We start from the raw sequence: 60,948 nt of genomic DNA on the forward strand, positions 1-60,948 counted from the left end.
CTTAAATCAGTTTAAACTCACGAACTTGTATTAGCTGCCTAGCTTCAGCTTGCCCTGTTAGTAGCCTGTATAACACTCATAGAGCAACATGTTGGCTTCTCTGGATCGAGATGAAAAAGAAACAGCTCTGTCATATCATGAATGGCCTGTTTCCAGAGTCAGACTGGTCCATCTTTTTACCTTGGCATTCATCTGTTTAAAATATATTAAACAATAGTCTAATATAAAACGAAAAACTTGACCGAGTGTTAACAACAAAGAGTCAATGATGTTGCATGACCTGCCTAACTGAAAATATGCAGAAATTTGTGGTATATACTTATAATAACACGATTTTCTGAAGGAATATCAAGAGGAAATAATAGTTAAGGCCACAGAGGAAACAAACCTCGTGTCACCGGAGCACATTAGGATATCTGAGTAGATTTCATGTGCCAATTTCCCTCTTTATCCGCACATTCCAAACATAGTTAATGAATCAGTAACTTTGTCAGCCTAATCGTTGATTATTATTTTTAGCAATAACCAAAATTATAGACACATTTCTCTATAACATGTCATCTATCAGGAACATTTATGTTATAATACCATGGGGGAACATTTATGTTATAATAACATGCCGTTGTCTGATGCTCTAAGAATATTTTTATTTTTTATGGTGCATTCAGGGGTTGAATGATAATCAACCCTCTGCCCAAATTCCACCAGTACTGGGGCAGCTCACAGATTTGTTTGACCTGTAATATTTCTGTTGCTGTTTTATGTTGTTAGTTGGGCAATTTGGTTTATGTAATTGAGTAACTAAGTCAATGTGATTGTACTATGTGTATGCAGAAATGTTGCCAACAATCATCCTAAGGGGCCTATACTTAATAATCTTATCCTTGATGAGGGGAATGGGGAAAAACCACATGGGAAGGCCGTAGCTGCCCTGCAAGCAGCCGGTGAGCAGCCTAAAGAAAGTAAAAAAAAAGTGTGAAGCTTACAATGCGGCGACACCTGTTTTAAGGGAATTTTGTTTTTACGGGTTAAGGAAGTTTTATAATCTGAATTCCTAAATACTTAATGGGCTTATAAGCACTTAAGCTTTGTTAAATAGTTAAACGTGTGCCTGTTAGCCACTTATAGCACGTTGTATTATGGCCTGTTAGGTGTGCACGCTCTCCTTTTTTGTCAGGAAACTAATTAACATGTCAGTGTCCGGCCTAATGAGTATTTTGTTTAGAAGCTACCTTGATAATATTAATAAATAACACAAATTTGATTTAGGTACATCAATTATTCTTAAACAATACAAAAGTGTTATCTATGAAACTTGTCTCTCTAATATAGCTGGTAAAATAGGGAAAGTATTGTTATAGCATTTGATGGCAGAGTTGCATATGTGATTATTAACTTCTTCTTTTTTTTACCAAATTTGCAGAGTTATTTGAAGTTCAGCTTAACTGTAAAACTATCAGACTTGTCCATATGTTCTACAAACAGAAATTTCGTTCAGTATTTTATCGAGACATAGTCCTGCAAGGCTGCAACCAATATACTTCGGAATATAACATATTAAAAATGTATATGTCAGTATTATACATAGAACAATAAAGTAAGATATATAACTATGCTGAATCTGATGAATTCCATTACCATAGTAGCCAAAAAAACATCAGACATATAGCACTATTAATGCCAAAGCTGAAAACTTGTTCGGAGTCATATTATCACCTTTTCAGTACAAGTACAGAAGCACAATAAATACACCAACATGTTATTATTACTTTTCCAGTAAAATCTTAAGACCAAAATACTTTACCAAATTGCTAGTAACTTGAACTTGACATCGTAAATCCAACATTTGCAATTTTATGTAGTTTAATTCTCATATCAGATGGAACACTAAGAGAGGGCAACATCCATTGCATGGTAAAAGCTCTGCAGTAAGCCTCAAAGTAGAGAATGCAGTTTCACTAAATCTCCGCACTAAAAGCATATAATCTTTCCTCAGGTGGAGCTATTCTCTTTAAAATTTATTAAACAATAGTTTAATATAAAACGAAAAACTTTACCGGGTGCCAACAACAAATAGCCAATGATGAAGCAATCATACATCATATCATATAAATTATAGAGGTCACACGTTTAATGTCGCATGACCAGCCTAACTGAAGATATGCACAAATTTGTGGTATATACTTATAATAGCACGATTTTGTGAAGGAATATCAAGAGGAAACAATAGTTAAGGCCACAGAGGAAACACACCTCGTGTCACCGGAGCACGCTAGGATATCTGAGTAGATTTCATGTGCTAATTTCACTCTTTTCCTGCACATTCCAAACATAGCTAATGAAGAAGTAACTTTGTCAGCTTAATCGTTGATTACTACTTTAGCAATAATCAAAATTATAGACACATTTCTCTATAACAATCATCTATCAGGAACATTTATGTCATAATACCATGTGGGATCATTTATGTTATGACAACATGCCTTAGTCTGATGCTCTAAGAATCTCTTCATTTCTTACAGTGCATTTTGTTATCTATGTACTAATTAATATCATTAAAATTAGAGTTGGATATATTTATGTAATATCCGGGATTTCGACATGTATTTATTTATGTCAGTATGCGAATATTTTGTGAATATTATGTGAATTAATTGTGGATTATATGTTAAGTGACTTGCTGTATGATTGTCTATGCATGTTATGACTTGTTAAATCATAATTTTTATATGATCAGATTAAAATATGGAGAATTTAGGCACTCATTTGGCAAATTATGGATTACTATATGATTTGATATTTGATTTAAGGATTTAATTAAGTATATTATAAATATTATTATTAAATTGATTTTAAACCCGCTTACTCGATAATTAAACCCCGGGGGGGCTTCCGCGAAAATTTCGCTGGTTTGTTATTTGAGACATTCTGAACCACTTTCGTGTTTTAACTTTTATAATCTGGTGTACGGATTTACGTGAAAGAGTTTCGGAACGATTTTATGAATATTTTATTATTATCGATAAACGTGTACGCCGGATATTTCTAACCCCAAATTATTTTGACTAAAGCATTATATTTCTCGTACTTCGTGCCAGACAAAGCTCGGAGCCCCATACGTTTCTCGTAATGCGTGTATTTGATAATTATCTTTAAAAGTTGGTCCCGAACGGATCAGTTTTATTAATACTTAATGATTAAGAAGTGTATTTTATGTCCGGTATGATCCAAATGGGGGCCAGTTATTCGTAATTATAAATAGGATAATTATTAGTTTATTTTTCATAATTATCATTTCAATACACGAGAATCGAGAGAAACTAGTTATTTGTTCTTCGCGTTCTTGAAGTTCAATCGAAGTTTTGAAGGCGTTATCGGACTCAGAATCAAGCATACAAGTAGTCTAGACGAAGGTATCGAGGAGTAGAATCCATATCAAGTCTCAAAAACAGGTAGAGATTCACGGTTAGAAAGTAATTTAAGTTTGAAGATTCGAACTAATTAGGGTTAAATTAGGGCTTTTTGATTTTGATGTGTTTTATGTGATTTGATGCTTCCATGTTGTAGATAATCTTCTCCTGATCATTTTGGTATATCATATGCATGATTTGGAGCTCAATAACATGCTCAAAATTAGGGTTAATCTTCGAATTTCAATTTTAGGGTTCTTGGACGCGATGAATGTTTTCAATTCAAATTGGGCGTTTCTTATTTACTGAATATGAGTTGATTTTGAAGCCATAAGCTTGTTCAGGAGGTCGAGTAGAGTCATATTGTGTGGTTAATTGTCGTGTGGGCTACCGTTTTAAGCCTCACCGGACTCTGGAAGGTAACTCGCCGCCGGCGAGCTTTATCTTCAATTTCCGGCCAGCACAGCCATCTATGGGTGGTTCTGATCATACAAACGGCTTCCTGGTCGCGTGAATCTCTTATCTGCACTTTCTGGTGACCGTTCGAGGCCCAGAACGCCGCCTCCGGCGATTTAAGGGTGGCCGGCGGCATAATTGCAGTTAGGTCACCCATCTTTTGAAGGTGGTGAAGTGGCTGCACTGTAGTTTCGTTTCTAGCACTTCAAACCTTAAAGTTTCAAAACCTTGCAGTTTAAACCCTGAGGTTTCAAAAACTTTTAAAAACAGTTTTATTTAATTTATTTTAATTTCGAAAATCATTTATTTATTTTCAAAAATAGTTTTTAATTATTTCTTTATTCAAAAACAAATCTAATTTAATTTATTAATTAACTTTAATTAGTAATTAATTATTATAATTAGTCAATTAATTTAAATATTAATTGATTAATTGTTTTAATTATTTATTAATTGATTTTAATTGATTTATTAATTAGATTTAATTGTTTGAAATGTTTTAAAAATCCAGAAAAATAGTTTCAAGCTTTAGAAAATTATTCTAAAATATGTTGAAGGTTTGTTAATCGATTTCAAGTGATTTCGAACCTTATTTCGAGTATTTGGACTTGTTTATTCAATTATAACTTGATTCTTTTACCCGTTTTTATTCCGAAAAATGTTTGAAAATTCATAACAAATGCCAGAAAAATCATTTTAACCCCAACCCTTTTCTGAAAAGCTATTTCATTGATTCTCTTATGTGTTAGGTGCTATATGTTACTTGATTGAGATGTGAAATGCTTATGTGAACGTTATATGACTGTTTTAATCGTATCTTTTGAACCATAAGTCGGATTTAAGTGAAACGAAGGGTAGATAGAAGCTTGTTTCGATTATGAAACAAATAGAATGATATAAGATTGAGTATTGATAGATGAATATGGTGATTGTCAGAGAAGGACAGGCTTAGAAAAGGAAAGCAGGTAGTGTTGGAGTGATTCTGTTTAGTGAAAGCTATAGAGAGAAGTAAAGCTTCTGAATAAGGCAAGTGCTCTATTCTCAACTTGTACTTCTGCAAACTTCTTGAGTTACTGTTCTGCATATAATGTCGTTGTTCTGGATAGATTTGAAAGTACATCTGTTGATATATTGTGCTATTGATCCTGATTATTGATAAACCTTATTCAACCCTCTTGACACCTGAATTACAAGCTGAACCTTGACTTTGATTTCAATTGAACTTGTACCTATTTCTTTGAGACTTGGAAACACAAATCATTTGCTTTGATATCCTGCCATCCTTGCATGATCAAACAGTACTCTTTTGGACCAATGTCTATATGTTACAATACTTCACCAAATTATACAATGTCTTACCAAATACCTATATTACTCTTTTGAAGAATGTTCACACATATACACCCTAACACTTGAAATTCCTACAAGTTAAACATATTTGAAACCTCAAGCTATTCTCACTGACATTGCTCTCTATACAAAACCTCAGATTAGCTTCACTGTATACTTGATCTTCCTTTCAACCTCAAGACATTCTTCAAACATATTGTAAGGATACTTGAACCCATTTCTGAATTGTCCTTTGATCCTGATATGTATTGCCCCACTAATTATCATGGTTCTGATTTGTCGATTATGATTCTGTTTTGGTAATATTACTTCTGTTCCAATGGTATTGATTCTGATTTGTTAAGATATTGTTGATTTCATTATATTGTTAAAGAATTGGATGGTTTTATAAATGTGGACCAGATTCGTGGTCAGACCAGATTCGTGGTCATTAGGCCAATGTGTGCCTTGGATCCAGTGATAGAGCTTGGTATGTACCTGGCTCGGGGTTAGTGCGTGACTGATCAGCAGCCTAACCTTGGTTTTAAATAAAAATATGAATATCCAATTCTAATCACTGCTTTAAAAGAGATTTGATATCCTGATTCATTCTTATTGATAATTGTTGAACTTCAGTTTATGGTTTATATTGCTTGCTGAGCTGTAAGCTCACTCTTGCGATTCCTTATGTTCTTTTCCAGTGAAGAAAGAGACTACGGTTAGCGAGGACCCACAGGCTAGCCATCAAGCTAAGGTATCAGGATGAGTGTTGTGAAGCCTTGCTAGGAGTTGCTGATAGTATACACTTTTGAGTATCGTTGTGTGTAAGCACTACGTTTTACGTTTGTAAGTTGTAAGATGATAATCGGGATTCGAGGTATTGTAATATAACTTAAGTTGTGGCTTGTTTCATACTATAACCTGAAGCGATCCGTGGATGTTTAGGGTCAATGCATATATTATTATTGTTATTATTGTTTACAGGTTTATATTGTTGTGTGACCCCCAAGTCTATGACCCGGATTTGGAGGGCGTCACAGGTTGGTATCAGAGCTACAGGTTATGAGTCAATGAAACAAGCCTAGATTGTCGGGTTTGGGTAGAGGGATTAAGATTAGAAATGAGTGATAGGTAGATAGAACGTCGAGAGGTAAGTAATGGTGACTAACAGGTATTCTTATTATCAGAGATTCTTATGTACGTATTATCTCATGACTTTCAGATATTCACGATGTCAGACCCTATCATTCCTCCCAGAGATATACCCTCGACCTCTCATGCCAGGCCTCTCATACGTGGACCCCCACCCAGTACATCTAGTTCCACCCGAGGTTCTTTTATCCATACTTCTTTTCGTGATGCACCTCACCCTGTTCCGTATCATGAGTTTGAGGCGATGAGGATGGATTGTCGGTACTTACTCGGGCAGATCAGAGAGTTAGAGCGTGTTATACAGATGATGGACCCTAGTAGAGCTGAGCGGGAGCTGAGGCAGAAGATTGTTGATGTTAGGATGACGGCGATAGCGAAGTTTACTGCAGTGAGTGAGGGTCAGGGCGACCTAGCAGACTGGGCTATATGGATCATGGGAGAGTTGGACAAGCTCGGAGGTCCTACTTTTCCTTGGAATTAGACGGTAGTAGTTATAGAGTGGAGGTACCATGTATATTAGTGTGTAGTGTGTAGTGTGTGGTGGTAGTGTAGTGTCAGCCGATTTTGACTTGATATAGACTAAGATGGGCTGACCAGTGTGTAGGTTGCTGTTGTGTTTTACTTTTGACAAGCGCTTGCGCTGATGTACCTTCAACTTTTCATATATATATCAGAACTTTTCCTTTTCATACTGTCTCTTACTTTATTGCACCCGTCTTACTTACTTTACATATCACACTTGTTTTACATACTGCCCTTCATATAAACCCTGTGATATCATTATACCCTGTTTCTTTCACTATTGCTCTGTTCTGTGAAGAAGCATGCGATTTATTTAATTCAATGATCAAAAATGTTTTCAAAAAGAAATATTCTGTTTTCTAAAAACAATTGTTAAAAGTTTTGAAGGTTAAATAAATTGCTTGTTTCTTTACAGAGCTATGCCTCCTAGAAGACAAACCCGTGCAACCAACCCTGATGACAACGACAATAACAACAATCCAGAACCTACAATGGCCCAGATTCTTCAGATCTTGGCCCAACAGACTGCCAACCTGACTCAGCAGCAGGAAAGGCAGGCTAATCCCCAGGTTACTTTCAAAAACTTTCAGTCTGTTAATCCCCCAGAGTTTAAGGGTTCAGCGGACCCTATTGAGGCTAGGATATGGTTGAAGGAAATTGAGAAGGCATTTATGTTGGTTAAAGTGAAAGATGAGCAGAAGACTGAGTTTGCTAGTTATTATTTGAAAGAGGAGGCCACCTATTGGTGGGAGTCTGTGAGAGCAATGGAAGGGACAGAGGATGTTACTTGGGATAGGTTTAAGGAGTTGTTTTTGGAGAAATACTTTCCTCAATTTCTCCAGGATCGAATGGAGTTACAGGTTTTAGAATTGAAGCAAGGGGATATGTCAGTGGCTGAGTATGAGAAAAAGTTTGCTGAGTTGGCTAGGTTTGTTCCAACCTATGTAGATACTGATAGGAAAAGAGCTAAGAGATTCCAACAGGGGTTAAAAGCATGGATCAGGGGAAAACTAGCCATATTGGAATTAGATACTTATGCAGCTGTAGTTCAGAAAGCAATGATAGCGGAAACGGAAAGCGAAATGTCTCAGAAAGAGAAAGAGGGAAGGAAGCGTAAGCCAGAGCACCACGAGGGACAGTTTCAGCAGGGAAGGTTTCAGAACTTTAATAATCCGAAGAAAGGGAAGTTTCAGCAGGGGAGAAATCCCACTTTTAAGAAGCCAGATGTAGGTGGTAGTGGACAAGGTAACCGTTCAGCTATTGGAAATCAACCAAGGCCTCCACTGCCGGAGTGCCAGATATGTGGAAAGAAACACGGGGGAATCTGTAATAGATTGAATGTAGTGTGTTATAAGTGTAATCAGAAAGGACACTATGCTAGGGAATGTCAGAACCCACCAGCACGGACCCCAATGATTCGAGATCAACCAGCAAGGAACCAACCCAATAGGACTCCAGCAGCTGGAATAACATGTTTTAGGTGTGGAAAACCAGGACATATGGTGAAGGATTGCAAGGTACCACCTCCAGTTAACCCTACACTTAGAATTATGGGATCCACTCCAGTAGTCCCAGAAGTTCCCAAAGCCAGAACCTACAACATGACTATGAGGGATGCAGTTCAGGATGCAGATGTGGTGGCAGGTACGCTTACTGTGAATTCTTTATGTGCTAAGGTTTTGATTGATTCTGGAGCTACTAGATCGTTTATTTCTGAAGGTTTTGTGCCTAAGTTGAATTGTCCTATAGAATTGCTTAATGAGGTTATGAATATAGAGTTGGCTAATCAGGAACGTGTCCCTGTTAGCCAAGTTTATAGGAATTGTGAAGTTGAGATCTTAGGAAATAAGTTTTGTGCCGACTTGATACCTTTCAAGTTGGGGGAGTTTGATGTTATTTTAGGGATGGATTGGTTATCGAAGCATAATGCACAGATAGATTGTCGTAGTAAAAAGGTGATGTTAAAAACACCGAATGAGAAGACGATAGTATTTCGAGGGCAGAAACAGGTAAAGAAGTTTTTGACTATGATTCAAACGAAGAGATTGTTGCGTCAAGGTTGTGAAGCTTATATAGCATATGTAACCGATCAGAGTCGAGAACTTGTGAAGCTTGAGGATATTCCTGTAGTAAACGAGTTTCCAGATGTATTTCCAGATGAGTTACCCGGATTACCTCCAGATAGAGAAATTGAATTTGCAATAGATTTAGCACCTGGAACCAAACCAGTATCTAAAGCCCCATATAGGATGGCACCGGTAGAAATGAAGGAATTGGCAACCCAGTTACAAGATTTGTTAGAGAAGGGAGTGATTAGACCCAGTGTATCCCCGTGGGGAGCACCGGTGTGGTTTGTGAAGAAGAAGGATGGTAGTATGCGGTTGTGTATTGATTATCGGGAACTTAATAAGTTAACTATTAAGAATAGATATCCATTACCCCGTATAGATGATTTATTTGATCAATTGAAGGGAGCGAGATGTTTTTCGAAGATTGATTTAAGATCGGGATACCATCAGCTAAAGATTAAACAAGAAGATATACCTAAAACAGCTTTTAGAACCCGATATGGCCACTATGAGTTCTTAGTGATGGCCTTTGGATTAACCAATGCCCCCGCAGCTTTTATGGATTTAATGAATAGAGTCTTTAAACCATATTTGGATAAATTTGTGATTGTATTCATAGATGATATTTTGATTTATTCCAAAACCACTGAGGATCATGCAACCCACTTAAGGATGGCTTTAGAGACCTTGAGAAGAGAGAAGTTGTATGCTAAGTTTTCAAAGTGTGAATTCTGGTTACAAGAGGTTCAATTTCTAGGTCATATAGTCAGTAAAGAAGGAATAAAAGTAGATCCCTCCAAGATTGAGGCAATTATGAATTGGGAAAGGCCAAGGACACCAACAGAAGTTAGAAGTTTCATGGGTTTGGCAGGTTATTATAGAAGATTTGTTCAAGATTTTTCAAGGATTGCTGTACCAATGACGAGGCTTACCCGGAAAGAAGAAAAGTTTGTGTGGACTGAAAAGTGTGAAGAAAGTTTCCAGGAATTGAAGAAAAGGTTAGTATCAGCCCCAGTATTATCACTTCCAGATGAACAGGGAAATTTTGTAATTTATAGTGACGCTTCTCATAAGGGATTGGGTTGTGTGTTGATGCAACATGACAAAGTCATTGCTTATGCATCCAGACAACTCAAACCCCATGAGCAGAAGTATCCTACACATGATTTAGAACTAGCAGCCATAGTGTTTGCATTGAAGATTTGGAGACATTATTTATATGGAGAAAAGTGTGAAATCTACACTGATCATAAGAGTCTGAAGTATATCTTTACACAGAAAGAGCTTAATATGAGGCAGAGAAGGTGGTTAGAATTGATAAAGGATTATGATTGCACCATCAATTATCACCCTGGAAAGGCAAATGTAGTGGCAGATGCTTTGAGCAAGAAAGAAAGACTGAATGTGTTGACGTTACCCAAGGAAATATATAAAGAATTCGAAAAGCTGGAAATAGAAGTTAGAGTGAGTGAACCCTCAGAAGCTGGATTATATACAATGATTTTTCAACCAGAGTTACTAGAAAAGATAAGGAAATGTCAAGAGACTGTATTGGAACAGGATGTTAATAATTTAGTTGGGGAAGAGCTTTGTACCCAGAAAGATGATCAGGGTATTCTAAGATTTTCTTCTAGAATATGGATTCCACCAGTACAGGAGTTGAAAGATGAAGTTTTAAGTGAAGCACATAGTTCCGCTTATTCAATTCACCCCGGGAGCACTAGGATGTATAGAGATTTGAAGGAGAATTATTGGTGGCCCGATATGAAGAAAGAGATTGCAGAGTGGGTAAATAAATGTTATACGTGTCAAAGAGTGAAGGCAGAACACCAGCGACCGAGTGGATTGTTACAACCCCTAGAAATTCCAGAATGGAAATGGGAGCATATTGCGATGGATTTTATAGTTGGATTACCTAGAACGAGGGCAAATCACGATGCCATATGGGTTATTGTAGATAGACTAACTAAGTCAGCTCATTTCCTTCCCATTAACGAAAGATTCTCATTAGACAAGTTAGTCCATATGTATCTAAAGGAGATCGTCGTTCGTCACGGAGTTCCAGTCTCCATTGTATCCGATCGAGATCCACGATTCAATTCGAGATTCTGGAAGAGCTTTCAGGAATGCTTGGGCACCAGATTGAATATGAGCACTGCTTATCATCCACAAACTGATGGTCAGAGCGAAAGAACTATTCAAACGATCGAGGATATGTTACGTGTTTGTGCCATCGATTTTAAAGGCAATTGGGACGGACATCTACCGTTAGTGGAATTCTCATACAACAACAGTTATCATGCAAGTATTGGAATGCCTCCTTATGAAGCTCTTTATGGACGTAAATGTCGCTCACCCGTATGCTGGGATGAAGTAGGAGAACGCAAACTACTTGGGCCAGAACTAGTTCAGCAGACGAAGGAAGTTATTGAAACCATTCAAAAGAGACTGATTGCAGCACAGAATCGTCAGAGAAAGTACGCGGATCAAGCCAGGAAGGATATGGAATTTGAAGAAGGAGAACCTGTATTACTGAAGATTTCGCCATGGAAAGGACTATCCCGAATTGGCCAGAAAGGAAAGCTAAGTCCCAGATACGTCGGACCATTCGAGATCTTGAGGCGCGTTGGTAAAGTGGCTTATGAATTAGCGTTACCCCCACATATGGAGCATATTCATAACGTCTTTCATGTGTCAATGCTTAAGAAGTACCATCCAGATTCTAGGCATGTGATAGAATACGAGCCAGTAGAACTTCAGGCAGATTTATCTTATGTGGAGAATCCAATAGAGATTCTAGATAGGAAAGAGAAAGTGTTAAGGAATAAAGTGGTGAAAATAGTGAGAGTATTGTGGAGAAACCCAAAAGTTGAAGAGTCAACTTGGGAGTTGGAAAGTGATATGTGTGAGAAATATCCTCACTTGTTTTCTTAGCAGATTCTGAGGACAGAATCCTTTTAAGGGGGGAAGGATGTAATATCCGGGATTTCGACATGTATTTATTTATGTCAGTATGCGAATATTTTGTGAATATTATGTGAATTAATTGTGGATTATATGTTAAGTGACTTGCTGTATGATTGTCTATGCATGTTATGACTTGTTAAATCATAATTTTTATATGATCAGATTAAAATATGGAGAATTTAGGCACTCATTTGGCAAATTATGGATTACTATATGATTTGATATTTGATTTAAGGATTTAATTAAGTATATTCTAAATATTATTATTAAATTGATTTTAAACCCGCTTACTCGATAATTAAACCCCGGGGGGGGGCTTCCGGGAAAATTTCGCTGGTTTGTTATTTGAGACATTCTGAACCACTTTCGTGTTTTAACTTTTATAATCTGGTGTACGGATTTACGTGAAAGAGTTTCGGAACGATTTTATGAATATTTTATTATTATCGATAAACGTGTACGCCGGATATTTCTAACCCCAAATTATTTTGACTAAAGCATTATATTTCTCGTACTTCGTGCCAGACAAAGCTCGGAGCCCCATACGTTTCTCATAATGCGTGTATTTGATAATTATCTTTAAAAGTTGGTCCCGAACGGATCAGTTTTATTAATACTTAATGATTAAGAAGTGTATTTTATGTCCGGTATGATCCAAATGGGGGCCAGTTATTCGTAATTATAAATAGGATAATTATTAGTTTATTTTTCATAATTATCATTTCAATACACGAGAATCGAGAGAAACTAGTTATTCGTTCTTCGCGTTCTTGAAGTTCAATCGAAGTTTTGAAGGCGTTATCGGACTCAGAATCAAGCATACAAGTAGTCCAGACGAAGGTATCGAGGAGTAGAATCCATATCAAGTCTCAAAAACAGGTAGAGATTCACGGTTAGAAAGTAATTTAAGTTTGAAGATTCGAACTAATTAGGGTTAAATTAGGGCTTTTTGATTTTGATGTGTTTTATGTGATTTGATGCTTCCATGTTGTAGATAATCTTCTCCTGATCATTTTGGTATATCATATGCATGATTTGGAGCTCAATAACATGCTCAAAATTAGGGTTAATCTTCGAATTTCAATTTTAGGGTTCTTGGACGCGATGAATGTTTTCAATTCAAATTGGGCGTTTCTTATTTACTGAATATGAGTTGATTTTGAAGCCATAAGCTTGTTCAGGAGGTCGAGTAGAGTCATATTGTGTGGTTAATTGTCGTGTGGGCTACCGTTTTAAGCCTCACCGGACTCTGGAAGGTAACTCGCCGCCGGCGAGCTTTATCTTCAATTTCCGGCCAGCACAGCCATCTATGGGTGGTTCTGATCATACAAACGGCTTCCTGGTCGCGTGAATCTCTTATCTGCACTTTCTGGTGACCGTTCGAGGCCCAGAACGCCGCCTCCGGCGATTTAAGGGTGGCCGACGGCATAATTGCAGTTAGGTCACCCATCTTTTGAAGGTGGTGAAGTGGCTGCACTGTAGTTTCGTTTCTAGCACTTCAAATCTTAAAGTTTCAAAACCTTGCAGTTTAAACCCTGAGGTTTCAAAAACTTTTAAAAACAGTTTTATTTAATTTATTTTAATTTCGAAAATCATTTATTTATTTTCAAAAATAGTTTTTAATTATTTCTTTATTCAAAAACAAATCTAATTTAATTTATTAATTAACTTTAATTAGTAATTAATTATTATAATTAGTCAATTAATTTAAATATTAATTGATTAATTGTTTTAATTATTTATTAATTGATTTTAATTGATTTATTAATTATTCTAAAATATGTTGAAGGTTTGTTAATCGATTTCAAGTGATTTCGAACCTTATTTCGAGTATTTGGACTTGTTTATTCAATTATAACTTGATTCTTTTACCCGTTTTTATTTCGAAAAATGTTTGAAAATTCATAACAAATGCCAGAAAAATCATTTTAACCCCAACCCTTTTCTGAAAAGCTATTTCATTGATTCTCTTATGTGTTAGGTGCTATATGTTACTTGATTGAGATGTGAAATGCTTATGTGAACGTTATATGACTGTTTTAATCGTATCTTTTGAACCATAAGTCGGATTTAAGTGAAACGAAGGGTAGATAGAAGCTTGTTTCGATTATGAAACAAATAGAATGATATAAGATTGAGTATTGATAGATGAATATGGTGATTGTCAGAGAAGGACAGGCTTAGAAAAGGAAAGCAGGTAGTGTTGGAGTGATTCTGTTTAGTGAAAGCTATAGAGAGAAGTAAAGCTTCTGAATAAGGCAAGTGCTCTATTCTCAACTTGTACTTCTGCAAACTTCTTGAGTTACTGTTCTGCATATAATGTCGTTGTTCTGGATAGATTTGAAAGTACATCTGTTGATATATTGTGCTATTGATCCTGATTATTGATAAACCTTATTCAACCCTCTTGACACCTGAATTACAAGCTGAACCTTGACTTTGATTTCAATTGAACTTGTACCTATTTCTTTGAGACTTGGAAACACAAATCATTTGCTTTGATATCCTGCCATCCTTGCATGATCAAACAGTACTCTTTTGGAACAATGTCTATATGTTACAATACTTCACCAAATTATACAATGTCTTACCAAATACCTATATTACTCTTTTGAAGAATGTTCACACATATACACCCTAACACTTGAAATTCCTACAAGTTAAACATATTTGAAACCTCAAGCTATTCTCACTGACATTGCTCTCTATACAAAACCTCAGATTAGCTTCACTGTATACTTGATCTTCCTTTCAACCTCAAGACATTCTTCAAACATATTGTGAGGATACTTGAACCCATTTCTGAATTGTCCTTTGATCCTGATATGTATTGCCCCACTAATTATCATGGTTCTGATTTGTCGATTATGATTCTGTTTTGGTAATATTACTTCTGTTCCAATGGTATTGATTCTGATTTGTTAAGATATTGTTGATTTCATTATATTGTTAAAGAATTGGATGGTTTTATAAATGTGGACCAGATTCGTGGTCAGACCAGATTCGTGGTCATTAGGCCAATGTGTGCCTTGGATCCAGTGATAGAGCTTGGTATGTACCTGGCTCGGGGTTAGTGCGTGACTGATCAGCAGCCTAACCTTGGTTTTAAATAAAAATATGAATATCCAATTCTAATCACTGCTTTAAAAGAGATTTGATATCCTGATTCATTCTTATTGATAATTGTTGAACTTCAGTTTATGGTTTATATTGCTTGCTGAGCTGTAAGCTCACTCTTGCGATTCCTTATGTTCTTTTCCAGTGAAGAAAGAGACTACGGTTAGCGAGGACCCACAGGCTAGCCATCAAGCTAAGGTATCAGGATGAGTGTTGTGAAGCCTTGCTAGGAGTTGCTGATAGTATAAACTTTTGAGTATCGTTGTGTGTAAGCACTACGTTTTACGTTTGTAAGTTGTAAGATGATAATCGGGATTCGAGGTATTGTAATATAACTTAAGTTGTGGCTTGTTTCATACTATAACCTGAAGCGATCCGTGGATGTTTAGGGTCAATGCATATATTATTATTGTTTACAGGTTTATATTGTTGTGTGGCCCCCAAGTCTATGACCCGGATTTGGAGGGCGTCACAATTTAGTTCTTTGATAGTTTGATTGAGAAGAACATCTCCATTTGCCATTAAAGCTGAAACTAAATGAACGAAAGTTATTTAATTTGGCCTAGTTTGAATACATGTCCAAATCCAAAAATGAGAATCGAATGAGGAGAGTGTTTAAATATAGCACAAGAATCACTACTTGACGCTTATTATCTAACAGCAAATGTATAAATGATACACCCCACCCTCGCTTGTAATTATCTGGGTTTTATTCACTTTGAAATCAAGTCATGGCATAAAACCCACCTAGAACAACCGTGGTCTAAGCCAATCTAAGAGCACAAACATGGATATAAATAACTATTTACCGTGAGGCAGGCCATACCTTTGCTACACCCGAATCCTCCGTCCTCCAATACTCCTTCCCAAATCACGAATATGAACAGCTGAAGAATCACGGGGGATGTGATAAGTGGTATTTATACACACTTATAGGCCTTCATTTCCACTTAAATTGGTTGGTTGTACTTAAGTGTTTAGTGTCTTTTGATGTGTTTTTATTGTTTTTCTGTGCAGGTCACGAGTTGAGGTGATGAAGTGATTTTCTATCAATTTAGGTTGTTTTTGGTGCATTATTTGCAAGAATGGAGAATTGTGGATTCATCACGGCTTGGGATTTTGTGGGTACATCTTCTACAAACCCTCACGAGAGCACACTCGTCCACTAGAGCTATCTAGGGGTTTAAAGGGCTTGTTGCATGTGCTAAATGCAACCGTGATCACCTACGGAAGTGGTACTAGGAGCGAGGAAGGACATACACGCGAGAACGAGCTGAAAACGAAGAAACAGGGCTGCCATCACAGTCAGTAGCGCGCCCGCGCTAACTAATAGCGCGCCCGCGCTATCCTCGGGACAACTAGCGCGCCTGCGCTAGTTTAGCGCGGTGGCGCCCAGCAGAAACTCCCCGGGCCGATTTTTACAGCTTTTCTGATGGATTTTCGCAGCGGTCGAGGCCCGATTGACTTAGTCAATGTATTTTAATTTCTCGTGTGTAAAAACCCTAGCCTCATAGTCATAGTTTTAATATAGAACAATATCGTAGTTTCAGTTTAATCGTTCAAGCACATTATCAGTTGTATTAGATCGTTCTTTGCGAGGAAGTGACAGTTTCGAGCGAGTTCGTGAACATCAATCTGTAACGTGTGATCTTTATTATTAATTCAAGCATTTTTATTCCATTTAATTCTTGTCTTTTATTTACCATGTTATCATTAGAATCCATGATGTCGATTAGTTCGATTATGAACTAACCGCCTTCATGGGATTCTAATGGATTTATTGATGTAGTCTAGTAACGAATGTAATTACTTGATTGTGTGATATACATTGATTTCTTTACATGAGTCGTGCTTATTCTTCTTAGGAGCGTAGCTAACTTCTAAGTTGTTTGTTAATTCTTTCTGAAGCGAGAGTGGATGATTGAATTTAGAACTATGCCATGTAAACATAGGATTATGTGAATGAAACATAATTTGTGATAAACTTGAACTATTTTTATCACCCTGTGTAATCACGATAGACGACTTGTTATTAAACCTCTCTGCTTACACTACCGCTATAGAGATATAGGGTCTGAGCTTTGTTGGTGTCCATGAGATTTCTATCTTAATTGTGGATTTTGATTGGTATGATATGTGTGCAACGAGAGTTGGCATGTATTACTTTCGTGTTGTCTGATTAGGATCAACAGTCGCATGTTACTTAGTAATTTCAATTCTAGATGAATTCGATAATGAAGTTAGAATCCCATGTGTTTTCCTATTCTGAATTTGATTAGTAATTTTAATTATTAGTATAAAAGAAACCAATCCTTGTTAATTGTCTTGGCAGTGATAATTGATCATACATTGTTGCATAGGTGCGTATTCTTAATTCACCAGTCTCTGTGGGATCGAACTTAATATATTACTTGTGATCACGTGCGCTTGCGTGTAGATTTTTGCGAACAAGTTTTTGGCGCCGCTGCCGGGGACTCGGTGTTAATTAATTAGTTTATGTACTTGTCTTCAGTGTGCATTAAAATTCTCTGACTAGGATTCTATTCTCTTCTCACTTTTCTTCTTTTCTTTATTTCAGGTACTGGGGTCGCGTTTATGCAAACACGTTCTCAGACCCGTAAGAAAGCAATTGATTCATCTTCTACTTCTTCTTCTGATTCTGAAACAATGCCAGAACCTGAAGCACAACCAGACAGCAAGGCATTGAAGGATTTCTCTATGCCAAAGATCGATGATATCCAATCAAGCATTGTCAGGCCTGCAATCGCAGCCAAAGCCTTTGAAATCAAACCAGGAACTATTCAAATGGTCCAGAACTCGGTACAGTATGGGGGTTCTCCTACTGAAGACCCCAATATGCATATACGGAATTTTATAGAGATCTGTGACACTTTCAAATTTAATGACGTCTCTGATGAAGCTGTGAAGCTAAGGCTTTTCCCATTTTCACTGAGAGACAAGGCTAAGGGATGGTTACATTCTTTACCATCTGGTTCGATTACTACATGGGAAGATCTAGCTCAGAAATTTCTCACTAAATTCTTCCCCATGGCAAAGACTGCTGCATTACGAAATGCTCTATCTCAATTCTCTCAACAATCAGGAGAAACATTCTGTGAAGCCTGGGAACGATATAAGGAGATGCTAAGGAAGTGCCCCCATCATGGCATGCCGGATTGGATGCAAATAAACAGTTTCTATAATGGTCTTGGACCTCAATCCAGACCTATGCTTGATGCTGCTTCTGGAGGTGCGCTATGGGCTAAGAGTTATGAAGAAGCTTATGATCTCATTGAAATGATGGCTGCTAATGAATATCAGAACCCTACTCAAAGACTTACTCAAGGGAAGGTAGCCGGAATTCTTGATCTTGACACGTCTACAGCCATAGCAGCTCAACTTAAAGCTCTCACGATGAAAGTCGATTCTCTGGCTCACCAAGGAATTCAACAGCCAATCTCTATTTGCGAATTATGTGCTGGTACTCATGCTACTGATCAGTGTGCCATTTCTAGTGAATCAGCACAATTTGTGAGCAACTTTCAGAGAGGTCAACAGCCTGCTCCAGCTACTTATCATCCTAACAACCGAAATCATCCGAATTTCAGCTGGAGTAATAATCAGGGTTATAATCAGCCTCAACAAGGATTTCAACAGGGACCTAAACAGTATAATCAGGCTGGAAATTCACAACAGTATGCACCTAAACAGCCATATCACCCCCCGGGATTTCAGAATCATGGGCAATCAGCTAACGAAAGGTCTGACATGGAAGAGCTAAGGCTCATGTACAAGAGTCAAGCAGTAACTTTAAAAGCCTTGGAGACACAAGTCGGTCAGTTAGCTAATGCTTTACTAAGCAGACCACAGGGGAATCTCCCTAGTGATACAGAAGTACCAGGTAAGAGGGACCCTAAAGAGCAAGTCCAATCCATTACGCTGAGATCTGGAAAAACTACAACAGGGCCTACCTCAACATTAGTACAAGATCAGGGTGATGAACCGCAAGAAATTCCAGCAGAACTTCCTTCGAATACAATTGGCATCAACCCTACTGTTGAAAAGGATAAAGCTATTCCTGCAGCTGCTCCGATGTCAAAACCAGTATATCCACCACCTCCATTTCCTAGGAGGTTAAAAAAACAGCAGCTGGATAAACAATTTGGTAAATTTCTAGAAGTATTCAAAAAGCTTCACATCAACATTCCGTTTGCTGAAGCACTCGAGCAAATGCCTAGTTATGCCAAGTTCATGAAGGGTATTCTTTCAAAAAAGCTAAAGCTCGAAGAGTTAGAGACAGTGGCTTTAACGGAGGAATGTAGTGCTGTACTTCAACAGAAATTACCACCTAAGCTTAAAGATCCGGGAAGCTTTACTATCCCTTGCACTATTGGGAAGTTCTCTTTTGATAAGTGTCTGTGCGACTTGGGAGCTAGCATCAATCTGATGCCTTTATCTATCTTCACACAACTTGGCCTGCCAGAGCTCAAGCCGACAAACATGTCTCTACAGCTGGCTGATCGCTCGATCACATATCCGAGGGGTATAATTGAAGATGTGCTAGTCAAGGTTGATCAATTAATATTTCCAGCCGACTTCGTGATTCTTGACTTTGAAGAAGACAAAAGGATTCCTATCATCTTGGGTAGACCATTTTTAGCCACCGGCCAAACATTGATCGATGTCCAAAAAGGGGAACTTACAATGAGAATACAAGATCAAACTGTCACGTTCAACGTATTCAATGCAATGAAATTACCAACTGATGAGGAATCTTGTTTCAGTGTGGATGTGCTAGACACTACGACAGAAGCTAATAGCCAGCGGGTTTTACAGAATGATGCATTGGAAGCAATCCTTACCAATGATGAGGAATGGGACAGTGAAGAAGAATTGGAAGAAATCCATCATCTTAACTCATCACCTTGGAGAAGGAATTTTGAACCACCTGTCGAATCTCTTGGCTTGGAAGAACAAAAGGAAGATCACAAACCACTACAACCATCAGTAATCGAAGCACCTAAACTTGAACTTAAACCACTACCGGATCACTTAAGGTATGCTTTTCTTGGTGAAGGTTCTACTCTTCCTGTTATTATTGCATCTAACTTGTCAGGTGAGGAAGAGGAAAAACTTTTGAGGGTGCTAAGGGAATTCAAAACAGCGATTGGTTGGACCATAGCTGATATCAAGGGCATCAGTCCCTCCTTTTGTCAACACAAAATTCTCATTGAAGAAGGAAGCAAACCTTCAGTGGAACAACAAAGAAGGCTAAATCCTATCATGAAGGAGGTTGTAAAGAAAGAGATTCTTAAATGGCTTGATGCAGGTATCATATATCCAATTTCAGATAGCTCATGGGTGAGTCCAGTACAGTGTGTGCCTAAGAAAGGGGGCATGACAGTAGTAGCCAACGAAAAAGGGGAACTTATCTCAACTAGAACTGTCACTGGTTGGAGGATTTGCATGGACTACCGAAAGCTGAATAAAGCTACAAGAAAGGATCACTTCCCTCTGCCTTTTATTGATCAGATGCTTGACAGGTTGGCTGGTCATGAATTCTATTGCCTATTGGATGGGTATTCTGGCTATAACCAGATTGCTATCTCTCCGGAGGATCAAGAAAAGACAACCTTTACATGCCCTTATGGTACATTTGCGTTCCGAAGAGTACCTTTCGGCTTATGCGGTGCACCAGCCACTTTTCAAAGGTGCATGATGGCAATATTCTCAGAGATGATCGGCATCAATGTGGAGGTATTCATGGACGACTTTTCCGTATTCGGAACATCTTATGACGAATGCCTCACGAATCTGAGAATGGTTCTTAAGCGATGTGTGGAAACTAATCTGATTCTCAATTGGGAAAAATGTCATTTCATGGTGCAAGAAGGAATCATATTGGGGCATAAGGTATCTGCCAAGGGACTAGAAGTCGATAAAGAGAAGGTGAAAAGATTGCATGATCAGCGGTTGATTCAAAAATCTTTTGTAGTAGGTCAATTAGTTCTATTGTATAACTCTCGATTGAAGCTGTTTCCAGGGAAACTCAAGTCACGCTGGTCAGGGCCATTTACAGTCAAGACGGTATTTCACCACGGTGCAGTAGAAATCTATGCAAAATCACCGGATGAATCATTTAAGGTTAATGGACAACGGTTGAAGCCTTACTTTGGCGGAAATGTGAATCGTGAGGTACAAACCACGATTCTTCAATCGGAATCGGATTAATTCTGGACTTCACGTCGAGCTAACGACGTTAAACAAGCGCTTCGTGGGAGGCAACCCATGCATTGGAACCACATTGTACCATTGTAAACCTCAAAAACACAAAAATCGAAAAAATCAGCCCTCGGTGTCAGACACTAGCGCGCCCGCGCTAGTGTCCAGCGCGCCCGCGCTAAGGTGCACAGCGCGCCCGCGCTACACTTAGCGCGGCCGCGCTACTGACTGCCGGAACTGGCGAATTTTCTCCCAAAAATTATTTTCTTTTCGTTTTTAAAAGCCCACAATCCTAATTTTGCATGCCTAGCCCGAAATACATCCCATAAAACCCTAACTCAGCTCTCCAATCCTTATATAAACACAAAACACATCTCCAAATCCCATTATAATTCTCTAAACCCTAATTATATATACACATCCATACACAACCTTCATCCAAATCTCTCAAAACCCACTACACACAAACCTCTTGCAACTCTAATTCTCTATCAATGGCACCCAAAAGAGCCCGAAGATCACAAGGACCAAGCACCCAAGCCCCTACATCTAGCGATTCTTCCTCTATGGGTGAGGTTGAGTTCACCTCTGATGGTGCACGAACCGAGTTTCAACGGCTTATGAATAAGTCGATAGTTAAGGAGAGGGGATTCCTACCCACGGCGGAAGATGGTGAGCTCTTGAACATGATTCAAGAACGAGGTTGGGAATCTTTTTGCGAGGCTCCGGAAGCGGTTCCCTTGGCTATTATTCGAGAGTTTTATGCTAATGCCAAGGAGAATCGAGATGGATTCACGGTGGTACGAGGAATCCGGGTTGATTATAGTGCGGAGGCGATCCGTAGAGTTATTGGGGGGCGTGCCAGGCGCCGTAATGAAGAAGATTGGGTGGTTGAGAGGATTGGGCGTGCTAAACGCCGGTTTGATGATGATCCAGTTGATCTTGATCGATTGGTGTATGATATGTGTGTGCCGGATACAGCTTGGAAGATGACAGCACCTCCCTTGCCGGCACATGTCTCTTTTCCAGCAGCCGGGTTGAACCGGTATGCGAAGGCGTGGAACGCCTTCCTCTGTGCTAACATCATGCCATCTTCACATGGGCATGAGGTGACAGTGGAAAGAGCTATTCTACTCTTTGGGATTGTCTCAGGCAAGTATATTGATCTGGGACATGTTATTCATCAGGGGATTCTGAGGTTCTTACAGGGAGGAACCACTGGTGCCATTCCATATGGCACAATTGTGACGAAGCTCTGTCGATCGAGTGGTGTTCGTTGGCCAGCCAACGAGCAACTACAGTTGCCAGGAGCACCTATTGATCATTCGGCGATCAGTCGGATGACAGAGTGGGATGGAGGAGTTCCCCACCCTCGAGGCCTTGGGTACATATATGATGAGATGCCAGGGGGACGTCCAGAGTTCGTTAGGAGAGAGCGTCCTAGAGCTTCGGGAGCTGGTACTTCACAGACGGAGAGGAGCTCCGAACCAATGGGGGATGTTCATTATCGCCGATTAGCGAGACGGATGGACACCATGCATGACATCCACCAGAGGTTTGCGTTTGATTTGACACAGGCTCTAGGTAGTGCTTTTCAGGCACAGGGGGTCACAGTTCAGTGGCCGGTATTCGGAGCAGGGATGCAGTATCCTCCACCTGATTCACCTCCAGCAGAGGAGGTGGAGGACTCGGACTCCGAGTAGGTATGCGGGTGCTCTAGCCTTTTTATCACTTTCAATGGGGACATTGAATATTTTAAGTTTGGGGGTGGTAATCTAAGGAAGAGCATATTAGTATGTAGTTTATTATTGCATGGGTTAGTTAGTTCATGTAGTTCACGTTTATTTTATTTTGCTTTGATTATTTCTCACGTTTTTTTTATTTTCTCACGTTTTCTTTCTATTTTTTCTCATTTTTTTTTATATATTACATGTTTAGTGGTAATTGTCGTAGTTAGTATCACGAGCATTTGCATGAATTATGAAGTTAAGCCAAGCTAATTGCCTATGATGAGTTATGTGCGTAGTTTTTGATTAGTAGTTTCAATTGCAATGCTAGGTTAGTACTTGGAAATTGTTTGTGTTGGAAATTGTAATTCACATATGTTCTTGAGATAGGATTTAGACGAAATTCCATGAATTCTAGGATTGAATTGAGCATCCTTCAGCTTAGGTCTGTAAATCTTAAGTTTGGGGGAACTGAAGAGTAGATATGCCTTTCTAATAGAAAAAAAAAAAAGAAAAAAAAAAGAAAAAAAAAAATAGTAGTAAATAAATTCACTAAAAAAATAAGTGGTAGAATTAACTAGGTTGAGCTCACTAGTACTCGAGTAATTAAGTCTGAGGGGACTTTGTGCCTAACAACCTAAAACCCTTCGTGGTTTGGGATTGTTGACCCAACGCTCGCTACATGGGTATTAGTGCATAAATCTTTAGGGATCTCAACCATTGCACGGTTAAATAAGCCACTAGAATAGAGTGAATAATTGGTGTGTGAAGTCTTGTGGTGTTCGTAACGCATTTACACTGCGAAGCGCTCTGACCTTAGACCGAGCAATTAATCACCAATAAAAAAAAAAAGAGACAAAAAGAAAAAATATATATAGTGAATAAAATAGAAGGGTGTGGACATTCTTTGGGACCTTGGCTTTTAGTTGGACTTGAGTGACGGGGTGTTAGTTTTAAACTTTTACAATTCTTGATTGGGATTCTGTGGGAGTAGTAGTTTTTGTCTTGTCTCAATGAAAGAACATGCTTGCACACACGGGCACTCCACACTTGTAAATAGAAGAGTAATTGACTTAGTAGCGAGAGAGATGAAATTCGAGAACATTAGCACAATCTGAGGTATTATAATTGGCAAGGCAATTACTTCATAGTTCACTCATTCATCACGTAGTTGCATTCATGCATTGCATTGTATTATTGTATAGTGTCGTTGACGCTTGAGGACAAGCATCAGTTTAAGTTTGGGGGTGTGATAAGTGGTATTTATACACACTTATAGGCCTTCATTTCCACTTAAATTGGTTGGTTGTACTTAAGTGTTTAGTGTCTTTTGATGTGTTTTTATTGTTTTTCTGTGCAGGTCACGAGTTGAGGTGATGAAGTGATTTTCTATCAATTTAGGTTGTTTTTGGTGCATTATTTGCAAGAATGGAGAATTGTGGATTCATCACGGCTTGGGATTTTGTGGGTACATCTTCTACAAACCCTCACGAGAGCACACTCGTCCACTAGAGCTATCTAGGGGTTTAAAGGGCTTGTTGCATGTGCTAAATGCAACCGTGATCACCTACGGAAGTGGTACTAGGAGCGAGGAAGGACATACACGCGAGAACGAGCTGAAAATGAAGAAACAGGGCTGCCATCACAGTCAGTAGCGCGCCCGCGCTATCCTCGGGACAACTAGCGCGCCTGCGCTAGTTTAGCGCGGTGGCGCCCAGCAGAAACTCCCCGGGCCGATTTTTACAGCTTTTCTGATGGATTTTCGCAGCGGTCGAGGCCCGATTGACTTAGTCAATGTATTTTAATTTCTCGTGTGTAAAAACCCTAGCCTCATAGTCATAGTTTTAATATAGAACAATATCGTAGTTTCAGTTTAATCGTTCAAGCACATTATCAGTTGTATTAGATCGTTCTTTGCGAGGAAGTGACAGTTTCGAGCGAGTTCGTGAACATCAATCTGTAACGTGTGATCTTTATTATTAATTCAAGCATTTTTATTCCATTTAATTCTTGTCTTTTATTTACCATGTTATCATTAGAATCCATGATGTCGATTAGTTCGATTATGAACTAACCGCCTTCATGGGATTCTAATGGATTTATTGATGTAGTCTAGTAACGAATGTAATTACTTGATTGTGTGATATACATTGATTTCTTTACATGAGCCGTGCTTATTCTTCTTAGGAGCGTAGCTAACTTCTAAGTTGTTTGTTAATTCTTTCTGAAGCGAGAGTGGATGATTGAATTTAGAACTATGCCATGTAAACATAGGATTATGTGAATGAAACATAATTTGTGATAAACTTGAACTATTTTTATCACCCTGTGTAATCACGATAGACGACTTGTTATTAAACCTCTCTGCTTACACTACCGCTATAGAGATATAGGGTCTGAGCTTTGTTGGTGTCCATGAGATTTCTATCTTAATTGTGGATTTTGATTGGTATGATATGTGTGCAACGAGAGTTGGCATGTATTACTTTCGTGTTGTCTGATTAGGATCAACAGTCGTATGTTACTTAGTAATTTCAATTCTAGATGAATTCGATAATGAAGTTAGAATCCCATGTGTTTTCCTATTCTGAATTTGATTAGTAATTTTAATTATTAGTATAAAAGAAACCAATCCTTGTTAATTGTCTTGGCAGTGATAATTGATCATACATTGTTGCATAGGTGCGTATTCTTAATTCACCAGTCTCTGTGGGATCGAACTTAATATATTACTTGTGATCACGTGCGCTTGCGTGTAGATTTTTGCGAACAGGATGCGACAGAACAGGAATTGAACTACGACCCTAGCAGCTGTCTATGCCTGGTGCTGAATCAGGTGTACCTCCATGACCCTTTTATGTCAGTCTTGCTATGTGATGGTAACGGAAATAAGGCGCAAAGACATGTGAGAACTGAGAAGCGATGGTATAGCTGTGATGGCAAAGCTGCAATTTTCAATTTCATAAGGGTATTGTCGTCATTTCGCAACCAATTTCTTGGCATATTTTGCCCTTGGTTCTTCTTTTATATATAAGAGTAGATTCTATATCAACATCACCGATTGTGGCGGACATGGATGAAGGAAGGTTTGTTCTTGCTTTATTGATGTGAAATATAGTTTGTATAGTTTTCTAATTATACGAACTACTTGGAGAACATTATAAAGAATCGTGTATCTTATGTTCTTATGTATTTTTTGTCCAGGGATGAGAGGTTGATTTTAGGGTTGCCTCGAAATTGAGTGTTGGCAGCCTATATTGGGTCTTGGTCTTTCCTTGTTATGTCTTCCTTTTTTTTCCCCTGTTGGGAGAATATTATGTGTGCTAGTATATTTTTGGCAAGGAAGTGGAAATTTGTGTATGGTTGTGTCTTCAATTTTCTAGAGATGCCTTAAAATTCAGTTAGCTGTTCGATTTTCCGGAGATGCTAATTCAGTTGGCAGATTATTTTTCTTGGACCAGGCCGTTATTCATAAATGTATATTTGGCTTGCCTTCGGGTTCTGCTCTATTTATGAGGTGTATTTTGCATGGCTGAGTATTTGTTTGTATTCCTTGGATTGTTTTTTCTTCTGTTATGAAGGCTGGAATAATTTTTCAGTTTTCTACAAGTCAGTTGTTGGTCTTTGTCATGAGGCTGAGGGTTTTATTTGTTGATTTGGTGGACGCAGGAGGTTGTGCTTGATTACTTAATGTGGGGTTGTTTTATTGGTTTGCATGATCTCTGCTACACGAATATTTGTTAGCAGTTTAGAGCCTGGTGCTCACATTGGTTTTTTTTTTCTCCATGATTCTGTAGTTTGTTGGTATGACAATGGGTGCTCTGATAAGGACAGGGGATCTGGTAGTTTTGAACAAGAAAAGCCAATGTTAAGTTAGACCAAAACAAAAAAAGTGCACAACAATTTAGCCATCAAGGATATCCAGGAAGAACTGACTATCAATAAATTACAGAAGATGAAATTGTCAGAATCTATGACCCTCTGTGAATATGACCTCTTGGCTTGGAATGAACTCAAGGTGGAAGTGCACGCTTCTTTTGTTCTCCCAATATTGGTCCTAATGGAAGTGAAAGAAGTTCTGTTGGAGATTGATATATGTTGTAGTATCATAGGTTCTGTTGTAGTATCATGTTACTCTATAGCTTGGCTCTGTACTGTTATTTGTTTGTTTTTGTACTTTGCTTCTTTTGAATGAAATTCTGGGTTTTCAAAAAAAAAATCTTTGGAGCATATCTGATAGAATTTTTTTGTTAAGGAATTTAACATATTAGAACACTAGATTTTTAATATAATTTTATTATGTATTAATGATTTTTAGTAATATTATTAAGATTGTAATAAGGTGTCTACTAATAACATAAAATTTAAATATAATTTTTATTATTATTATAGTAAAGCTTTTATTTATTAAGATTCTGTTAAAAAATTCAGTATTTCACTAGTCGATTTGTTCATATAATATCATTTAATAACGTGTTCTTTTCATATATATTATTCTTTATAAAAATTAACTACAGAACACTTATGTTTATTAAGATTCTATTAAGTGATCTAATACAAATTCTACCCAATTCTCTATTATAACTTAAATATTATTTTGCTAGAATATAATAAAAAAATATATTAAAATTAACTACAGAACACTTATATTTATTAAAAAAATTAACTACAGAACACTTATGTTTATTAAGATTCTCTTAAGTCATCTAATACAAATTCTACCCAATTTTATAAAGATTCTCTTAAGTAATCTTAAAATTATAGTGAGTTCTTAAAGTTTCTTAGTGAGTTCTTTAATTTATTTATTCTTAAATTTATATAACAATAAAATATTTGTGAAGTCATATTAATTTTACAACGTCTTTAAAAACAAATTCAAGTTTCAAATTAATAATATACAAATTAATCTCTCATAAATTTATTATTATTATAATTGGGTGAGAAAAATTATATGAATTTTTTGGGAAGGTGAATAGAGATTTGATAAAGTTTGTATTAAGGATTTAATATTTTAATTCATACGGAGATTCTATAATGTGTTCGTGAAAAGTGATAAAAATAATTATATTTCCATATAAGACTTTAAAAAGAATTAAAATAAAAATAATATCACTAAGGTCTATTTTTAATATCAGCAAAATCTCTTGTATTTATTATTATTATGAGTTAAAGAAGATAATCACATTCATTGTTTACCGTTGTAGTATATTTTACCTACAAATTGACATCTTTTTATTATTCAATTACTAACATTTTTTTACAAGATTCTTTCAGGTGTTCTTTAAACACATGATAATAATTTACGATCAAAATATTTTATTTTATTAAAATTAGATGACAGGATATAAATATTTTAAATTATTAAAATAAGATTTGTTTTAATCCATGAATTTTTCATCAATGTGACATATCTTATGGAATAATTTATATTTTCAAATTATTTCGTACTCATTTCATAGATATTCTTTTAAGATGTTACTTACGAATACGATAAAAAATTCACCTTGTATTTTAGATGGTAAATTTTAAAAATAAATAAATTAATTCATTAAGTGTCCTGCTAATTTAAAATTTTCAGATATTAATTTACTATGTTCTTTTGTAGACATTCTTTAAGTTGTTACGTAGCCATATAATAAAAATATATGGTTATGTTCTTTTAAACTTTACTAATAAAGATTTATAATTTTGATTAATATGAAGATTCATTAATGTATTCTCAAAAATACTAAAGTTCTAATTGTTGTAATATAAAAGTCAATGTAATTTTTGAGTAAATATTATGAATTTTCAGTTCTATACATTTTTCATATTTGTTTATATTTTCACTTATGTGGATTCATTTGAGTGTTCTGGTGTAAGATTCAATATTTAAATATCATAGTGTAAGATTCAATATTTTATTATTTTAAAATACAGATTCTATTAAGTTGTTTCTTTATTTGTTAAATTACAACATTTGCTTTGGAGGTAAGAATATGAAGAGAATCCTCAAAAGAATGGAAAGGAGCTCACTTGTAAAAAGTAAATCGTATTACAAAAACATAAACAAAAAAAATTATTAAGGTGTTCGTGGGAGATTCTTTAAGGTGATCGAGATGGTTAAAATAATATTTAAAATAATCTTTATTATAATCTTTATTATAGTGAGTTCTTAAAATTCCTTACTAAAATTTTTTTAAGGCATTCTCAATAGTGTTCTTTAATGTGAACTATTAATTTGAAATTTAAAATAGATAAAAATTCTTCATAATGAAATTCATAAAAGATAAAAAAAATCACTTGTTTTAGAATTTGTTTTATTTAGTAACAACCATTCCATTGATGATGAAGAACCTTTTTTCCACACATAGTGTTCCACTGTATATGCATGCAACAAATAATAATAGAATATTTTTTCTCCAATGTTTTTCTTATTAATAAATCAAATCGATGTTGAATTTTAAATCAATTAGTGATAGATATAGTTTAAACTGATTAGATAATGTTTTGAAGAATTTTTAATTTTTGTTTCAAAAAAATACTTTGATGATATAAAAGATAGTAGAACTCTAAAAGAATCACTAATTTAATCTATGGTAATATATTAATTGTAGAATTTTTAATTTATATTAATAGTGCACCCAATCTTCATACAATCTGTTTAAAAATGGTAAAAATAATGTAAAATATGTATCATTGACTTACATATAATGTATCATTAATGGTAATATTTCTAAGATATCAACATACATGGAAACAATTTGAATAGTATTTTATATGGAACTGTAACGGTGAATTTGATGGCAATACAAGATTCAATCTTTTTAATTGTGGAAATACAATTAACAAAATCTTATGATTGATATGTATATAACGATAATTAAAATATGTTAATTAGATCAGTGATATCATCATAATGGAATTAATTAAGGAGAGTAAATTATATTTATTATCTCCTTAATAAAGGAAAGTTTTGTAATAATTGTGCACTCAATACACTTAATGATACGTATAAGATTTTTAATAGGTGAAAAACGTTCCATGTACTGCCCTTGTACATAAATTGATTGTATTTATACCGTATGGAGTATATCAATCTGATCAGAAGATCAAGACTGATCCGACGGATAGAAATCACGTCTCTCATGTCTTTCGCTAACCCTCCGTCTATTTTGAACCTCCCCTATATATATATATTATACTTATATATATATACTATAAAAAAGCCAACATGGGTATATTTTGTAGTTCGTACTTTTTATTTACATTTTTTGGTTTCGTCTCTCCGTTTCGTCTTTCCATGCTATACTACTGTCTAAAAAACCGTGTCCTATTAGGACTCTCTCTCCCAGTAGAGATTGCAGACAAAACCAATTCCCAGTACATATATATGCATCTCTAAAAGACACTGCTGCCAGACGCATCAAACTCCACACAAGAATCACAGAGTTATACATACATACACAATGTCTAATCGCTACACACACAACAAAAACGAAGGCTCAAGAGGCGCATTCAATCCTAGAAAACAACAATTCGTCCCCCAAAACCCTAATTCATCAGCACAAAAACTCTCCGATTCTCTCCGTCACTCCGATCCGGCGCCGTCACATCGTCTGCGACCGCCGGAAACAGGCTCACACGGAAAGACGGCGCTTCGGTGCCTCATCAGACGCGGAGTGGCAATTTTGTAAAATATTTGCCACATGATGAGGCGGTTGCTTCTGGATTGGCTGCTGATGAAGGTGGATTGGATCCTATTGAGTCGCAACGTGTTGTCGATTTGCTTAATCGAGAATTGTCGCGTTTGCTGAAATTAAATCCTCGGGAATTCTGGAAAGAAGGTTGTTGTAAATGCATAGCTTTCATATTTTGGTAGTTTGTTGTTTTGAATGTTTGGCTGATTAATGATGTCAATTTTCAAGTTTGCAGAGTAGTTCTTACAATTTTATCGTAGCGTTGTTAATTTAACGAATAATAATAATCTTAAGTGGCTTAGTATTCAGCTCACAGTTTTGCTGGAATTTATACAACTTAGTTAGTTGGTACTTAGTAGTATGTTTGACACCTTAGATTTCACACAGATGATTATTTATTATGATAAAATAGAATGAAATATTAGAAATAGAAGAGTGAATATGGTAAGACTTTGAGGTGATACATTGGTCTCAAAGCAAATACTAATCCAGTGTAAAAAAGAACAATTGTTTCGAATTTAACGAATGGAATAATTATTACAGCATTCTGTTTATTTTTTCTATTGTTGTTACAGTGGCGGGTGATACATCCTTGCACGATTTTCTAGAAAGTTTCCTGAAATCTAGAACTAGATGGTATGATTTTCCATATCGCGGAGCTAGAGGAATTGTTGCAGGAACTATTGTTGGGGAGTATGAATTAAGTAGGCGTGTCTATATGGTACTATATCGAATGTAAGCTATATTCGCTCTTGTGAATCTGTTTTATTTGATTCCATTGCCTTTACTAATGCTGGTTGCGATTTCTAATCAGATCTTCCACTCGAGATCCAGGAGCTAAGGCTGGGGATAGTCTTAGTCCAAAAGATCATGCAGGTTAGTCATTACTTGCCTTCAGTTGTTAAGTTTGGATATCACTTGTTACTTGTAAACAGTGGAGGAGCCAGCATAAAAATAAAGGGGGATTTTTTCATCAATCTTTACATAAATTTGAGTTAAAATCTTAACATCTCTTTTAGATATTGATTTAAACATTTTGACGAGAATTAACATGAAAATTTGTCACGGCTTTCTATTCGGATTCACATTTCGGTTTTTGTAACAAATATTTATGATTTATTCTACTTTTAAATTGAAAATTCTTTTCTTTGCCTTTAATTTTCAGAGTTGAAAGAAATAATACTTTGTACATTAATTATTTTTAGATTACAAAAAATATGGAATATACGTCAGATAATGTTGTACTACACGTATGCATCAGAAGACTGACACCGTCAAATTACTATATGCAGTTTTCTTTATTGATTTTTTTATTTTGAGGCTGACTATATGCACTTGGATAAGCCAACATAGGTATATTTTGTAGTCCTACTTTTTATTCACGTTTTTTGGTTTCGTCTCTCCGTTTCGTCTTTCCGTGCTATACTACTGTCTAAAAAACCGTGTCCTTTTAGGACTCTCTCTCCCAATAGAGATTGCAGACAAAACCAATTTTTGGTCATCTATCTATCTATATACAACACATATGCACAAGTCGAGCTTGCCGCTTGAAGTGAGTTGATCAAAATCTGAAAATGGCGAGCGGCGGCGTAGCTAGAGAACTCACTTCCAAAGAGGCCGACATTCAGAAGATGTTGGCGGCTGAGGTGCATCTCGGTACCAAAAATTGTGACTTTCAAATGGAACATTATGTCTTCAAGCGCCGCAACGATGGTACTTTTTACATCACATTTTGTTTCTTTCTTGTTTTTCTTTACTTTCTTATATCCGATATATAAATCAAACCAAACCAAACATATTTGGTATATCGCGCTCACATAGAAATTTTAATCTCAGTAAATTAATAATTTTAATAAATGTTGTTTATTTCTCCCGTGAAGGATGAATAATTAGTTTCGTTGTATATATGTCTTGATATTGGTTAAATCTGGGAGTAGTTTATGTCGGAATTGTGTACTTTAAGGGTCAGATAGGATATAGAATGATTAGATAGTTTATTGCGTTGGCTTGATTAGGTGTATTTTAATGAGTAGGTATTTATATTATCAATTTGGGCAAGACATGGGAGAAGCTTCAGATGGCATCCAGAGTCATTGTTGCCATGGAGAACCCCCAGGACATTATTGTCCAGTCTGCCAGGCCCTATGGTTAGAGAGCGGTGTTGAAGTTTGCTTAGTACACGGGTGACAATGCTATTGTTGGCCGTCACACTCCCGGTACTTTTACTAATCAGTTGCAGACGTCGTTTAGTGACCCCGTCTCCTCATTTTGACCGATTCAAGAACTGATCACCAGGTTAGTTAGCATTTAATTGTCGAGCTTGCTTTTTATTTCGCTTAAGGATTATATTTTGGCTGTATATATATTGTACAAATTTTCATTGTATTTACTTGATTGATCTTTTAGATTTATTTGCCTATTTTCTTTCCTAATGATGGTAAACTGCCTGCAGCCCATCAATCCACTAGATGCTTTTCAAGTTTGGGAAGTTTTTGCTTTTGCCGAGTGCCGACTGCGCTGCACATTCTCTTCATCAGGCTGCGGGACTGGAACAGGAACTGGTCTAGGCGGCCTACCTCCAACTACAGGGGCAACTGGACGTGGACCAGGCATCTCTTGGATTTGTTGCATACCTAATTCAAGTATAGTAATATGAAAGATTATTACATATGTGAAAAAATAATGATTTTAAAAGGGCGCTTGATCTGAAACTTTACCAGGATTTTGTCGCAAAGATGCATTTCCATATCCAGCAGCAGATTGACCTGTAGCCGGAAACTGTGTATTTTCAAGAATAATGTTATTTGGGAGCACTGGTGGAAGAGGGCGGCCTTCCCTATATGCCTCCATAAGATAGAGGGCAATACAAAATTCCCTCAAAGAAAGCATACTGTCATTATCTTGATCAGACAAGTCCCAGACCTGCTTTAAGATCTCTGGCATAATTACAAAAGTGAAAGCATGATTAGAGCCCAATATAATTATTGGTCTAAATCCAGCCTAGCACCTTGAAAAGCTGCGCTTGGAAACATTCCTACAATTGCCTTCTGTGACACGGATTCGCCTATGCGATATGTAGACATTGGTATCCCTGCAAATAACAAAGGGAAACACGACATTGGTTGCCTCTTCTGGATATTAGCAAGGATGGTCTTACAGATGCGTGGTGTCATCAATCAAGGACCCAAATGAGAGGTTATGGTAAGGACAGAGAATATTTTTCATTTTGAACTTATTGATAGCATAGATTTTATGTAGTTTGCAAAAGATCCTTAGATCTTAGCCAATTTTTAGTGAAGGTTGTTGCAAGCGAAAACTCACCTGAACCATCTATCTTGCAGGTTGACGGCAAAGGAAGAAGAAGAGGAAGCGGCATCAGCTGATTATGTAGATTACTCTGCTCCTGCTCTTGGCGGAACTGATCAGTGGAGTAGCCAAATTCCTGATGCTCAGTGGAACAATGAAGGGGTTCAAGCTGCTATTCCTGCTGTTCCTAGAGCTACTGGCTGGACTGCTTATGCTGGTGAGAATTTAAAAAATCACTAATATTAGTTCTCAATAGTTTTATTTTCCAGGATAATAGCAATGTAATTGTATGCAACAACTACCAAAATTACAAAAACATCTTTGTTTCTTTAAGCATTTGTATGCGAGTGCTTTAAAAACCAGTCAACTCGTGTGAGAAATTGGCTGATTCCTCGGATTGGTCCTTGAGTTGATTTCATACTACTCGGGTTGCAACCTGGTTTTGACCAATATCAGATCAAAATCGGTGACAATTGGTCAAAGTCGATGATATTTTGAATAAGATATTTCTATTTAAATTGATAAATCTAGAATTCTTAGATAAGATTTATTAAATAGAATAAACTCTAACATCGTGTTTTACATAATTTAATTAGATATTAGATAATAATATATACATGTTTAATAATGAATATATAAAATTAAAATTTTAATATATCCAAATTTTTGACCCCGAGTACTCATCCGAGTTGGTTAGAGTTCTGATGTTTACAACACTGGTATATATATCTTGGAATGTCAGAATTTTCATTTGTCTTGTGGGTTGGCTTATATTTGCAGTGCCATCCGCCGATGGATGGGATGTTGCACCTGAGCCTACATTGGCTGCCGCACCTGGACTGGATATCACTCAACCAGCTGTTGTTGCTCCAACTTGGGAATAAGCATAGTTTTTTTTTTTTGGTCAGGTGGGAATAAGCATAGTTGAAAGTGTGGATTTTTGTTGTTTTTACTTTAAAAGTTTTCCTGCCAATCAGTGTTGATGGTGAATGTTGTTTCTGAACAACTTCAAAGATATTGTAGCTTAATAGAGAAATTTTGACAGCAATGACCATAGCCCGATGTCTCTCTCTTCATCTCAGCGAGCTCCTATGCTACTTTTCGAACATCTGCGAGTGAATGATTTGTTCAGCATTTATAAACTGTGTTGTTAGTATTCCAGCTGCTGGAAATTGATTGTGTGATCGGAGAGAGTCACAAAGAGTTGTTGCCTAATTCTTCTGGTCCTGCTGCTATTATTCGAATCTTTGGCGTCACAAGAGAAGGTATCATACTGATTTGCATCTTTCTAATTTGATCGATGTTTGAATTGGCAAAATCTGGTGTTATAGTCCTTATGTTATAAATTTGTGTCAGTATTTTCGTTTAGTGTTTTACCACAAGTAAATATGTGTACACTATTATATTATGCTAATGATCACATATATTAGCTTGATTTTTCTGCTGTGATTCTCTCTGATCGTTGAGCATGTTCTTTTTCTGCATCACTTAATTAGTTAAAATTGAAGTTCATAATAATATGCTTAATTTTGGGTGTTTATTGAGACTCTCTTTTGCTGTTTCTTTTTTCTTTCATTTTTGTTGCAGATTCCTTATGTTGGTGTAAAGATGAAAGAGGTATAAAGGACTTGATTATAACATCTATGGTTTCTTCATTCTTGTTCTTACTGGTGCCTAAACCTTAGTTTCAAACATCTGAGCAATAGGTTATAGGTCTCATTAGAAGACCGGTCTACAGGCAAAAAGAATGCGCCTGTTCTTTTTTTTTTTTGAACATATAGACGCTCCATATTAAACTTAAATTTTCTGACTCATGTCTGCTGAGATGGAGATCCATGCAAGTTATAGCATCTCATTAGCATCTTTCCCAAGTACATTCAGACATCATGCTATTCATGTTTGGCATGTCTATTATCAGGCTTTTTAATTATTAATAGAAACTGAGTACTGAGAAGAAGAGGATGCATTATATTGCTACCCTCAGTATACTGCCAGAAAACAAATACCTATTATCTTATCTTATGCATATACATAATTCTTGGTAAGAAACCATCTCAACGGCAAAGATATTCTCTACCACACCAATTATTTTCTCATGTTTTAAAATAAAATTAAAAGCGTTAAAATATTATCTATAAGTTTCCATCAGCTTATTTTTATTCATGTTGGCAAAAATTTGCTATTGCCTTGATGTATGTTACACAAACTTTTTTATACCAAATTAATGATGTGAGATTCTTTCATAAACAATCATATGAGTTGCTTATTCAATAATAATAAAATTAACGAAAATGCCCAAATAAAAGAGGGTCTCAACGAAAATGCCCAAATAAAAGAGGGTCTCAGTAAACACCCAAAATTAAGCATATTATTGAGTCTCAGTAAACACTCAAAATTAAGCATATTATCGGTCCATGCAGGTGGGTCAAACTTATGCAATTATTTTCGTTAATTTTATTACTATTGAGTTGCTTATTTAATAATAATAAAATACCATTTTATTTAATTAATAAAAAAACACAAATAAAATGATATTAAGCTTATAAATAATCAAATTAAAATTATATGGTCGCCCGTGCTTTGCACGGTTATAGGCTAGTTATATTAATATAAAAACAAGTTGCATCTCATCACGCCTAAAATAATAATTTAACTTTTGCATTTTTGAGGAACAGAACAAAACATTTTAAAAATATTGCATATGTACATGAATATATTAAACAGAAAACGTGTGCAATAATTAGTCTATTCATCATCACCATTTTGTTGAATGATTCTACAAACCTTCAGTTGCAATTGTGCAGACGTCGGAGATGATAACTGCAGATTACCTAGTTGAGGAGTCTTTCTCGGTATGTTAAATAATTAAGGAATTATATTGTGTTGTTAAATCGTAGAAGTAACATGCTGACATCATTTAATTGCTCGCTCACATCATGAGTGCTGGTTGTTAGGAATAAGAAATATTTGTATCGTTAAATGATTGTAAAGAAAGACGGATTATATAAATCTAGTCAAAAAAGACTTTATATTCATCACCTCCACCAATTTGTTGCAACATGTGCAGCCGTCAGAAGATGACAATTATTAAGTTAGTTAGAAAAAGTATTATTAAATAATTATTGAGAGTTTATATACTGATAGGTGAAAGTGATTTTAAAAATACACATACAAATATTAACATTTTATTATAAATACAAGATAAAATGATAACATTTTATAAATATAAGATAAAATTACAAATACAAAGATTTTCGTTAGTTGGTTTAAGTCTAATTAGGTCAACTAAATGGTTGTTAGACATTAAATATACTATCTGGCCGGCATTGTTAATTCAAAGGTCCTTCTTCTCTTCATACTGGCCTCGTGTAGCAGGTGGATAAATAAATGTTGACTTACATGTCTGGTTCATTGTATAATTTAGTCTTGCGTGTATAGTTTTAATAAACGTGAAGCCTCTCTATATAAAGATAAGTAATGTTGAATATTTAGCACTTGCAAAAAATTTCTTCGAGATTCAATCCAACAATATTGTATACACGTATATAATTACTAGATATAATTATGGAGGGCTTAGATGCTTTGTATGCTGCTGCCATTGCCGGAGATGCTGATGCCAAGGCGAAATTGGAGATGGAAGCTGATATCCTCAACGATGATGACGAAACTATCCTTCACGTTGAATCGCGAAAGGGGAATGCAGACCGGGTGCGATTCATTTTGAGGGAGTTTGCAAACAAAAACCTTTTGGGCAAGCTTACTATATATAAACATACTGCACTTCACTGGGCAATATATCGGGGACATACCGAAGTGGCTGAGATCATCGTTGAAGCAGCTAGAGACCAGTTGCCGGAAACTTCCTTTCAAGAGTTTCTTAGGCAAGGTGATAAAGATAATGCCACCGCGTTACATGCAGCAGTCACGGAAAAAAATGTAGCTATTGTGAAGCTATTAGTAGAGGCCGACCCTAGTGATCCACACACACAAAATGATGATGGTAAAACACCAATGTTCATAGCTGTGGAAGAAGAGTTGGAGGATATAGTGATGATCATCTCTACAACTTGTACAGATCCATTTTTGGACGGACCTGATGGCAGTATTGTTATGCCCGTCAAAAATATGGACCAAGGTATGCTCGACTCTTATTAAATAAATTTTGTAAAATCACTATATTTCTTTTTTCTTTTTATAAATCAATTCTCACCGGAAAAATTAATTTTTTGTCACTCAACTTATTGAGTTTTTTTTTGTTACTAAAGTTAGGTTCGTATTTGATTATTAACATTATATTAATTCTTTGTAGCACTATTAAAATATAGTCGTAGTCCATAATAATTTGATTATTCGATATATGTCTATCTATATATCTATATATATAGTACTTTTTATGTCCCCAAGTCGATAAGAGTTTGACACGCATTTTACAACTTCTAAAAGATGTAGTTTCATAAATTATTTTATTTTTTTTCCGAATAAAAATTTAGCGTTTGAATTTTTATACAATAAAAGAAATTTTAAAAATAAGCTATGGAATTAGGTTTTATAAGAGTCTTAATGTACATGCTAAGTAGTAGAAAACACTGTAAACAAATGAAAGCGACAGAGAAAATAATAATAACATAAAATGATGCATTATAGAGGACACTCACCGAACATTAAGCTTTCCTCTCTATTTATTTATCACTATCTTAAAAATTGTAATAAGATAAAATTATTAAAATTTATGATGGTAAATTTAAGAGATATCTTAGGCTGAACTAGTCGATTGAAACTTTCATAGCGAAAGATGATACATCGTGTCACTCTATTAGACTTTATCTTATGAGGGAGGATGAATTGCTTGAAGTCATTGATTCCCCTTTGAAGATTTAATGAATATATTTCTACAATTCTAATTATTTTTTTTTTCTGATTTTAATTTTTATAGGCTCATTTTATGTTGTTATTGTTATATAAAAGATATAAACATACGCCATATCATTAAAATATTACACATTATCAGTATGTATTAACGATATTACAAAAAATAAGCATAATGCAAGTAATTAAATCCGAACATAAGTAAGTGACTAAAAAAATCCAAACCCAATATTTGGACACAGTTGTTTCTATTTTCATCACTTTTTCAGTCCTATCTTGCATTATGAACAAATCCCACGGGGGAGGACATAAAAAAAGAACGTAGAATAACAAAGAACAAGATTAACAAGTGTACATAGATTCATTATATGAACCACGTTATTTCAAATATATTATGTGTTAAGCTTAAAGCCCATTTTTGGTTGGAGAGTGCATCACACGAGCTATTTTGCAAATACAGAACATGGCAAGTCATTAGCACTTGAGAGGATATATAGCACTAATTAAAGAGTAGATTTCCCTATTTTGATATATAGTACTAATTAAAGGGTAGATTTCCCGATCTTGATGCCGCCAATGGTGCAGTGTGAAATACCCTTCACCACCGAGTATCTGGCTGATAACTGAAAAAAAATAAATTTACAACCGCAATAAAGAGACATCAAATATTGGGATGTTGAGAATACTAAATTGATTTGGATAAAATCAATTTAGTATTACTGGCTATTAGCTTAACAACTACCAAATGGTGCCTTATAAATTGCCTTCACATTACTGGCTATTAGTTTAACAACTACCAAATGAGTTTACTTTTTTTCGGCCAAGTCAAATGATTCAAGATTCTTAAGGACTGATTATTTATTATTGTATGTGGACTACATGAGCATTGACCATTACAAGTTGGATAACATGTACAACAGCTAGTAGCTGGTGACTATAAAGTGTTTTGAAAATAAGGAGAAATTCTGAAATAAAAGCTAACATTCTCAATATTGCTTTTGGCTTTTTACACAAATGGATTAAGAAAAGTTAAAGCAAATTCTTTGAACGATAAGTGCTTCTTTTCTGTTCCCAAACACCACCACAATAAATTGGGCAAAAAAAAATCTATTTTCTCTTTTCACAGTGCCTCGTTCACTGCTTTTAAAACAGCATTGTCCGCCTCCTTTATCATACCTAGATTTCAATTTGACACATTTTTATATATATAGTTAACATCTGTGGTGGAACACTCTATAAAATAATGGGTAGAGATGCTTTGCGTGATGCTGTTTTTTCCGGAGATGCTGATGTCATGGCTATATTGGAGATGAAAGCTGATATACTCGAAAACATCCTTCACATTGAATCGGAGTCTGGAAATACAGAACATGTGCAATTTATTTTGTCGAAATTCGGAAACAAAAATCTTCTGGACAAGCTGAATAGATTCGAACAAACTGCACTTCATTTGGCTGTAGATAACGGACATACTCAAGTGGCTGCGCTCATCATTGAAGCAGCTAGAAAACAATTTCCGGAAACTTCCTCCTTTCAAGATTTTCTTAGGCGAGGTGATCAAGATATGGACACCGCCTTACATTGCGCCGTCATGGAAAGGAACGTAGATATTGTGAAGCTATTAGTAGAGGCCGACCCTACTGATCCCCATACACAAAACGAAATGGGGAGAACACCCATGTACATGGCTGTGGAAGAAGGGTACAACGAAATAGTCGAGTTAATCTCTACAACTTGCACAGCTCCTTCTCTCGACGGACCTGATGGTAGTACTGTTGTGCGTCTTGACCAAGGTATGCCTTAACGCATAGATTATATATTATAATTCCTTTTATTTTTTAATCATTCAAATTTGTGATAATTCAACCTCCTTAATTGTACCAAGATTTCTATTTGCTAAATGTGGTGAATTCACAATTGATACATCTTTATATATAGTTAAGAGCCCTGGTGGAACACACTATAAAATTATGGATAGAGATGCTTTATTTGACGCTGCCATTGCGGGGGATGGTCATGCCTTTGCTAAATTGGAGATGGAAGCTGATAAGCTGGACAGACATGAACGAACTATCCTTCATATTGAATCCATGAATGGAAATACGGAACATGTGCGATTCATTCTAAGGGAGTTTGCAGACAAAGATCTTTTGGTTAAGCTGGGTGATCAACGAGAAAATGCACTTGCATGGGCTGCCTATTTTGGACACACTGAAGTGGTGGAGCTCCTCATTGAAGCAGCTAGACACTTGCCTCCTAATCCAATAACTTCTGTTCAAGCTTATCTTAGGCATGCTGATCAAGATTCGGAGACTGCCCTACATGCAGCAATTAAGGGAGGTTCTGTGGATGCTGTTAAGCTATTAGTAGAGGCCGACCCTACTGATACGCATATTCAAAACAAACAAGGTAAAACCCCAATGTACATGGCTGTGGAAAACGGGTACAACGAAATAGTAGAGTTAATCTCTAAAACTTGCAAGGCTTGTTTTCTGGACGGACCTGATGGTAGTACTACTTTGCATGCTGCTGTTAAGAATGACGACGACGATAGCATTAAAGTGGTTAGGTTCCTAATTGATGCAGCTAAACGTTTGCCTTGTGCTCCCAATAATGATATTACTGATTCCAATGCAGTGACTTCTTTTCAATCTGCTTCAGATAATGATAATAATGATGATGGTGATAGTACTGATGATCATACTGATCCAAATCGAGTGACTTCTTCTCAATCTTCTTCAGATGATGACAGTACCGATGATAATCCAGTTAGTCCTTTTCAAGCTTTCCTCAGGCGAGTTGATGAAGATGGGAACACTGCGTTGCACATAGCAGTCATGCAACGGAACTTGAATATAGCTAACCTATTAGTAGAGTCTGATCCAAGTTTTGAGGGTACTCCAAACCAGAAAGGTCGAACACCGTTCTACATAGCTGTGGAAAAAGAGCACGCCGATATAGCGAAGATGCTCTGTACAACTTGCGCAACTCCACATTTTTTGGTGGGTCCTGGTGGTAATTTGACTGCTTTGCATGCTGTTGTCAAGAATCTTCAAGGTATGCAAAACATCCTAACAGTACTAATATATATATAGGGATAAGATCAAATAAAAACTTTTTTAAGTTACAAACTTACAAACTTTTTTTTATTCTCCCATCGTATTGATTCTTAGTTATAGAAAGTATCTACATTGAAAATTCTTGAAAAAACATCATAATTTTTAAAAACATCGCATAAATATATCGCCTTTTCAACACATTTGTAACTGCGGTTCAACATCGGGTGTAGAACACTAATTATCATTATGTTGAATATATCTATAAAGATGCTTAAATTATACCTCTAGAGTGGGGTAGGGTCTAGAATCATAAATATTAGTTATATAATACGTTTAACTTAGTTCTCACATTGAAAAATTAGTTTATGTATTTTTCCAACACCAATTTTAATCGATGTTCAACAAAATATGTTAAAACAATGTTGAACTCAAATTATATATGTGTTGAACACAGAAAGTTTGTAAGTTTGTAAATTTGTACCAGAACCGCCTCTATATATATATATATATATATATATATATATATATATATATATAGTACTCATATGATGCATATATTATTAATGAGAAGCATTTTCATCTACTTCTCTTTTTACAGATGTCAAAGATGTGATTAAAATGATCATTGATCAAATCAGAAAACACAACGCAAATGTTCTTCCTGATGAAATATTTTATGAGATTGACGAGGATGGATATACTGTGTTAGAAGTGGCGGTAGAGCTAAATCAAACGGCAGTGGTTGATTTGGTATTAGATTTACAACATCCCGCCGCCCCAAAGAGAAAGGATGGTGCTTTTATCAGTCTCATACCTGTAATATATAAAGCCCAGGAGAAGGGTTACAAGAATATTGTCGACTTGCTCACCCAAAGGTATAACCATAGATCTAAATTGTCTAAAGACTTCAAAGATCAAGTCAGTTTGATATCGGCTATTAAAAGTGGCAAAACAGGTATGAAACTTGTCTTCTACTTAAATTTAATTAAAATATATTATATGCATATTTATTTTCAATTGTTCACTCATGAGTTATTAGTATTGGATCAAGATGTTTATAATATAAAATTTATTTTATTCTAAAATATAAATTTTGAATTTTTAATATAAGTTTTATTGGCTGCCGCAAATTTATTTTATTTTATAAAATATTAATTTTGAATTATTAATATAAATTATATAGGCCGCCGCAACGGGCGACTTTTCAACTAGTTTAATATAAAGTCAAATTTAAATAATTTTATAACTTTTATCAATAAGCAAAATCCCTTTTTAATGATAATTCGATATAAAATTTGATTTCAGCCCTATGAGAATATATATAATTTTATATAGATTATACAGAATTGCATAAATAATACATCTATTGAATCATTTATATTATATTTCTTACTTTTTTTCAAATAAACATAAATAATATAATTTAAGTGATCCTTATGAGTTAGCAACTATCCTTTTTTTGATGAAATTTGGATACCTAATTTGGTTTCATGGTTATTCATGTCTCTTCCACCATTAGGTATTGTTCTTTAATATTATGTTAATATGATTGTTACAATTTTATTATAATTGCAATTCTTTTGTCAAAACAAGATCCGGTTACACAATTTTCTAAACAAATTTTTTCCAGACACCGTCGTCAGCCTATTATCGGATGCAGGCCGTGGTGGCCAGCGTCTTGTGACCTTTGTTGACAAGCTTGGGTGGACAGCCCTTCATCATGCAGTATATCATGAATCTGTTCCAATAATTAAACACATAGCAGAAGCTCAAAAAGGGATTAAACCTAAATCTGGGTACAAAGATAAGGTACCTACACCGTTTCATGTAGCTGTCCAAAGAGGACTTACTTCTATAGTGATACTTCTTATGCAATTATGGCCATCTACCTCTTCAACATATACTGCTGTTGATAAAAAAGGACAAAATATACTACATTTGGCCGCATTGCAGAGCAAAAAAGATATGATAGAAGGTATTCTTAAAAATTGCCCAGCAGAGCATAAGAAAGAGTTTGTGAACAAGCAGAATAACAATGGCTATACAACTCTTCACCTGCTTATCCAACTTGGTTGCTTTGTTCCGGAACTTTTAAAATACCAAGGACTTGATACAAGTGTGAAAAACAATGAGGACTGGACTCCTTGGGACATGTTGTATGTCCAGGAGCAAATTGTTGTGGACCAGGTATGTTGTAGACTTGTTAAATATTATTTTCCTTTTATATCATATCAATTTTCTAGAACTGTATAATTTCTTAACTAGGGTTGGCTTAGTTTGACCGAAATCAAGAAGAAAATATTTTAATGTATTGTAGATTTGTTTGTCGGTACATTTAAGGTCAAAGCTAGAACCTTTAATTTTTAAAATGAATATGTGATTATGTAAATATTAATCATCGCTTTGAGTCGACTTTTCCCTTGACCCATTTTCATAATGGATGAAATAAGAAAGATTGAAAACGATCAAGTAAACCAAAATGTTCACATTCTTATAATACGTGAAATCGTTATACAATAATAAAAAATAATAATATTAGACAATGTCGAAATATACCATGTGAAACTCAATAAACAGATCTAAGATTTAGTTATTATACATAGGTAATGCATTTCTTCAACCTCGGATAGTTATAAAATGATCGCATTCTTAATTTATAGGTGAAAATCAAATTGGCCCTTGATCATATCCAAATTGATGGTAAAAAGGATATTTTTTCAAGTTCAGTGTTCACAACTAGTGAACGAGAGAAAAAAGATGTGAAATTTAGGGAAAAATCACAAGAAATGATAGATGGAATGCTTGCACTGATGAAAGAAACTGGAGCTGTTGACAAGTGTTATGTTGATGCAATTGGCGGAGATCCTATATCTAGAGCAGCATTGGAGACGGAAGCCCATACACCAAACAAAGCCGGAGAAACTATCCTTCACGTTGAATCAAAGAAGGGAGCTGTGGAAAACGTACAGTTCATTTTGAGTGCGTTAGAATGGGCGATGTCCCACAATCACGTGAACGCTGTTGAACAGATATTACTTGCAGATCCGGCCTATCAAGATGGCCGTGGAAGTAGAAATCAGGGTCTTTTGCGTTTAATCTACCAAGCCATGGAGAACAAATACAATGACAAAATTGTCGAATTACTGTCTGCAACTTTCCAAACTGGGATCGACGACCCTAATCTCAAAGGCGTGCTAGATTTGATTATTGCTATTCAAAAACACGATGCAGGTGCGTAATATGGTTGTTTATTGTTATTGATACTCCTACGAGGTGATAACCAACCACAATATTAATTGTTAATAAGTTTAAGTAATATTTAAGTAATTTAAGGTTGATTAGTCACTTATTATCTTTTGCCTAAATTTGCATCTCAATTGTGTATTTTCAGGTCCTATTTCCCAACTCTTGAGAGGAGAAGATAATAAACATTTCCTAAATTTTGTGGACTCTGAAGGATGGACCCTGCTTCATCATGCTGCATATCACCAATTTGATTCTATACTCAGTGAAATGATAGAAGCTCAAGAAAAAGTAGGATATCAATTTGTATGTAAAGAGGGGGTAGCAACACCATTTCACGTAGCAGCAAGATGTGGACATACTTCTACTGTTATTCGACTTCTGCGATTATGGCCGGCTTCGTCCCAGTACACAGCAGTCGATGTAAATGGTCAAAATATTATGCAAGAACGGCCAGCTGCGCCCTCTCCGTTCACAGCAGTTGACGAGAATGGTCAAAACATATTACACTTGGCTGCTCTTACGAATAAAAAGGAGATGGTGAATGGTATTTTAAGATGTTGTCCACCAAAGCAGAAGAACCTGCTTTTATTCAAAAGAGATGTTGAGGGCAATACACCTCTTCATTTACTTGTCGCTCAAGGATGCTTCATTGAGGATCTCATCAAATATATAGCAGCTGGTGATAGTCATACGACCAATAACGATGGTTGGACTCCCAGAGACATGTTATATTATCGACATGACATTGTTGGTGATCAGGTACGTAAAAGATTTAATCTTTTTAAAATATTTTATGTGATTAGTTTTTATGTGATTTACAGGATAAAGTAAAGTTTTAGTAGGACTAATTAATATCCATCTAAAAATAAATATTAACTGCTTGTCATTTCTTCTTAGGTACAAATAAAAATGGAACTGGATGGTATGATCAGCACCGATCAGTCTAGGAAACTTTGGTCTAGTAGCAGAAAGAAAAGTACTTCTTCAAGTTTAGCAGTGCTCCCAGCTAGTAAACGAGAGAAAAAAGATATCCTATTTAATGAAGTCCAAAAAGTGTTGATGGAAAAAAAGAATGCAAAGATGGAGGAAGATCTGCAAAGATATAGAGAGGGGACCAACAGCCAGATCGTAGTTAGTGCACTGATAACTACAATAACTTTTACGGTAGGATTCACCATACCTGGTGGTCTTCATCAAAGTGGAGAAAGTAATCAAGGATTGGCGGTTCTTTCAAAAAAGGCAGCTTTTAAAATATTTATGATTGCCGATGCCTTTGCTTTGCTATTGTCCATCTGTTCTTTGTTCGTCTACTTTCTTGAAAATATGTCAGATAATTTCGAGCATGTGACCAGACTTCATGCAACAACCCTTGGGCTGAACATTGCTTCCATTATGTTGACGATGTTTGTTTTTATGACAGGAACGTATGTTGTATTTTCCGATTCATTATTCCTGAGCATTACCATTTTCAGCATCGGTTCCCTCTTCCTTATTTTTGTCATTCTTCAACTGCTGAGGATTGCATATGAGCGCCGAGCACGGAAGAATGACAATTACAAGAAAGAAGCTTGAGTATCTGTTTTGCTATTTTCAGATATTTTATGTACTCATGATATATGGAATCATGACTCCAATAAAGAGGATTGATGCTATTTAGCAGAAAATTGTAGAAGCTGTCAAGGCACTTGTTTATTAGTTAAGGAAAATGCTTGGTGCACATAATTGTATACAAAATGTTGTACATGATATGTGATGGGTTTTAGTTAGAATGGACTCCCTGTATTCACATCAACCACTCCAATTAAAACATCTCACATCAATTGTTATGGTATTATGTACAATTTTATATACACAATTATGTGCACCTAGCACTACTCATTAATAGTAAACTACAATGTTGTTTATATATTGCTAACTAGTGAAAGACAATGTTGTCACGGCCATGGGTTCACTTTGGTTTTGTTTACTTAAAAAATATCAACAGTTCAATTACTTGGTGGTATAAATTAGTACCATCAACTTTATTCTGGCAGCAGAGACATATTTGAATGAAATGAACTTGTTTAAGTTTATTGTATACTGGAGTACCAAGATCAGCATCAAGACGCTAGATTAATAAGTTGGTCAGTACCACGAGTCCACTGGTCAGACCTGTACTTGGATTGAGGACAAAGTGATTAAGCATTCTCAAGTTCAAATGCACACTTCTGATCAATAATAAACATACACTGATTAGGTCTTCTTTAGCGTGAGGAGCCACACAGCTTGCAAGTTTTGCTGAAGATCAAGGGGACACCAATTGACTACTCCGCTCATCACAATTAAATAAATATATATGTATATATCATGTAATATAATATATATATATTATATTATACTTATATAATCCCTCCATTACTCCCCGTTCTTGCATGAGGTGTGGACGGGAGCTCGGCACACATTTTAAAACTCATATGAATATAGTTTCTTCCATTATTTCAGAACTTTTTTTTCTTCTAAATAAAAGTGTAAATTTTAAATTTTATATTCAAAATCTTTTTTTTAAATGGAACTATATTTTATAGTAGCCTTAAAATGCATGTCAAGTAAGAGAAAAGGACTGTAAGAAATGAGTGGGACGGAGGGAGTATATGTTAGATTATTAATAAATTAAGTTGTAACATCCTATATCAATAAAATTAAGAGTATTTGACCATTTATAGGTACAAGTCAACAACTAATGTGTATCTAACCGCTAGCTTTTTCGGACTGATGGTGGGTTATAGGGTCCTATACGCATTCGATTGTGGGTTTGGATGTTATAAATGATATTAGTGCCTTTTGGGGTCTATGGTGTGATTGTGTATTACCCAAGTTGGTTGCGCTGCATTTGGTCTAGTGAAGGCTTATTTTGGACCCGAAATTAGGACTTGGGCTAGATTTTAAAAAAGACTCGGGATTTGACCCGGTTGTCACATATGGTATGAGAGCCGACTCTAGCTAGAAAGCAAACTTATGCTTGATGTTAGAATATAAGATCCTGGAAAGGGCCAATCTCTAACACCTTGAGGTTTTAGAGTAACTGATTTCTAGACGTGGTATCAGAGCGAGGCTGGCAGAGAACTCGGGTTCGATCCCTGCCACCCCCAATATTCTCACAATTTATAGTGGCACGAATGGCAAATTAATGCTCCAAAGATGAGCGCCCGTCATCCACTCTTCGACCTATAAATGGGCTCTCGAGTGAGGGGGAATGTTAAAAATCTCTAACACACCCATAAATGGGCTCTCGAGTGAGGGGGAATGTTAAAATATAAGATCCTCGAAAGGGCCAATCTCTAACACCTTGAGGTTTTAGAGTAACTGGTTCCTAGATATGATGGATGGTTACTTACTGGCGATTCTGATAATCAAACCTTTCTTTATAATCAACCCTTTCTTTATAATCCTATCACAACACTTCTTCTCCAACTTCCCCCTCTGCCACCATGTATTGAACTTTGTTTATTTATGAAATTTGTATCTTCTGGAGCTTCACCTATTAATCATAACCGCATTATATGTGTCAAATATTCTAGTAAAAGAGAACGTATGAACTGCCATAATACTTTGTTGTCCTTCTGTGGACTAGCTGTATGTACATCACGGGTACTCAAGCAGCTGAAGGAAAAGGCTGAAGATATTATTTAGTGGTGGAAAGTTTACTCAATCGGTAGCAGACGAGATATCTTTGTTTACAACAATGATATCAATATATCATCAATGGCAACACCCGTTTCTGCATAGGTCATCCATAGAATGAGATAAAGATAGCGGAAGCAGTGTTCAATACTACCATTACTACTGGAAAGAGATAAGCAGCCTCCCTGTAAAAGAATCCGTAATATTGCTAGCGAATGAAGGTATGTCTATATCATTTGATGAGCACAATGGATACAAATCTAACTCCATATATTTCTATGATGAGGAAAGTTGGGGTCGGACTACGACTTATGGTATCTATGACTTGTGAAGAAATCAAATCATTCAGAAAACTGAAGATGCAGCTTGCCTCTATTCATAAGAGTTCAATATTTTTCAATAATACATTTGGCTTTGTTGCGAGTAAGAAATCTGTTTGTTTCGGTTAAAAAAAAAAGAAGGGAAATTCTCAATTTTGACTTTTTCAGATGGTGTCCTTTTCATATTTGGCTTATGAGTCGTACCACGTATACCCTGTGTTTACTATTTTATAGACATAAAGTTACAAATCAATAAAGAAAAACGCTCTTAATTTGATTTGGAAGATCTAACGGTTGTGATGAGGGATGACCAAAAAATGCGGTAACCAAACTACAAATTATATCCATGTTTTGCTATCATAGTTTAATCAGTATAGATTTCTCGGTAAGAAAGATGATTAAAACTCACTCTTTAGAGTGAATCCAACAATGTCCTAATAGATGCGTTATAAATATAATAAAAATAGTATTCAAGTGATTTAAGACATGATTTTTGTATATCAACTCAAGCGGCATGTTTTATATTTGTGTCATAAAGAGAAAGATGTGTAAAAAGGAGGGAAATGACATTTTTATTAATAGATATGAAATAGGGCATATCTAGTAATGTCTTAAAAATGAGATATGTGATAGATGTCCTTGTGTCTTTAGGCCTCAGTAGGACATTGTTGGGGCACTTACTTATACAAAATATTTTAAATTAACAGGTGTTATATATATGCCTTGTTGAATATACGAGGAAGGGGATCGTGTGCGGATATTACCCTGCCATCATGAATTTCATAAAACTTGTGTAGACAAATGGATGAATCCACAGGTATACTAATCGAGAGAAAACTTTTAATTGTTTTTCCATAACCAGATTCCTTCAATATGTTTATGTTCTTGTCGATAGAGCTCATTATAGCTCTATCGACAAGAACATAAACATATTGTTTAAAAAGTTCAGGCATTTTCTGTCAATGAGGTCTTATATTACTTTAAGTTAGATATCGGCAGCAAACGAGAGCTTAATAAAAATGGTCTGAACTTGCCACTACTATCTCACTTTTACTTTCTAGGAGCTGCACATAGAGAGAGATGGAGTCCATATGAAAACATTACTCAGAAATGTCTTTTATGACTGCGCTGTCAACAGTTATTAGTTTTTAACTGGTTTCCACATTTATGTGATGCTTCAGTCCTTAACAGTGCCCATTTGATATTGCCTCAAAGTCGAATGATCACAGAGCAGAGCACCTTCTAAAACAAATGGCCCCAAATATTGCAATGATCATGAATGGTCATTCATGATATTCTATGATATTCCCATTCTTTTTCTTTGCAAAAAAAAAATCAGGGGTGCATGCTTTGCAAATTGCAAGGTATTAAATGCTATTATTGTATGCAATTATGCAAGTGAACAACAAAAGCATTATGTTTGTTTTGCCAGAAATTCTAGTGCTACTAGAACAAAATAAAAGATTTTATAACTTGTACAATATCAAATTCTGCTATCACTTGAAATATCAATACTACTAATGTTAGGAGTTGTCCCACATCGGCTGTGGCTAGAGCTGTTCACGAACCGAGCTGTTCGCAAACAAGCTCGAGCTCGGCTCGATAAAAGCTCGGTTCGGCTCCGTTCGTTAAGAACTCGAGCTCGAGCTCGAACACATAAATGTGTTCGTTAAGAAACCGAGCTCGATCCGTGTTTTTAGTGTGCTCGGCTCGAACTCGTACGACTCGAGCTCCGCTCGTTAAAACTCGGAAAAATGCAATATTTTCATGATAATTTCGTGATATATACATGTTATTGAATGCCGAATTCAACATATGATATATCAAACCGATTAGGAGAATATAAACTATAATATGGTACCATCAAAACACAGGAAAAATTTTATTTGGCTTGCTATTTTAAGAGTCAAGTAGCGGTTTGACCTTATTTTTTTCTGGCTCGACTCGACTCGGCTCGTATGTGTTCGTGTTAACAAGTTCGTGTTCGGCTCTGTTCGTAAACAACCCTAGTTGTGGCTACTAATTGTTAACCCTACGTGCTTAATAGTCGTTCTTCCATGGCAATCTTGCAACGATATCATTCAACATCAGCATGCATGTCCGCTAGTCCATCCTCCACACTCATCTTGTCTTTCAATTTATATGTGTAATTAAGACAATTTCTGTTCTTCACCAACCAACGATCAACACAACTTCCGTGAAACATATGCTAGCACTGAAATCTACTAAACTCCATCCCGTTCTCGATATCTTTCAAGCACACCGAGCATGTCTTCACTTCTTCTCTGTTTCCTCATTCGTACCACCCCTTGGCCACATCCGACAATTGGAGATGCACTATGACCAATCTAGCCTCAATTATATAACCGACATTATTATCCTCCTCCTCAACCAAATTTCTCGCATAAGCAACCACAGAATTCATGTCAGGCAGCTGCATTCTGGAAAGTTGTTCATTAAGTCGATCCTCGCACCGCCAAGGCAAGTAAAGGTCATCAAACGAGAATGACAATTCTCGAATCGAATACGTAGGTACGTGTTCGACATCTCGGATTACTCGAAACTCGTAATCATCTATCAAGGCTATAGCACGAAGACGTTGCGAGACAATAACCTTCACAACACAGCTTTGTCTATCAGTCAACAATAGTGTATGTGTTATCTTGACATAATGCATTGTACCTAAAATTTGTAAAATACAGTAGTATATGGTGAGATTTGAAATACCTTTCAGTTTAACTGACTCATCTCAGATAATCCTTATTTACTTTATATACAACGCTTGTTTATGTTCCTTCTCAAGTTTTCGTATAATTAGGACTCGATCGATTCGTATTTCTAACAATTTTAGAACTTGCTCACCGACTCCTTTTCTGAATGAAACATAAATCAGATAGTATTTTTTAGTGACATATATAGTTGAAATTGCCAAAGTCCAAATAAAAAAAGAATACCAACTGTATTATAAGTTAACTCAGTTATTCCCACAAAAAAAAATATTGTGCTAGTTAGTCATAAACTCATAATTATATTTTAGAAAAAATTATGGGATTTTTTGTTGAGGTATGAGGTAGTATTTTTGGTCTTTGCCTAATTCAATTAGATGATGGATCTATATGCACAAAACTTTTCACTAATAATAATTAGCTAATTGAAACTAGTGTTTAGAGTGCGTCCATGGCAAAAAATACAAAATTATTAATTAAAAAAATTAAAATATATATTGACTAAAAATTAACTTTTGATCTTTATTAAATATTTGTTAAATTTGAATTATTGGCATTACACATAATTTTAGTTTCAAGACACTAGCTAAATTACCCATTAAACTAACATGATAACCAGTTCGAGTCACGGGTCAATAACTGATATGCACTAAAAAAACAGGATAAAACAGGACAAATTATATAAATTTGGCTTATTTTATGATATTTTGTTTAAATCGAAAGTAGTGACTGTGGTGTAAGACATGCGTGAGGGATGAAACCGTGCGTCTCTTATTTAAGTGTACGTCTGAGTTGAAACTCAATTAGTCATGATAAAATTTACAATATTAATTAGTAGACACAACTAAATATCGTAATTTATGTCTAATTTATGTCTATCATGATTGTCTAATTTATATCTCTTGATTGCTAAAAACAATCTTTCTTATATTTATAAACTCATGTCCCAAGATAGATTATAATGCTTACAATTATCTCATAAAAACCACTCCCATGGTCCATCAAAGTACAATTATAAACTGTTAAGAAGCAAGGATTTTAAGTCTCACAATTCTCATACCATCTTTCTAATATTTATAAACTCATGTCCCAAGGTAGATTATAATGCTTACAATTATCTCATAAAAGCCACTCCCATGGTCCATCAAAGTACAATTGTAAACTGTTAAGAACCAAGGATTTTAAGTCTCACAATTCTCATATCAATCTCCCGATCTAATACTCAAATTGTGTCCATCATATAATGTACTAGAATTGTTACTCCTCTCCCAATTCGTTATAACTCCTAGAGATCCAATTAAAAGTTAGCTACTCTTCTAATTGTATAAAGCGCTTAATGACAGATTAACAAATCAAAAGAAAACATAACCCAACTAAACACACATAATATGCCAAAGAATACTACTTAAGTCTTGGATTAAGGGTTTAGCTACTCATGATAAGATGAAACAAATATATATATATATAGGGTTTTACTCTGGTACAAACCTTCTTAGCGTACAAACTACAAACTACAATAAAAAATCTCTAAATCGAATCAAAATATAGCACATATGGTATGCAAATTGATCGTTGGGATATGAATAAAAATTCAGTGAAGTCGGATTTTGAAAAAAGTTTACCAATTAACGGGAAAAATTAATTTAAAAACGGAGGGGATTAGGTGGGAGTGTGTGTGTGAGGGTGTATTTGAGTTGTGTGTGGTTGCCCCTGCGGGGCCGTTAGATTAAATGCATCCAATGGCTGAGATTAAGGTTTGTAGTTTGTACACTAACTTAGTTTGTATTTGAGCACTTCCCTATATATATATAGGGAAGTGCTCAAATACAAACTATATATCACAAACTATGAGTGTAAGAATTTAAATACGAAGAATACAACTTGAAGAAAGTGTTTGACGTCCGGATGAAATCCTTCATTCCTTCCAATCTCTCTCACAAGTGTTTCTCTCCCTTCTCTCTCCACCAAGGCTATCTCTATATTATTCTATATGATACAAGTTAGTTGTCTCTAATCTCTATCAAAACCCCTAATCAATCAATATCAATCAATCAATCAATATTCAATATATTCTAAATTCCTGCTAATGCCCATTCAGCATATGGATCTTTTTATGATCCGACCCGGCAGTTAACTTTCCACAGCAGCATTCCTCTTTACACGATGGATATTACCCGTTCCGTGTATTGCATCAGTTATTGCCTGGTAGTTAATTCATCCTAAATTACAGCAATCATCTTAGTGTCACGCGGGTGACGAAAATTCGAATTTTTGTCGCCTCTTCTCACACTGTAAGAACCGTGATCTGCATTGCCCACCACGTCCTTTTCCTTCTTCTCTGACCTACATCGTCGACTGACCTGAGAGATGGATGCAGGTTCACAGTTCCATCACTTTTTCGAGTCTCCTGTGTTTCAGTGATTGATGTGCATATTCTTTGCAGCGTCTGCGCGAAAGAGAACCGCCCAAGGTCCTCATTCGCCGTCTTCAACAAATAAAGGTTTGTGTTAAGTCGATAGGTTCTGTCGAAGTATTGTTATGTTGTTGTGATGATTTACCGATTCATCCGAAACGTTTTGATTTGTGCAGATGGTAAGCGTCGTGCACATGTTGAAAGAATGGTCCGAATGCAAACCAGGTGTTTGTTGTTTGGCTTTGTATAATATTCTTATTTTTCCACTATCATCGGCGCAAACATAGTATAGGATTCGTCCCTCTTTGAACTATATTTGATTTTTTTTTAATCACAGATTCCGGACGTAAGAGAACAGTGCTTGGACCGCACTCTCCTGCTTCATCCAAAAATGGTGGATATAAATTTCTTGTGATTCAGGTAGTCGAATGCATTCAACAGCACTCTCCTGCTTCTTCCACAGACGGCGGTGGCATAATTTTACAGGTCTGCTCATTCCCTGAATGCTTTGTTTTGTTCCCACTGTTAGTTGTGATATATTGTTTCATGTTAATGTGGTTTTTACATGGTATTTTATGGATACTAAGCGACTGTTGATGATTCGAGTAATCGGATGCATCCGAGAGCTTTATTGTAGAGTTCTCTGGGAGGCAATTGTGAAAATTTAATTCCTAATACTGGACATTTAACACTTGACTTAAATGGTTCTACTTGGTATGTATAGACGTGTAAATTGTGTTGCCAATTTATTGTGTCTTAGACGTCCGCACTATGTGTTTAACAGTATATTCTGTCAGGGAATATCTATAACAAAGTTCTGGGTAGGATTTTGGAACAACGAGCAAGTACGATTTATAAGCAGCCTTCCTTTCTCTCACGTGCACACGCAGCACCACAAGTACAGCAACAGACTCCATCAGGTTGTCTAGCATAGCAGATATATACATATACTGCTCATTCATCATTTGAAAAAAAAAATGAATTCTGATATAAATCTTTGTTTGTGCTCCATTGTAGATGTATGTTCGGAAATCATTCCAATTGCAGAGCCATCTCGCACTCGGACCTGGCATGCCAACATAGTGCAATCTCACACCTACTCAGAGGCGTTTAAACCATAAATGTTAACCTCTCAGGTCTTAATTCTTCCTTTTTTACTTCAATTCATCTTGCACTATATCAGTATAGAAATTAAAATCATATATATTAACCTTTTTTACTATATTCTTACTTTAACCATATATGTTAACCTCCCATCTTGCAACTATAATGTCTAGAAATTAAAATCTTTTATTGAATATGATTATATAAATTATTCGAATTATTTCATATGATATATGGTACTTGACTATAGTATATACTATATATATGATTTTGTATTTAACTTTAAAGTCTGCCAATAATATTGTGTAAATTTTTTTAATTTTTTTTTTGGTTCTTTGTTCAGAGCTGACCATATTCTTTTCGGATAGACCGGGATGATTCGGTGACCATGTTAATATCTATACATTATTGGTTTTATGAAATGAGAAATTAAAGCTTTCTTCTCACATTGCAGACATGAAGTATTGCCCAACTCAAGGAAGTATTTGTTTCGTTTGTTAAGGAAGCAGTGGAGCTATCATCAGGTTTCAGTGTTGCTGATATGTATCCTTCAGTAAAACTTCTTTATGTGATCAGTGGGATTCGGTATAGGCTAAAGAAGGTGCACGAAAATATGATTATGGTACTTGAAACTATAATCAATGGTGAGTTTTCTACTTCTCAGTGTGATTCCATGATTTCACAAGTGCAGAGTTCTAATTGGTTGTTTTGTTATATGTTAAGATTTTCAGGGCTTATATGTATATTGATCTTCCTCAGACCAACCTGTTTGTCATGATTAATGTTTTTTTTTATCTGGTTATAATTTAAAACCATGTTTGTATGATATAACCGCGTATGTTTTAATTAATTTTCCTCCAACCGCCTGATTTCTCTCACATTTTTATTACCTTTCCATCAATTTAAATTTTGAATTCCTTAATTATTGGAGACATGCTTAATATTAAACTATGGATAGTTGCTTATTGTTTCATCACAAGATTCGGACGGAAGAGGACAGTGCTTGGACATTAATGAGGAAAGAAAGGGATGGAAATAGAAGAAACATGATCTCTTTGGCTTTGCCTTTGTTAGCATTCTGCAATATTTCAGGTATGGAGTTTTTAATTCACTTCCTATAGATTTACTGTAATTTTTTGGTATAGTAATTCCTGTAGACTTGCAGCTTGACACATTTAAAGTTTACAGGGCACAAAGCTACTTGACCTGACTGTAATTATCACTCTGGCTCCCACTGCTTCATTTCCACATCTGGTAAGGTTTTGTATTTTCATGTGCAATTTTTAACCTATAACGTCCCAATTTAGATGTTGTGAATGGATAACATAATGCGATGTGTTTTCAGGCCGCAGAAGACAGAGCTGCAACATATGAAGTTGACTCTTATCTCACTAAAACAAAAGATGTATTTAGTAGCATTGTTGAAAAGGATTATGTTCTGGGTAAAGCATTAGCTGTCGGAACTTCCGACAAAGTTCAAAAAGTGGATCAAAACTATCAAGTCTCCCAGAAAGTTAAATCGGCAGTTGCCAAATCTGCTGAATTGAGCAGCGAGTATGCATCCATAGGGGCTTCATGGGTGACGGTCACATTTGATTCAATTGCCAAGGCTGCTGCAGAGGTTAGCCAACATGCTAAGAAAGTGGCACTTGCCGAAGAGGAACAGAAAAGAAAAACAACTGGTGAAGAGGAACAGGGAAGAAAAACCATGTAGTACTCTTTTGAATTATGCTTCCAACCCCTAGATAGGCTCATATAGAATCTAGCATTTTCAATCCATTCTCCCCTGCCAATGTACAACGCAACTGGTAAGGTTAATCACTTTGTTGTTGTTTTTTTTTTAAAGTTGCTTAATTAGGACTATTTCTTGACAGAGTTTTATTATTTATAATTATTTTTGATTTTGCTGATATATATCTCTGAAAGGGGGTTGGCTATTCTTTCTGAGGAAATAACCTTTCTAGGTTTGCCATAAGGTGGTGTACATGTGTCCAAGGCACTAATGATTTATGTACTTTCATTAAAATACAAAGAAAACAAAAAAAATTCGGTTTGCACTTAAACTATTATATTTTTTAAGTTTAAACATAATACCCATTTTTTTAAATAATGCATTGAAATTTTTATACAACAAATTATTAATAACAATACTGGATTTAATATTATATATTATAAAAAAATCATGTGCATAAAGTATGGACAATGTTGCTATAATAAAATAATATCACCGTTTAAAACTTTTTAGTTGAATAAAATTTTGCAGTTATGTATTATATTTATTTTGCAATACAAATGTTAGTCATTAATACGAAATTTTTTTTTTAAATTAGATCAAAGATTTATTTGTTTGAAGATGATTTTTAAGTTAGATGATATTGGGTTGTCTGTTAGAGTCATCGTCATGTAATTGCCCAATTGAAATTAAGTTATTATAATATCATATGGGTGCTACTCTCCAATATCTCTAGCATGTAGTAGCCTAACTGCGTTTAAGAATATATTGTTGGATTATTTATTTTTCGTATTTATAGAGATATACCGTATTTTATTAATTGAAATATCAATAGTAAATGTAATAATTTCTTTTTTATTTTTCACATCCTAAAGTTTTTATAATTTAAAATATAATAGTAATATCCGTTAGTAAATATTTTTTTGTTACCATAAAAAACGGTTGAAATTTATAAAAATTAAATGGAACATCAAAAATTTCCGTGTGCGAAGCACGGGAAAAAAGCTAGTATATATAAGAGTTCTTAATTTACCCAGAAAAAAAATAATATACTAAAGCGAGTTTGATTTTGATGTTGAAATTCGTAGGATGATTTTGAGGCCTGATTCTGGTCTAATCCAGTTGGATTTTGATATCTGGACCACTTTAAACTTGTAGAAAATTCAAATATCTTCGCGTGGGCGGTTGAATCGCCCAATTCTGACATCCAGAACTCAAGTTACGGCCCAAACAAGATTTGCTTCGCAGGCTATCCATAAAATCTGAATTTCCATCCGATTAAGCCTAAATAAGCTTGATTTAATCTAACTTTAGGAATATTTATTTTCTATCCATTAAACATTTAAAATCAATTAGTAACACCCCGATTATTTACAAATTGATAAAATTATGGGAATAAAACCATATACAAACATATATAAATATATGCTCTATCATCTATTTCCTCCATCACACCTACTTGCTATATCAAAAAATTTGACTAAGCTAGGCTTATTCAGGGTTAAATTACGAACAATGGAGTAACATCGGACATGACAAAGTGACAGATGAAAGGCTTGATTCTGAGCCTAGAACAACTTATAATTTTTTAAAGGCGAAGTAAACTCCGGCCAGTATTACGTAATTTTTAAAATCTAGTCAACATTTTATACAATTTGGAGAACTACAGTCACCACCGTCTACTCTTTACAAAATATTTCTTTGAATTGTTTATCATCTAAGACAAATAATGATTTTTCATTCTTATCTTATTATATTAATATAAAACTAAGTTGCTTCTCATCAGGTCGCCTAAAATAATAATTTAACTTGTGCATTTTTTGAGGAACAGAACAAAACGTTTTAAAAATATACCATATGTACATAGAATATATTAAGCAGAAAAAGTGTGCAATAATTAGTCTATTCATCGTCACCAATTTGTTGAATGATTCTACAAACCTTGACTTGCAATTGTGCAGACGTCGAAGATGATAACTGCAGATTACCTAATTGAGGAGTCTTTCTCGGTATGTTAAATAATTAAGGAATTATATTGTGTTGTTAAATCGTAGAAATAACATTGTTAATAACCTGCAATATACTATATTACTATGTGGGTGTTTGTTTATGAATTATAAGCCCAACTTCTGCATTATAAGTTACGAGGGTTGTGTAATAAGTCAAGAAGCACTTATAAAAAGTTAGGAATGCTTTGTTTCAGGGCTTCCACTTATTTACCAAACACTTTAGTCACTTATAAGTCTTAGCTTGCTTCTAACTTCTACTCTACTTATTTATTTTAAGCAATAAACACTTATTTTAAGCTCACCCAAACGGTCCCTGTATTGTGTTTATGTAAACTGAGAAAACAAGATAGATGCACTGTAAGGCGTTGATCTTATTATTCAAAATGAAACTACTACTACTCCTAACGTGACTAAAATTCACAATATATGATGGAAGGTATAATTTTGGCCTATTTACTACTGTATAAGTGCATAACTTATATCTTCTTACTGTAACATCTTTATAAATATGAAATCAGTGTTAGACACAAAGTGCATATATCGGGACCCTTCAACCCTGACGCGTTATCGTTGTATGACGATCAATTTGCAAATCCCAAGATTGTCATAATGGCAAGCACAAGAATTTCTGAGTTTAGAGGTAAGAGAAGTTGCTACGTTGCAAAAAATTAAGCTTTAAAGTCTTTACCTTTTGTGCTAAATCATCTATATCTTCTACAGGGACTATTAAGATAACTAATCTTTCGTCCACCAAGATTTATGTGAACCTTGAATGCCCGGAAGTGACAACGTTCAGACAATGGTAAAATTATACCAAGTTTTGTCTTTTTATATTATGAAACAAATCTATTATTTAATGTGATGGATCAAATTTGTGTTATTTTTCCCATATTATATTCTATATGTAGGTTGATCAATGATGGCTTCATGGAGTTTTGGCCTATCATTTGATCTGAAGAACTAGATGCTAAGTATGACATGGGAGCTAATAAGAACTGGGTTGCTGTGAGGCAGATTTGTGCCGCATCATTCCTTGATTCAGATTATGGTTTTGGGTTTCATCCTAGGATTTTCTTTCTGTTAAAAATGAATTCTATTCATCCAGTTAGGCTTTGATTTCATAAGTTTCTTTTTATCAGATGACCTCATTTGCTTTATTATTTCATTAGACTATGTCTGCTTTATAATTTTCAAAGAGCATGATTGCATTTTTTATTTGAGATGTATAGTCTGAAGGATTTTTTATAAAGCAAGATGATTTTGACAATGTGAGTTGAATTTCACTTAGATTTTATTCATGTTTCTGGGGTATAATCATGTACATATGTATATCTAAAAGTGGTGTATAGTCTTATTGTACAAGAGAACAAACATATGACTTAGTAAACGTGGTTGAGAATGAATATACATCATTGAATAGAGTATTACTTTAGTTCAATCAAGATCCATTGATACGTCCCAAATGTCCATTCACCTTTGTCTGTCCTTACCCAGAATGTGTATGTACTGTCAAATTACAAAAAACACAATTACTAGACAGAACCAAGAAAATAGAACCAAATTTTTTTCCACCATGCTACATTGAAAACTAAACTGATTGTGCTAAAGCCAAGAAAATGGATTGTCATTTCCATATTTGAGCAAGTCATAATGGTCTCGCCCGGTGTTCATTTTCTGCTAAAGCCAAGTATTTTGGTGCAATTAATGTGCTGCTAAGCCTGAGACAGTGGAGAAGTTCTGTGAGATTGTGAAGAAACAATTGGGACTCCCCGATACTACTGAGGTTTCTGAAGACTCAAAAATTTTCAGCACTTGAAATAGTTTGGGATCAGCGTGGAAGAAGAAAGTGCTCAGACC

The 60,948-nt window shown here is 35.5% G+C and overlaps 2 protein-coding genes, 4 long non-coding RNA genes and 1 other non-coding gene across 11 annotated transcripts; 5 read left to right on the forward strand and 2 right to left on the reverse strand.

Moving 5' to 3' along the window:
* Positions 1-18,085: 18,085 nt before the first annotated feature.
* LOC135149815 (small nucleolar RNA R71) lies at positions 18,086-18,192 on the reverse strand. The gene has a single exon (XR_010288030.1). It is a non-coding gene; the product is annotated as a small nucleolar RNA R71 (small nucleolar RNA).
* A 12,065-nt stretch (positions 18,193-30,257) lies between these two features.
* LOC135149305 (uncharacterized) lies at positions 30,258-31,527 on the forward strand. Of its 2 annotated transcripts, none has more exons than XR_010287703.1 (3): positions 30,258-30,797; positions 31,226-31,385; positions 31,465-31,527. It is a non-coding gene; the product is annotated as an uncharacterized LOC135149305 (long non-coding RNA). The 2 variants fall into 2 exon arrangements; XR_010287704.1 differs by having other exon boundaries at positions 31,226-31,371.
* Positions 31,528-31,988: 461 nt separating this feature from the next.
* LOC108202127 (uncharacterized) lies at positions 31,989-35,668 on the forward strand. Of its 3 annotated transcripts, XR_010287408.1 has the most exons (5): positions 31,989-32,003; positions 32,105-32,363; positions 32,684-32,945; positions 34,737-35,221; positions 35,544-35,665. It is a non-coding gene; the product is annotated as an uncharacterized LOC108202127 (long non-coding RNA). The 3 variants fall into 3 exon arrangements; XR_010287405.1 differs by lacking the exon at positions 31,989-32,003 and having other exon boundaries at positions 32,075-32,363; positions 35,544-35,668; XR_010287407.1 differs by lacking the exon at positions 31,989-32,003 and having other exon boundaries at positions 32,087-32,363; positions 34,865-35,221; positions 35,544-35,667.
* LOC135149257 (uncharacterized) lies at positions 33,126-33,847 on the reverse strand. Its single transcript, XM_064084452.1, has 2 exons — positions 33,368-33,847; positions 33,126-33,283 (listed from the first exon to the last, which is right to left on the reverse strand). The coding sequence occupies exons 1-2, from the start codon at positions 33,591-33,593 to the stop codon at positions 33,126-33,128; spliced, it is 384 nt and encodes a 127-aa protein (XP_063940522.1). The 5' UTR covers positions 33,594-33,847.
* Positions 35,669-37,379: 1,711 nt separating the features above from the next.
* On the forward strand, positions 37,380-47,151 carry LOC108200886 (uncharacterized). Its single transcript, XM_017369151.2, has 8 exons — positions 37,380-38,091; positions 40,034-40,615; positions 40,761-41,879; positions 42,480-42,836; positions 43,512-44,068; positions 44,542-45,112; positions 45,273-45,886; positions 46,025-47,151. The coding sequence occupies exons 1-8, from the start codon at positions 37,521-37,523 to the stop codon at positions 46,697-46,699; spliced, it is 5,046 nt and encodes a 1,681-aa protein (XP_017224640.1). The 5' UTR covers positions 37,380-37,520; the 3' UTR covers positions 46,700-47,151.
* A 6,855-nt stretch (positions 47,152-54,006) lies between these two features.
* Positions 54,007-57,201, forward strand: LOC135149343 (uncharacterized). 2 transcript variants are annotated; one of them, XR_010287762.1, is made up of 8 exons: positions 54,007-54,124; positions 54,211-54,333; positions 54,423-54,471; positions 54,584-55,166; positions 55,264-55,382; positions 55,805-56,442; positions 56,539-56,604; positions 56,696-57,201. It is a non-coding gene; the product is annotated as an uncharacterized LOC135149343 (long non-coding RNA). The 2 variants fall into 2 exon arrangements; XR_010287761.1 differs by having other exon boundaries at positions 54,031-54,333; positions 56,696-57,200.
* Positions 57,202-59,602: 2,401 nt separating this feature from the next.
* Positions 59,603-60,520, forward strand: LOC108202333 (uncharacterized). Its single transcript, XR_010287966.1, has 3 exons — positions 59,603-59,731; positions 59,812-59,893; positions 60,000-60,520. It is a non-coding gene; the product is annotated as an uncharacterized LOC108202333 (long non-coding RNA).
* Positions 60,521-60,948: the final 428 nt, after the last annotated feature.

Source organism: Daucus carota, chromosome 9 (genome assembly GCF_001625215.2).
Source record: "Daucus carota subsp. sativus chromosome 9, DH1 v3.0, whole genome shotgun sequence".
In the NCBI taxonomy this organism is placed as follows: domain Eukaryota; kingdom Viridiplantae; phylum Streptophyta; class Magnoliopsida; order Apiales; family Apiaceae; genus Daucus; species Daucus carota.

Excerpts from the sequence above, each read along its gene's own strand:
- LOC135149257 (XM_064084452.1), bottom strand. The coding sequence starts at position 33,593 with ATGCCAGAGATCTTAAAGCAGGTCTGGGACTTGTCTGATCAAGATAAT. Across the intron at positions 33,284-33,367 it reads ATCTTTGCGACAAAATCCTG|GTATGCAACAAATCCAAGAG; the intron begins GTAAAGTTTCAG and ends TACTTGAATTAG.
- LOC108200886 (XM_017369151.2), top strand. The coding sequence starts at position 37,521 with ATGGAGGGCTTAGATGCTTTGTATGCTGCTGCCATTGCCGGAGATGCT. Across the intron at positions 44,069-44,541 it reads AGCAAATTGTTGTGGACCAG|GTGAAAATCAAATTGGCCCT; the intron begins GTATGTTGTAGA and ends CTTAATTTATAG. Across the intron at positions 45,887-46,024 it reads ATGACATTGTTGGTGATCAG|GTACAAATAAAAATGGAACT; the intron begins GTACGTAAAAGA and ends ATTTCTTCTTAG.